The sequence below is a fragment of the Engystomops pustulosus genome, chromosome 4 (genome assembly GCF_040894005.1).
Source record: "Engystomops pustulosus chromosome 4, aEngPut4.maternal, whole genome shotgun sequence".
NCBI classification, from domain to species: Eukaryota; Metazoa; Chordata; class Amphibia; order Anura; family Leptodactylidae; genus Engystomops; species Engystomops pustulosus.
Genome location: NC_092414.1, coordinates 192,027,793 through 192,099,881, shown reverse-complemented (window position 1 = coordinate 192,099,881; position 72,089 = coordinate 192,027,793). Strand labels below are relative to the sequence as shown.

Genomic DNA, 72,089 nt, shown 5'->3' with positions numbered 1-72,089 from the left:
TAAAGGCTGGACTTGATGGACTTGCGTCTTTTTCCAGCCTTATATACTATGATACTATGTATCCCTACAGATTGCTTAAATCAAGGTCTAAAAGTTGCCTAACCCTTGTACAATGTGCTATACTTTCCCTTTTCTTCAGGGCAAGGTGTTTGTGAAGGAAAGCCTTAAGTGCATAGTTAGTGGTATAACCTCCAAGGTGTTCCTGGCTATCAGAAGATGTTCCAATCTTCAACGGATGATTGCAGAGGTACAACAGGACTGCTACTCCAAACATGAGATCTGTAGCATAGCCCGTCATAACCTAGAGGCCATCACTGAGGTTGTGCATCTACCACAACACTTTTCCAACAGGTGAGTCCTTCAACTCAATACATTTGGCATTTTTCACATCAGAACCATGCTGTTAATCTTATGATTTGCTCCGTCTTACAGATATTATAACATCCTCTTGGGTAGTCTTCTGGAATGTGACGAGGGCACAGTCATAGCGGTGAAAAACAACCTGATGGATCAGATTGGACCTAATCTCGCCAGCCTGTTTAAAACAATCCAGGGGGACAAATGTTCCCAAATCCAACCTAAAATAGATTTTAACCGCAAGAGAAATGTTGACCCACAGAAACTTCGAGTTTATCTCCGTAGTTTCAGAAATGAAGACCTTGGAGCGTCCTCTTACGAAGACTCCGAAGAAGATGCTTAGCATTGTAAAAACCTTGAAGAGAACGATTACCAGAAAATGTTAGATGTTACTCAAGTAGAACACTCTTCGTTTCTTTTAATGACTTGTCAGAGTTTTAGCTTTTCTCAATTTTGGACTAGATGACAATAAATTGGACAATTGCCGCCTCTTTATAATAATCCTAAACCATTGTTTCAGGGACCAGTTCTAATTTGCTACTGTTGGTGTCAACCTCATGCAAGTGTCTTAAAATCCATCCAAAATGTGACACTGGTTAAGAAGATGTTTTAGTCGTCCATACTAGGGTTTGCTTGCATTAGGCAAGTGGTTTTACAACTCAATTTTTTTCATCATTGAAATGTTTAACATGACAAAATACACTTTCTCACCTCTGGCCATGGATCCAGTAGAGGGCCTCCATTTGGGTCGCTTTAGTTGCCCGAAGAACTAATTTGTCAGCCAAACTTCATAAAGACCTGGGACCCAAATGGCAGGGGGGGGGGGGGGGAGATGAAATCTTGTATGTGATAAAATAAACTTTGTTACATCTCCATCTGGCCCCGGATCCAGTAGTGGCTCTCTATTTTGCTCCCATCGGTTGCCTGAAGTGCTCATGTGTAAACCCAAAGTGGACCATAAAATTCATCGATTTGAATAGATATTCTGTGGTTTAATTTTGCTTTCAGCTGATCCCTTCTATGTTGGATTCCATGTCAAGAAGAAATCCTACGAACCTTCCACCAGATTTGTTCTCCATTTATCGGACCACAGAAGATTGGTGGTAATTGTATTGTATGAATGTTAATCTGCAGGCAGGTTGGTTGCTGCTCTTGTCGTGTTCATCCATCTGTCAGACGGTGGCTTTTATTGATGTGAAATTGTTCATGCATCTGTTTCTTGTCTTATGATTTTTAATAAAGTTCTCCAAGTCTCTTAAATATATCCTCTTGGACTTTTAATGTTCTATGACCTGACTTACAGTGAACTACACTATAAAACTTTCATTCAAAGGTGTTATGCTCATCTAAATGCCTCTCTGAAGATGTAACAAACAATGTCCCATGTTTTAGTCTGTCAGGTTTTGTACTGGGGGAAAAAAAACCCTGCAAACTGCTTGCACATGTATTTAAGTGTCAGCCACAAATGCTGCACATAAAGGGAGTTCTGGTGCAGTGTCGCACCATGTGCCACATTTATTACTGCAATTCAACAGAAGTGTGTTGCACGCTCTGTTTAATGGGCCACATTTATCAAAACTACTGTAGTTTGTACTATGTGCAGTTTGCCTCTGGAGTGTGCAGGGGTCGCCAGATTCATCAAAACTGGAGCACGTTCTAAAATTAAAGTACGGCATTACCAGGGTTATTCTCTACAGTCCACGCAAAATCCTTCCTGTGTGTAGCTTGTAGAAGAAGCGCAGTATGACTGACTGATATTGGGGAGTGGCTCCTATAGTAAGACTCATCTGCAGGTATGTATTACATTTCCAGCTTCCTTTGGACATGCAGGAAAATGTTGTCCTTTACTCAATGAGTAAAATCTGTGTTCTTGGACAGTTCTCAGTGGAAAGATTGATCCCAATTGTTTGCAGAGCTGGAAAATGCTGTAGGGGTGAGCTCTGTACAATTTTTTTTTTTCCCAAACTAAATGTTATCCAGACTAAATTAACAATGCCCTGTAAACGCTGTCCACCATGCTGGAAGCACCTGCCGGCTCTCCACCCCTGCAAGACTGGTGCAGAAGTAAGAATATAGTGGGTGCTCAGGATACATAGAGATTCGTTACGTTTTCTGGAGAAGGCACCAATCTCTTCCCCCCCCCCCCCCCCTCCCTGCCAGTTTCTGGGCTTCTCTGACCCAATATAAATTGTGTCGCAAGACAATGCACTTACATACACCGTGAAGAAGGTGAACTCCAGCGGACTTCAATGGGGAAGTGACACATGCAGGAAAATGGACGCACGATCTTGAAGAATCGCGCCGGACTTCATCCTCGTTGAGGAATGCACCTCGAGGTTCGCAACAGGACCAGGTAAGTGGTAGTGTTGATCAATTGTTAGATGATGTCTTAGTCTCATGGTGTCAAATGTGAATAGCATAAGGACTCTTTAAAGGGAACCTACCACCACAAATCTACCTATAAAGGTAGATTGGGTGGTAGGTGGATCAATGGGACGTGAGGATAGCCCTTTTAAGGGCTAATTCTCTCGTCCCCACACTTTTTTGATAACTTTTATTACATATATATATTCAAATTTACTTATGCGGCTACTGGGGCGTGGAGTAGCCGCATCTGAGGTTACACGAGGCGGCTACTCCACGCCCCGGTAGCTTCTTTACCCCTCCTACTCACGCATCTTTGGCGCGCAGCTCCGCGCCCTCGTCCGGCAATCCTGCCGTCTGCGCATGCGCAGAAGAGCAGGCCCGCTCCTGCGCGGTCACTGCTCCGAAACAGGCGCGGGCCTGCTCTTCTGCGCATGCGCAGACGGCAGGATCGCCGGACGAGGGCGCGGAGCTGCGCGCCGAAGATGTGTGAGTAGGAGGGGTAAAGAGGCTACTGGGGCGTGGAGTAGCCGCCTCGTGTAACCTCAGATGCAGCTACTCCACGCCCCAGTAGCCGCATAAGTAAATTTGAATATATATGTAATAAAAGTTATCAAAAAAGTGTGGGGACGTGAGGATTAGCCCTTAAAAGGGCTATCCTCACGTCCCATTGATCCACCTTTATAGGTAGATTTGTGGTGGTAGATGCCCTTTAAAGGTAATCTACCACCAGGAAGAAGGCAAACCAAGTACACTGACATGCAGGTTTGTGTCCCCTCTGGCTGGTTCTACTTTTCTTTAAGGTTCTCATGCCCTTGTTTTTAAGAATAAAAGGCTTTAGAAATTATGCAAATTAGGCTCCATTAAAACCTTTGCATAATTTTAAAATCCTTTTTTGTAGAATAAGAAGCTAAAAGAAAAATAGATCCTGCCAGAGGGTGCACATAGCTGTATGTCAGGTACTTGGTTTACAATCTGTGATCCTGGTGGTGATGTCCTTTAAATACCAATTCTAACAGAACTAAGAAATGTATTGTGTCATCAAACACCAGTTGAGAAATTTTATGTGACATCCCCCACCGGTGCCTAGACATTTTGGGCTTGGGGTCAGCTGGATTCTTTGGAACCTGAATGGCTGGCTAAGCAAGACCTAGCGCTTGCCTGGGTCTCTGTGCTGGGCACCAGAGGAACAGGCCTCCTCCACACTGGGCAGGCGTCTTCCTGGGGCACTCCAGTTGTAGATGTTGGTAAATGGGGTGCCTTAGCAGCTTCGGCCAGGGATCACTTGAAGAGAAGCGATGTGAACCATAAAATTAAGATTGTTTATTCTAGAACATGGCAACAGCAGGAATAATTCAAGGTTCAAGGCTGCTGGTTGGATAGTGTTTGGCAGAGGTTGCTCACAGGTAGCTTCAGGCTGGAGATGAGGAGCTGCTATGAAGTGCGAAGGCAGACTCTGGATTGGGTTCAGAGGCCTGCAGAGGCCTGATGGCTTCAGGCCATATGGTGAGGAGTGCTGCGCTTCAGCACCCTCTTTACTCTCTGGAGAGACCTCAGGAGAAACGACCCAGAACTTTCCACCACAAGGGTTTTTTTTTTTATCAACTCCCCTTTTGAGGTGTCAAGCTTATTATCCAACCAGCACCTTTGTACAATACAAGAATAACAATGCATTTGGTTACAATAATTAACATCCCTTCCCAGGCAGATATTATACAGCTGCATTACCATTTATAGACCCTGGAGGTCTCCTTGAGTCAATCAGACTGAAAGATTCCAATAATATGTAAGGGGAGTTTAGTTTAGCGATACACTGCTTTGGCAGGGGTGTTGCATTTGCTGTTAAGCTCCTTGTAAAAGAACAGTTGGACACCTGGATCCAAAAGTTTAGAGAAGGTCACAATACTGTCACTTGTGAAGGTTAGAGCATTTTAGGTTCAACTTGAAATTTCACTCATAAGCCAAATATTCCTACATTTTTGTGAATAGTGCACATATAATAAACTATTACATATGTTACATAATTCAAGCAGAATTATTGCATGGACTCCATAAAACTGGAATTATAATACATATCAGTGAGCTCTGTGATGGTCTTTCTGATATCATATGGCCAATATATTGTCCAGCATTATGAGATTACGGCACACAATCTAGCCACATCCACACATTTCTCTACACAATAACACCTATAGGAAGGTTTTTTAAGGGAGAAACTTTCCATTTCCATGATTCGTCAGACAAAACAGAGCCAGATATGCAACCTTTAAGCGATTGACTGCAAAATCCAGACCGTGGACAAATCATGGATGAAATTCCATCTTCTCAGTAACGTTTGTATGACATTTTTTGAAGTTACTGCCATTAGTAAGAACCTCTGATTCCAAATGTGATCCTTTTATATAAAAGAGGTACAACAGAGAAGGGCTGTTAGTGGATGTTGGTCAGAAATCTACCTTTATTGTAAGACTACAGCCCAGATATTCCGCTTATAGGGTGCGTCAGGGAAAAGATCTATCTTTTATTATAATCAAGGGGGAATTTAGACCACCATTGGCCCTACAATATTATAGCCCCTACAAGTCTGGAATTACTTCCTACATGTGGTACTAGAATCAGCTTCATGGGAGGGAATGGAGGATGTGTCCGTCTCCCTGCTTTCAATCTGTGGTTTCAGGAACTTTGGAGGACCTTCAAAGGTCTAGAAACGGCTCTTGCATACAGGTGTATTGAGAGCAGGAACAAATATATGAGGATTTCATAGTTAAAGGTCCTTTTCAGTATAAAATTTGGTGGTTTGGGTGACCATGGGCCCCCTAGAAGGCTTGGGCCCCGGGCTACCACCCAAACTGCCTTTATTAAAATCCACTACTAATTATTAGGGCTCAATCTTTGTTGCAATATAAGGAGAGACTACACTATTCCAATGTTGCCTGATCCCCTTATTTCATGCTAATCAACATTAGGTTGATGGTAAATCTAGGCTAAAAAATATCCTGGATGTATGTACAGTATGTATATAGTAAGCCAAGTTCTGGTGCTGTATTTCTACATGGAACCCAGTTCTGATGTTATATTTCTTTACGGAGCCCAATTCTGGTACTGTATTTCTATACCGAGTTTCATTCTAGTGCTGTATTTCTGTATTGAGCCAAGTTCATGTGCTGTATTTCTGTATGGAGCTCGGTTACAGTGTTTTATTTCTGTATAGAACTTGGTTCTGGTGCTGTGTTTCTGTATGGAGCCCTTTTCTGCAGCTGTATTTCTTTACAGGGCTTGGTTTTGGTGCTAAATTTTTGAACAGAGCTTAGTTCTGGTGGAGTATTTCAGTACAAATTCCATTCCTGGTGCTGTATTTCGGTACATAGACGTTGAGACAGTTATAAGCCAAATTGTTAATCCTGGTAGAACTTGGAGATCATTTCAACCTAGAAGAAAGGTACATAATGCCAATGTAATCTCTGCCCCCTTCAAGTATTAGTTATGATGGCACAATATTACAGCTAGACATGGAAGTTAATGGATGTTAAGGCACCAGACTTGATGGTTTTGATATTATTACATGAGGCAACTAGCATGGTGGTTATATTATTTCACAATGAGGACCCTGGCTTTGCAGTTTCATCTATTCTGAGTATAGTTGAGTTGCTTTTTGGTGTAAGTGGTCACCTAGGATAAAACAAAATAAATATTGTTTGTTAAAATAATTTCTAAACTATAGGGGTAGTAAAAATTATTTTTGACTTCACTTCACTATTGAAGCCAAAAACTGGGGGGAGTAGCCGATCAGTGTGCAGTCTCTTCTCTTTTCCACACACCTCTTGTATTGAATGTTGACCCATTTTGACCTCTCTCAACAGGCCACCTCTTGCCAAACAGGACATTTTCTAGCACAGGGAGGATGGTTTGACCACTCGGGGTATTTTATTAATACAATACTTTAAATTAAATTATTAATATTATTAATGAATTATACTGTGTATATATATATATATATATATATATATATATATATAATTATTATGAGGGTAATGTATATGTTAATTAGTTCAGCTCTATAAATATGTATAATTATCTAGGGATAATATATATGTATAGAGATAGATGTATACATGTGTATTAAGGGACCCTGGTACTGGTGCTGTCATTTTGTATGGTGTTTGGTTCTGATTTTGGTTCTGGGTTTAATTCTAGTGCTGTATTTCTGTGCTGGTTCTATGGTTGCTATATTTTATATAGTTCAGGTCTGGTTCTATCCAGAGTCCATTTTTGCTGTTTTATTGCTGTAAGGAGCTTGGTTCTGGTACTGAATTCTCTGTACAGAACTCAGTTCTGTTGCTGTATTCCTATACCATATTTGGCTCTGGTACTGTATATCTGTACAGAGTTCAGTTCAGCTGTTGTATTTCTGTACTGAGCTTATATTAGTCCATAATATATAGACTGGCATGGAATTGCATGCGCCATAATAAATACAGGAAGCCCTGCATTTAATATAATACATTTGGGGAGCTGTTTAGGTTTTAATTGTTACACATAAGGTGGGGGCATCGTTTGTATTTTAATTACTTGGATTTGCTATGTTGAGATTTATTCTGTATAGTAAAAAATCTAAAAACTGCACGGTTCTAATCTTTAAAGCACAGGAGAAAGCAGTATGCTGTGAGCATGCAGGTGTCCCACTAGAGGGCAGGAGAGAGCACACAGTAGCGTATACGTCCCACTAGATCAGTGATGGCGAACCTTTTAGAGCCCGAGTGCCCAAACTTCAACCAAAAGCCACTTATTTATTGCAAAGTGCCACCGCAGCAAATTAAGCAGTAATTTATTTCTCCTTGTTCTTTGACAACTTTCAGTCGTTCAGCCTCCTAAAGACACCAATGCAGTTGAAAGGAGGAGGGCAAATTCCCCTATCCTTGTAGGAAGATTCTGCAGGAAGATTCTTTGAGTCCTGTCTGGTGAACTTCATGCTGGGGTGATGGCCTAGGTGCCCACAGAGAGGGCTCCGAGTGCCGCCTCTGGCACCAGTGCCATAGGTTCGCCACCACTGCACTAGAGGGCAGGAGAGAGCACATAAATAAGCACACAGTAGTGTGAGAGAGCACCCCAGCATGAAGTTCACGAGACAGGACTCAAAGAATCCCACTAGAGCAGCGGTGGCGAACCTATGGCACTGGTGCCAGAGGCGGCACTCGGAGCCCTCTCTGTGGGCACCCAGGCCATCACCCCAGCATGAAGTTCACCAGACAGGACTCAAAGAATCTTCCTACAGAATATTCCTACAATGATAGGTGAAGTTGCCCTCCTCCTTTCAACTGCATTGGTGTCTTTAGGAGGCTGAACAATTGAAAGTTGTCAAAGAACAAGGAGAAATACATTACTGCTTAAATTGCTGTGCTGGCACTTTGCAATAAATAAGTGGCTTTTGGTTGAAGTTTGGGCACTCAGGCTCTAAAAGGTTCGCCATCACTGCACTAGAGGGATGGAGAGAGCACATAAATAAGCACACAGTAGTGTATACATCCACTAGAGGGCAGCAGAGAACACATAAATAAGCACACAGTAGTGTATATGTCCCACTAGAGGGCAGGAGAGACCACATAAATAAGCACACAGTAGTGTATATGTCCCACTAGAGGGCAGGAGAGACCACATAAATAAGCACACAGTAGAGTATATGTCCCACTAGAGGGCAGGAGAGAGCACATAATAAGCACACAGTAGTGTATACATCCCACTAGAGGGCAGGAGAGACCACATAAATAAGCACACAGTAGAGTATATGTCCCACTAGAGGGCAGGAGAGAGCACATAATAAGCACACAGTAGTGTATACGTCCCACTAGAGCAGTGATTTTCAACCTGTGTGCCGCGGCACACTAGTGTGCCGTGACACAAGGTTGAGTGTGCCGCGGGGGAAAGTTGCCCGAACTAGGCTGCCCCGGTGTCGAGCTGCCGCCGCGCCCCCGTATTTCTGCCCCATACTTACCTCCAAGTCCCACGTCGGCGATCCGCCCGTCTTCTGTAGCTCCTGTACCGCGCGGCCCATGTCACGTGACTGACGCGACCTGACGTCAGGTCGCGTAAGTCACGTGACCAGAGGCGCGCGGTGCAGGAGCTACAGAAGGTGAGCGGATCGCCATTAGGAGTGAAGGAGACGTCAAGAAGACATCAAGGGTAAGTATATAGGGTTATTATTTGTATAGGGAAGGCAGCTAGGGTTTTTTTTTTATTAGTAAAGGTAGGCTGGGGCTTTTTATTTGTTAAGGGGGGCCTCTAGGGCCTTTAAATTAGTAAAGGGGGGCCTCTAGGGCCTTTTAATTAGTAAAGGGGGGCCTCTAGGGCCTTTTAATTAGTAAAGGGGGGCCTCTAGGGCCTTTTAATTAGTAAAGGGGGGGCTCTAGGGCCTTTTAATTAGTAAAGGGGGGCTCTAGGGCCTTTTAATTAGTAAAGGGGGGCTCTAGGGCCTTTTAAATAGTAAAGGGGGGCCTCTAGGGCCTATTAATTTGTAATGGGAGACCGCTAGGGCCTTTTTATTAGTAAAGGGAGGCTGCTAGGGGCTCTTGATTAGTAAAGGGAGGCCGCCAGGGGCTTTTTATTAGTAAAGGGAGGCATCTAGGGGCTTTTTATTAGTAAAGGGAGGCAGCTAGGGCCTTTTTATTAGTAAAGGGAGGCAGCTAGGGCCTTTTTATTAGTAAAGGGAGGCAGCTAGGGGCTTTTTATTAGTAAAGGGAGGCAGCTAGGGGCTTTTTATTAGTAAAGGGAGGCATCTAGGGGCTTTTTATTAGTAAAGGGAGGCAGCTAGGGCCTTTTTATTAGTAAAGGGAGGCAGCTAGGGCCTTTTTATTAGTAAAGGGAGGCAGCTAGGGCCTTTTTATTAGTAAAGGGAGGCAGCTAGGGCCTTTTTATTAGTAAAGGGAGGCAGCTAGGGCCTTTTTATTAGTAAAGGGAGGCAGCTAGGGCCTTTTTATTAGTAAAGGGAGGCAGCTAGGGCCTTTTTATTAGTAAAGGGAGGCAGCTAGGGCCTTTTTATTAGTAAAGGGAGGCAGCTAGGGGCTTTTTATTAGTAAAGGGAGGCAGCTAGGGCCTTTTTATTAGTAAAGGGAGGCAGCTAGGGCCTTTTTATTAGTAAAGGGAGGCAGCTAGGGCCTTTTTATTAGTAAAGGGAGGCAGCTAGGGCCTTTTTATTAGTAAAGGGAGGCAGCTGGGGCCTTTTTATTAGTAAAGGGAGGCAGATGGGGCCTTTTTATTAGTAAAGGGAGGCAGCTGGGGGCTTTTTATTAGTAAAGGGAGGCATCTAGGGGCTTTTTATTAGTAAGGGGAGGCAGCTAGGGCCTTTTTATTAGTAAAGGAAGGCCGCCAGGGGCTTTTTATTAGTAAAGGGAGGCCGCCAGGGGCTTTTTATTAGTAAAGGGAGGCCGCCAGGGGCTTTTTATTAGTAAAGGGAGGCCGCCAGGGGCTTTTTATTAGTAAAGGGAGGCCGCTAGGGGCTCTTGATTAGTAAAGGGAGGCCGCCAGGGGCTTTTTATTAGTAAAGGGAGGCATCTAGGGGCTTTTTATTAGTAAAGGGAGGCAGCTAGGGCCTTTTTATTAGTAAAGGGAGGCAGCTAGGGCCTTTTTATTAGTAAAGGGAGGCAGCTAGGGGCTTTTTATTAGTAAAGGGAGGCAGCTAGGGGCTTTTTATTAGTAAAGGGAGGCATCTAGGGGCTTTTTATTAGTAAAGGGAGGCAGCTAGGGCCTTTTTATTAGTAAAGGGAGGCAGCTAGGGCCTTTTTATTAGTAAAGGGAGGCAGCTAGGGCCTTTTTATTAGTAAAGGGAGGCAGCTAGGGCCTTTTTATTAGTAAAGGGAGGCAGCTAGGGGCTTTTTATTAGTAAAGGGAGGCAGCTAGGGGCTTTTTATTAGTAAAGGGAGGCATCTAGGGGCTTTTTATTAGTAAAGGGAGGCAGCTAGGGCCTTTTTATTAGTAAAGGGAGGCAGCTAGGGCCTTTTTATTAGTAAAGGGAGGCAGCTAGGGCCTTTTTATTAGTAAAGGGAGGCAGCTAGGGCCTTTTTATTAGTAAAGGGAGGCAGCTAGGGCCTTTTTATTAGTAAAGGGAGGCAGCTAGGGCCTTTTTATTAGTAAAGGGAGGCAGCTAGGGCCTTTTTATTAGTAAAGGGAGGCAGCTAGGGCCTTTTTATTAGTAAAGGGAGGCAGCTAGGGGCTTTTTATTAGTAAAGGGAGGCAGCTAGGGCCTTTTTATTAGTAAAGGGAGGCAGCTAGGGCCTTTTTATTAGTAAAGGGAGGCAGCTAGGGCCTTTTTATTAGTAAAGGGAGGCAGCTAGGGCCTTTTTATTAGTAAAGGGAGGCAGCTAGGGCCTTTTTATTAGTAAAGGGAGGCAGCTAGGGGCTTTTTATTAGTAAAGGGAGGCAGCTAGGGCCTTTTTATTAGTAAAGGGAGGCAGCTAGGGCCTTTTTATTAGTAAAGGGAGGCAGCTAGGGCCTTTTTATTAGTAAAGGGAGGCAGCTGGGGCCTTTTTATTAGTAAAGGGAGGCAGATGGGGCCTTTTTATTAGTAAAGGGAGGCAGCTGGGGGCTTTTTATTAGTAAAGGGAGGCATCTAGGGGCTTTTTATTAGTAAGGGGAGGCAGCTAGGGCCTTTTTATTAGTAAAGGAAGGCCGCCAGGGGCTTTTTATTAGTAAAGGGAGGCCGCCAGGGGCTTTTTATTAGTAAAGGGAGGCCGCCAGGGGCTTTTTATTAGTAAAGGGAGGCCGCCAGGGGCTTTTTATTAGTAAAGGGAGGCCGCTAGGGGCTCTTGATTAGTAAAGGGAGGCCGCCAGGGGCTTTTTATTAGTAAAGGGAGGCATCTAGGGGCTTTTTATTAGTAAAGGGAGGCAGCTAGGGCCTTTTTATTAGTAAAGGGAGGCAGCTAGGGCCTTTTTATTAGTAAAGGGAGGCAGCTAGGGGCTTTTTATTAGTAAAGGGAGGCAGCTAGGGGCTTTTTATTAGTAAAGGGAGGCATCTAGGGGCTTTTTATTAGTAAAGGGAGGCAGCTAGGGCCTTTTTATTAGTAAAGGGAGGCAGCTAGGGCCTTTTTATTAGTAAAGGGAGGCAGCTAGGGCCTTTTTATTAGTAAAGGGAGGCAGCTAGGGCCTTTTTATTAGTAAAGGGAGGCAGCTAGGGGCTTTTTATTAGTAAAGGGAGGCAGCTAGGGGCTTTTTATTAGTAAAGGGAGGCATCTAGGGGCTTTTTATTAGTAAAGGGAGGCAGCTAGGGCCTTTTTATTAGTAAAGGGAGGCAGCTAGGGCCTTTTTATTAGTAAAGGGAGGCAGCTAGGGCCTTTTTATTAGTAAAGGGAGGCAGCTAGGGCCTTTTTATTAGTAAAGGGAGGCAGCTAGGGCCTTTTTATTAGTAAAGGGAGGCAGCTAGGGCCTTTTTATTAGTAAAGGGAGGCAGCTAGGGCCTTTTTATTAGTAAAGGGAGGCAGCTATGGCCTTTTTATTAGTAAAGGGAGGCAGCTAGGGGCTTTTTATTAGTAAAGGGAGGCAGCTAGGGCCTTTTTATTAGTAAAGGGAGGCAGCTAGGGCCTTTTTATTAGTAAAGGGAGGCAGCTAGGGCCTTTTTATTAGTAAAGGGAGGCAGCTGGGGCCTTTTTATTAGTAAAGGGAGGCAGATGGGGCCTTTTTATTAGTAAAGGGAGGCAGCTGGGGGCTTTTTATTAGTAAAGGGAGGCATCTAGGGGCTTTTTATTAGTAAGGGGAGGCAGCTAGGGCCTTTTTATTAGTAAAGGAAGGCCGCCAGGGGCTTTTTATTAGTAAAGGGAGGCCGCCAGGGGCTTTTTATTAGTAAAGGGAGGCCGCCAGGGGCTTTTTATTAGTAAAGGGAGGCCGCCAAGGGCTTTTTATTAGTAAAGGGAGGCCGCCAGGGGCTTTTTATTAGTAAAGGGAGGCCGCCAGGGGCTTTTTATTGGTAAAGGGAGGCCGCCAGGGGCTTTTTATTAGTAAAGGGAGGCCGCCAGGGGCTTTTTATTAGTAAAGGGAGGCCGCCAGGGGCTTTTTATTAGTAAAGGGAGGCCTTTTATGACTGTTTTAGTGTCATTTTGTGCTATTTTGGTTGGTGGTGTGCCCCAGGATTTTCTAAGTATAAAAAGTGTGCCGCGGCTCAAAAAAGGTTGAAAATCACTGCACTAGAGGGCAGGAGAGAGCACATAATAAGCACACAGTAGTGTATACATCCCACTAGAGGGCAGGAGAGAGCACATAAATAAGCACACAGTAGTGTATATGTCCCACTAGAGGGCAGGAGAGACCACATAAATAAGCACACAGTAGAGTATATGTCCCATTAGAGGGCAGGAGAGAGCACATAATAAGCACACAGTAGTGTATACGTCCCACTAGAGGGCAGGAGAGAGCACATAATAAGCACACAGTAGTGTATACGTCCCACTAGAGGGCAGGAGAGAGCACATAAATAAGCACACAGTAGCGTATACGTCCCACTAGAGGGCAGGAGAGACCACATAAATAAGCACACAGTAGTGTATACATCCACTAGAGGGCAGGAGAGAGCACATAAATAAGCACACAGTAGTGTATACATCCCCTAGAGGGCAGGAGAGAGCACATAAATAAGCACACAGTAGTGTATATGTCCCACTAGAGGGCAGGAGAGAGCACATAAATAAGCACACAGTAGTGTATACATCCACTAGAGGGCAGGAGAGACCACATAAATAAGCACACAGTAGTGTATATGTCCCACTAGAGGGCAGGAGAGAGCACATAATAAGCACACAGTAGTGTATACATCCCCTAGAGGTTAGGAGAGAGCACATAAATAAGCACACAGTAGTGTATACATCCCACTAGAGGGCAGGAGAGAGAGCACATAAATAAGCACACAGTAGTGTATACATCCCACCAGAGGGCAGGAGAGACCACATAAATAAACACACAGTAGTGTATATGTCCCACTAGAGGGCAGGAGAGAGCACATAAATAAGCACACAGTAGTGTATATGTCCCACTAGAGGGCAGGAGAGAGCACATAAATAAGCACACAGTAGCGTATACGTCCCACTAGAGGGCAGGAGAGAGCACATAAATAAGCACACAGTAGTGTATACATCCCACTAGAGGGCAGGAGAGACCACATAAATAAGCACACAGTAGTGTATATGTCCCACTAGAGGGCAGGAGAGAGCACATAAATAAGCACACAGTAGTGTATACGTCCCACTAGAGGGCAGGAGAGAGCACATAAATAAGCACACAGTAGTGTATACGTCCCACTAGAGGGCAGGAGAGAGCACATAAATAAGCACACAGTAGTGTATACGTCCCACTAAAGGGCAGGAGAGAGCACATAAATAAGCACACAGTAGTGTATACGTCCCACTAGAGGGCAGGAGAGAGAGCACATAAATAAGCACACAGTAGTGTATACGTCCCACTAGAGGGCAGGAGAGAGCACATAAATAAGCACACAGTAGTGTATATGTCCCACTAGAGGGCAGCAGAGACCACATAAATAAGCACACAGTAGTGTATATGTCCCACTAGAGGGCAGCAGAGACCACATAAATAAGCACACAGTAGTGTATACATCCCACTAGAGGGCAGGAGAGACCACATAAATAAGCACACAGTAGTGTATATGTCCCACTAGAGGGGAGAGAGCACATAATAAGCACACAGTAGTGTATACATCCCACTAGAGGGCAGGAGAGAGCACATAATAAGCACACAGTAGTATATATGTCCCACTAGAGGGCAGGAGAGAGCACATAAATAAGCACGCAGTAGTGTATATGTCCCACTAGAGGGCAGCAGAGACCACATAAATAAGCACACAGTAGTGTATATGTCCCACTAGAGGGGAGAGAGCACATAATAAGCACACAGTAGTGTATACATCCCACTAGAGGGCAGGAGAGAGCACATAAATAAGCACACAGTAGTGTATATGTCCCACTAGAGGGGAGAGAGCACATAATAAGCACACAGTAGAGTATATGTCCCATTAGAGGGCAGGAGAGAGCACATAATAAGCACACAGTAGTATATATGTCCCACTAGAGGGCAGGAGAGAGCACATAAATAAGCACGCAGTAGTGTATATGTCCCACTAGAGGGCAGCAGAGACCACATAAATAAGCACACAGTAGTGTATATGTCCCACTAGAGGGGAGAGAGCACATAATAAGCACACAGTAGTGTATACATCCCACTAGAGGGCAGGAGAGAGCACATAAATAAGCACACAGTAGTGTATACATCCCACTAGAGGGCAGGAGAGAGCACATAAATAAGCACACAGTAGTGTATATGTCCCACTAGAGGGGAGAGAGCACATAATAAGCACACAGTAGTGTATACATCCCACTAGAGGGCAGGAGAGAGCACATAAATAAGTACACAGTAGTGTATACATCCCACTAGAGGGCAGGAGAGAGCACATAAATAAGCACACAGTAGTGTATATGTCCCACTAGAGGGCAGGAGAGAGCACATAAATAAGCACACAGTAGCGTACACGTTGTCTGTCTCTTAGGAGGGGAGAGGATGGTCTCATTGTCACACAGCATACACACCTAGAACCTCCTGTCCGTCTTAGCTATGAAGAATAGGCTTTGTGGATGACATAGACAATGATGGAGAATGTGAGGTGATTAGTCATTGTCAGAAGGAATGAGGGACTGGTTTTGCCCAGACCAAGCACTGATGGAGAGAGAGGTGCACATGGTAACACAAATCCCATATTTCATTAACTTTATGAATAAATGGAATAAATAAAAGGCACAAGACAATGTTTTTAACGGAGAAAAATGGCCGCAATGTTTTATTATTGGGTAACCAAGAATAAATTCAATAAATAATTTCCAACATTAAAATAATAATAATAATATTAGTGAATATTAAATAATTAAAAACTGTTACTTTAAAACATTAAAACATTCAATCATATAATAAATATATATTAAACTGAGTCTCCCCAGCATGAGCTGGGACACCAAACCCCCACTAACAAACAATCGCGACAAGATTAAGTGAATCAATTAAGGGCGGGCTGGGCGCGACGCTGCTCTCTGAGGGTGCGGTCACACGTTGCAGTTAAAACTGCATCACAATCAGCTTTGAGGTGGTTTTAGGTGCAGTTTTGTCAATTGAACAGATGAAAGACATGAACTGAACGGGTGAATTCGATTTTGAAGGGGAAACCTGCTCCACAAATGTCATTCACTCGTTCAGTTCATGTCTTTCACCTGTTCAATTGACAAAACTGCACCTAAAACCACCTCAAAGCTGATTGCGATGCAGTTTTAACTGCAACGTGTGAACGCACCCTGAGGGTGCTGTCACACGTCGCGTTTACTGCATGCGTTTAAAAACGCATTGCTACAGCTGAAGGGATATTTCCCTAATTAAACAGCTGTTAACGCTTGCGTTTACAAAACGCATGCGTTAACATCGCGGTTAACGCATACGTTAACAATGCGTTAACAACCGCATGCGTTAACCGCGATGTTAACGCATGCGTTAACAATGCGTTAACGCTTGCGTTTTGTAAACGCAAGCGTTAACAGCTGTTTAATTAGGGAAATACCCCTTCAGCTGTAGCAATGCGTTTTTAAACGCATGCAGTAAACGCGACGTGTGACCGCACCCTGAAGGTCTTGAAGAACTGGCCCAGAAGCCCAGGTGACAGCTCCTTATATTCGTAAGTAAGGGCGGCCAGCTGCCAATCAGCTGACCGCCTACTATATTTCACCTGGAGACAGGAATTCCATTGACCCAGCTGATGACCAATCACAGCTGATCTTGCCTAACCACCAATCAGGTGGCATTATTTTCATGAGGAGAATTGCAATAAACATCACACAAAAAAAAAAGAGCGGCAAAATTTAACTCTGACAGAAACACATTAACCCTTTCATGAACATATCAAGTAAAAAAAACAAGGGAATCTCCAGGGATTATGTTACCATGTATCCCCTTCAAAATAAATTCAGGGGCCCCTATGCATTATCACACGGCTGTGCCATCACCTAGAGAACACAACATGCGCAGCTCTAAGTAACAGGCCGAAAGCCTGAGGGCGCGTTCACACGTTGCGTTTTGGTTGCGTTTTCATTGCGTTTCAACGCATATACAACAGCTGATGTGAGGTAATTTGCCTAATTACATTACCGTTTACGTTTGTAAACGCAATGTTAACGCATGCGTTAACAAAACGCATGCGTTAACGCTTTGTTAACGCATGCGTTAACATCGCGTTTACGATGCGTTTTGTTAACGCATGCGTTAACAGTGATGAAATTAGGCAAATCACCTCTCCTCAGCTGTTGTATATGCGTTTCAAACGCAATGAAAACGCAGGTCAAAACGCAACGTGTGAACGCGCCCTGAGGCCGCACTGCACTGCTTAGAGATACTGATGACAACATGGATGCCTTTAATACCGTAGTGTTGTCATGCAGCGCACTGCCTACATCAACGGGCATTTACCTAATTCACTGGGGCACATTTACTTACCCGGTCCAGTCGCGATCCAGCGGCGGGTTCTCCGACGCTGATTCGGGTTCTGCCGGGATTTACTAAGGTCCGTGCGCCGATATTCACCAGGTGTCGCTGCAGCGCCGAGGTCCGCCGAAGTTCACCTGCTTTTTTCTGGTGTATGTGAGTGCTTGATCTTGCGACACAAATGGCTTTTTGAATTCTGTGGTTTTTCCAAATCCTTCGGGTTCTCCGGTGGCCACGCCCCCCGATTTCTGTCGCGCGAAAGTCGGCGCGATTGAGCCAAAAATCAATCTCGTGCGCCACAATCCCGTGAAATACAGCGCAAAGCGGAAATATTCGTGAAAAACCCGACGGATTCGCGGCTGCGGACCCTTAGTAAATGTGCCCCATTATCTTTTATCTAATTATCTATTGTTAGAGATTTTTAGCAGGGCTCCAACAACCCTTCATCAATATTAAGGTGATCTCCAAATTAATTGTTACAGAAAGAGGATAAGATGGCCGCCAGTACCGGGATGAACAGCACAGAAAAGACACAGACACCTGGTCAGAAGCTGCACTCCATCTCACTTTATTCCAGGTGCGCAGTCACGTATATAGAAAACAGAAAACGCTTTGCAGAGGGCGTGAAAAGGTGATACAATAATGAAATGCTATAGGTCAGCTTGAATATACTAGAAGCTCCCAGAAACACCCTTAAGCTACTTTTCCCAAAATGTTGATGAACTCTGCATCATTTCTTCTGGAGACTTTGTTCTCAAGAGAACAGAGTGTTATCATTATATGTTTTTGTGAAGGTTCTCACTCGTCAAAGCATGACCTTCAGGCAGGAGCTATAGAGAACGACAAGAGTCCGGGACATATATTATTTCTAAACAGATTACACAAAATGGTGTCTGAATCATGAGATGGCTGACGGTGAACAAGATGGCGTCTGCCCGAAGAAGGTGGAATGAAATATGAGATCTCTCACATGTATCTATATCATATGTCTTTATCTATATCACATTTATCTATTATCTATCTCATACCAATCTCTCATTTATCTGTCCTTCTAAGTTCTATTTATTATCCATTTCCAGTAGTGGATTATAATATAGGCGATTTGGGTGGTAACCTGGGGCCCAAGCCTTCTAAGGGGCCCATGGTCACAAAAACCACTCACCAAATTTTATTCTGCTTCAGGACCTTTAAAGGTCCTCCATCGGTCCTGAAACCACAGTTTGAAAGTGGGCAGAAGCGACGGGTCCTCCATTACCCAATGCAGGATGTTTGTAGGAAGTGACTCCAGACTTGTAAGCGCTGTAATATTCATACAGCCCAGGGCACATGGTGGTCTTAATCCACCCCTGTCTATTTCATATCTATCTTTCTCATATCTATGTATCTATCTCATATTTATTTGTGTATCTATCTATCACCGCATATCTATCTATTATCTATATCTCTCTCATATTTATTTGTGTATCTATCTATCACCGCATATCTATTATCTATATCTCTCTCATATTTATCTATTATCTACCTCATAACTATGTATCTCTATTTATCTCATTTCAATCTATCTATCGATCTATTATCTACCTATTATCTATCTATTTATCTATCTATCTATCTATCTCATATCTATCTATCTATCTCATATCTATCTATGTATCTATTATCTATCTATCTATCTATCTATCTATCTATCTATCTATCTATCTATCTATCTATCTATCTATCTTATATCTATCTATTATATATCTATCTCATATCTATCTATCTATCTATCTATCTATCTCCTATCTATCTATTATCTATCTATCTATTATCTATCTATCTCATATCTATCTATCTATCTATCTATCTATCTATCTCATATGTATATCATATCTATCTCATATCTATCTCATATCTATCTATCTATCTATCTCTATCTATCTATCTATCTCTATCTTATCTCTATCTATCTATCTCATATCTATCTATCTCTATCTTATATCTATCTATCTATCTATCTCATATCTATCTATCTATTATCTATCTATCTATCTATCTATCTATCTATCTATCTATCTATCTATATATCTATCTAACTATCTCTATCTTATATATATCTAACTATCTCTATCTCATATCTATCTATCTATCTATCTATCTATCTATCTCCTATCTATCTATCTATCTATCTATCTATCTATCTGTCTATCTATCTATCTATCTATCTATCTATCTATCTCCTATCTATCTATCTATCTATCTGTCTGTCTATCTATCTATCTATCTATCTATCTATCTCATATCTATCTATCTATCTATCTATCTATCTATCCATCAGTGCACATCTTTTGAATGGTTATCTTTATGGGGAATTTCAATCATTATATAAGAGGAGTTTCTGGGTGGAAAGAAAAGAGAAGAAAACTGATGCCCCACAAGTCATGGCCACTGTCAAGTGGGCAGTCCAGGGTCAACGTGCTTAAAGGGCATCTACCACCAGGATAATGGACTGTATGCAAATGAGCCTGAGGGGCTCCAGGCTCCATTAACACCTATGGAGACTGGAGTCCAGTCTTTCATCCTGGTGGTAGATCTCCTTTAAGGAAAAAAAAAATTCAACTGTGGAATAAACTGGAATGAGACCTATTAGAGGATGCACCAGGTGGTGGATAGGGAATAAGTTACAACCACTGAAGCCCCTAGTGATGAGGGGTCCCCAGCTCCTCATGTGAATGTAGTAGCGTAACCTCTGCGGGACTACCGGATGTCACCATGGTCCGTGTGGTGATATCCACAAGGATCCCCAGCGGTTGGACACTTTCTTCTCTGTCCTGGGTACAGGGTAACGTGTCGGACGATCCTTCATAGTGTCATTATTTCTCCATTATACACGATTTTGCGGTTGGGCTGGGAGTGATGACACTCGGTGGCCTCTTGGAGTGTTGTGTCAGTGCGGAGAGATTGAGCAAACACCCGTTACCTTCTAACCCTCGAAAGTCAATATTTCCCTTGTTAAGTCTTTTGTAAGGTGCATTGGAAATATGTATATATGTTTGTACACTCGCAGAGTGAGCGTCCATTTATCTCAGCTCATGACCGTGAATGTGAAGAGCGCCATTGACTTCTCCCTCTCTGGGATTGTGTAATATTACTGTAAGGAATGGACGATCCCTACTACTATAAGAAGTGTCACCATTAAGTGATACCTTATCTATCATGCGGCTTTATCCCCTGTACATCTCCGTGACACAAAGTCAATAGACGAATTGTGCTGAACCTCTTCACAAAGATGTCTGACATTTCTAGTAATGGGGTTGGGGCTGAATTTCCACTTAAGCGGAAGTTCATCATAGGTCATCCTGGGAACATATAATAGGATATGGCATCAAAAACACAATAGCCGTAATATAATGTCATCATAGGAATGAATGACTTTAGCAGGGGGTAAGTGTCTGATGATGGGGGTCACCTAGTTCTGGGGGCTATTACCATCCTAGGGTTCCCATATTAGTGTATGGGGCACAGGTCAAGCATCCCTGCTATCACTTCACTCATATAGGCCCTTCTGGACCTCTGGTCTCTTGATCACTGGGGGTCTCATCTGTCATGTGTTTGCGTGGGTTTCCTCCGTGTCCTCCAGTTTCCTCCCACACTCCAAAACATTTGTACTCCAAAACTTTTTGTAGTCATCCTTGCAGCAGTGTAACTACTGAGGTTGCAGATGGCGCATTCGTACTGTGTCCAAAAACAAGAGGAGCCCCATGTACAACGATCTCATGGGTTTCGCCCGGGTCCTCCGTTTTCCTCCCACACTCCAAAACATACTGGTAGGTTGATTAGATTGTGAGCCCCATGGGGACAGGCACTGATTTGGCAAGTTCTATGCAGCGCTGCGTCATCTGTGTGCGCTATATAAATAAAGAATTATTATTACCGTATTCTTATGTATTAAATTGAAAGGTTTAAGATAAGATAATCCTTTATTAGTCCCACAGTGGGGAAATTCACAGTTTATTTTATAAATTTAGGAAATTTATGCTACTATTTGAATGAAGCATGATAAGCCAGGGACACTTACTCACTGAGTCAGGCTTCATCACATTGGTAATCTTCTTATTTTTGTTATTCCTTCTAAAATTAAACTTTTAAAATAAAGCTAGTGAGCCTGAAGGACTCTTAAAGGTGTTACCAGAGCCCCTCTGAACTGTAGCTTCACAGGCTGTTAAACTGTGCAGAAGTAGTTCCCACTTCTCCCATAGTGTGAGGTTACAGCAGGCAGGGAGGAAAGTTGAGAGTGTAACTGCCTGTGAAGCTAGAGCATGGAGGGGCTTTAGTAACATCTCCCAAAGCCCTTCTGGCTCATCGGCATAATTTTTAAAATTGATTTTAGAAGGAAGGAAGTCATGGATACCAAATATAAGAAGATTATCGCAGTCACCGTGCCTGGATCTATGAGTAAGTGCCTGTGGTTTATATCATGATATATTATACCCTGATATTGGTGGTAGATTTTATTGTCTATAAAGGTATGGGGGATAACAAGCTGACTTGTGAGGGTCTGACTGTTGATCCCCCACCAATCATGATAACGAATCCCCAATAATCCAGAAAAAGGGAATCCTATTCTCACTACAGGTCACAGGTTGAACATGCATCCTGTCACTCCATTCAACTGTAAGGAATTGTTGGAAATTGCTGAGCACAGCGCTCATCTATCTCCAGCAATCTCATAGTCAGTGAATGCTGGAGATACACCTCCATAGTACTGAATGGAGTGGCAGGACACAAGCACAGTCTGGTGCTCCACCCATTAGTAATTAATCTGGAGAAAGGAGGTTCCCTTCTTGTGATCGGTGGGGGTAGGATCAGTCGGACCCTCACCAATCAGCTTGCTATCCCCTATCCACTTAAATAGTTGGTAAAAACCCTTAGTTGCTTGTTAAACCCCCTATTATAAAAATCCCACCGAAATAAGAAGCAGCGCTGAAAGTGTTTCATTTCTCTGCAGCGCCCCCCACAGGGGAATTCAAGAACTGAATATCCCCAACCAAATTCAGTGATTTCTCTAATAACTGTTATAGGTGTTTATTGTAGCCTGGGGCTATAGTACAGTAACTACCAACATCCAGAGGTCCGTTTGTAACTAGGGGTCGTCTGTAAGTCGGATGTTGTTAAGTAGGGGACGCCTGTATATATATATATATATATATATATATATATATATATATATATATATATTATACACACAATTTCAGCCCTGCTACATCTGTTACAAATACAATTTTATCCCGACTATAACATTTATAATATATATCTATTATATATAAGCTCAGCTGCAATACGATTTTCCCTCTGCTACATATGACCATACAGATTCAGTTTCAGCCCGATTACATTATATGTGTGTCTGTATCTGTATATATATATACTTGTAGAAAGTTCAAGCAGCACACAAACGAAGGTGCAGGTGGGTGCAAGCTCGCTGAGACCAGGCTCCAGGTCCTTCAAATGTAATACACGAGAATTAAGCAGCACTCCAGGGCGTCAATAGTTAGGTGAAGAAAGTGAAAATGCTTTATTCCATGTTAAATGGAGAAAAGTCTCTGGCGGGCACAGCCCCAACGATACCGCCGACAGCCCAACGCGTGGCCCGACTCTCCAGGGGCAGGGGTGATCACGGCAGGACTTTCCAGTGGTGCTCAATCAATGTATATAAGAAGATATCCATACATAAACATAGAAAGAGATGACGGCACTCACCGGTTCCAAAAGCATGAAAAGCGTCCTTTATTGGTGGGGAAGCATGCAGGGGGGTAAACAGACAGGTTCCGGTACCTTGTTTCAGAAGTACAACAAGGTACAGCAGCAACGTTTCGGCTCCAAGGAGCCTTGGAGTGCTGCTTAATTCTTGTGTATTTTGTGTATATATATATATATATATATATATATATATATATATATATATATATATACAGGCGGTCCCCTACTTAAGAACACTCGACTTACATACGACTCATAGTTACAAACGGACCTCTGGATGTTGGTAATTTATTGTGCTTTAGTCCTAGGCTACAATGATCAGCTATAACAGTTATCACTGATGTCTGTAATGAAGCTTTAGTGTTAATATTGATTCTTATGACAACCCAACATTTTTAAAATCCAATTGTCGCAGAGACCAATAAGGTTCTGGCTGGGATTACAATGATAAAATATACAGTTCCGACTTACATACAAACTCAACTTAAGAACAAACCTACAGACCCTATCTTGTATGTAACCCGGGGACTGCCTGTATATATATATACATATCATTCACATATCAGAGCTGCACCCCGATTACTAGGGTTCACTATCCACATTATCTAGATTTAGACTTAACAATTCTTGTCTATTCAACACATTTAGTTTTTTATTATTACATTTTATGAGAAAAAAAAACATTCATTAATATTAAAAGTGAAATAGGATCAACCTGCCATGTATTCGTGGAAGCATGCAGCTTTAAGTAATGGTCATATTGTGTATGTATAATTATACTATATACATTGTACATTGTAAACTTCATATTATATTACACAATATCACATTATGCAATTTAATTAAACAAAAAAAAACGATGCATTGCAATTCTATAATATAAATTATACGGCGAGGTATAATACAGTTACACCCGGGCATAAGGTGCTATAGTTTTAAGGTAAAAAAATATAATGCAAACTATTTATATACACAGAACACATTATACAGATTACAATAAATTCTCTAGAAATATAATTTACAATATTTTACATTATATATTTTTTTTGTTCTCTGCAACAATTGGATTTTAAAAATGTTGGGTTGTCATAAGAATCAGGATAAACACTAAAGCTTCATTACAGACGCCTGTGATAACTGTTACAGCTGATTATTGTAGCCTAGGACTAAAGTACAATAATTTACCAACATCCAGAGGTCCGTTTGTAACTAGGGGTGTTCTTAAGTAGGGGACCGCCTGTACTCAGAAATATGATTTTGAGTTTTATGTTTTTTTTTCCAAAATAAAACATAATGTAAAGTAGTTTTGTGACTACTGTATAGAAATTTTAATGTTTACATTAATTTAACATTTTTCTAGTATTTTAATGTCTGATTTATTTAGCAGGTAAGGACTGGATTTAAATGATTTTTCAGTATACATGTTTCGGAATTTTAAAGTAATATGGATTATGCTATGATAATACATAGATTTTTAATATACGGTAATCTCTATTATAGAATAATTATACTTTTTCATCAACTGCAAAATGTAATTATATATGGAATATCATAAATAATTTTATAATAAATTATATCTTAGCAATACTATATTATTATAGTAGCTATGAGAATTATTATTATTATCATTATTATTATTTTTAGAATTATATTACCATTTATTGTAGATTGTGAGCCCCATGGGGACAGGGATGTGGAAATTTGTATGCGCTATATAAATAAAGGAATTATCATTATTATTATTATATATGATACATGATATTATATGATATATGACATTATATGATACATGAATTGCTAAATGACATTATATACAGAATATTAAAAATGATGTTAACATATAATTTTATATATTTATTGGTCATTATAGTAGTTATGATGATTATCATTATTATTCTACTTAAATTACATTAGATCAGAGTTTTAAGATTTTGAAAAAAAGCAAAAAAGAAATTGAACATTTTGTTACATGAATAAATGTATTGCAATATATTAAGTTTAGTAATAAAATAATAGCAATGATTATGATGATAACTACTAATGCTGTATTGTGTTATACACTGTAAGGCTTGCTGATTCTTGTAGTTCCATGGTTGGGACCATACAATCCCAACGACCTGAGAACTACTGAATGATATACATCCCATGAAGGTAAAGTATAAATGAGCAGGGTCCTCCCATGATCCTTCACTCTGCAAAGGGGAGACGCGGCAGAGACTCACGTAGCCCAGTATACAATGTAGATGCAGCAGAGCTGGTGTGATGGGATGTAGCAGAGAGGATGTAGCAGGGTTGGTGTGATGGGATGTAGGAGAGGGGATGTAGCACAGCTGGTGGGAGGAGATGTAGCAGTGCTGGTGGGATGTAGCAGATCTGATGGGAGGTGATATAGCAGATGGGATGTAGCAGCAGAATTGGTGGGATGGGATGTAGCAGAGGGGATGTAGCAGAGCTAGTGGGAGGTGATGTAGCAGAAGGGATGTAGCAGAGAGGATGTAGCAGGGTTGGTGTGATGGGATGTAGCAGATCTGATGGAAGGTGATATAGCAGAGAGGATGTAGCAGGGTTGGTGTGATGGGATGTAGCAGAGGGGATGTAGCACAGCTGGTGGGAGGAGATGTAGCAGAGGGGATGTAGCAGAATTGGTGTGATGGGATGTAGCAGTGGGGATGTAGCACAGCTAGTGGGAGGTGATGTAGCAGAAGGGATGTAGCAGAGAGGATGTAGCAGGGTTGGTGTGATGGGATGTAGCAGAGGGGATGTAGCAGAGCTAGTGGGAGGTGATGTAGCAGAAGGGATGTAGCAGAGAGGATGTAGCAGGGTTGGTGTGATGGGATGTAGCAGAGGGGATGTAGCACAGCTGGTGGGAGGAGATGTAGCAGTGCTGGTGGGATGTAGCAGATCTGATGTGATGTGATGTAGCAGAGAGGATGTAGCACAGCTGGTGGGAGGAGATGTAGCAGTGCTGGTGGGATGTAGCAGATCTGATGTGATGTGATGTAGCAGAGGGGATGTAGCAGTATTGGTGTGATGGGATGTAGCAGATCTGATGGAAGGTGATATAGCAGAGGGGATGTAGCAGGTTTGGTGTGATGGGATGTAGCAGAGGGGATGTAGCAGGGTTTGTGTGATGGGATGTAGCAAAGCTGGTAGGAGGGAATGTAGCAGAGAGGATGTATTAGGGCTGGTGTGATGTGATGTAGCAGGGCTAGTGGCATGGGGCAGAGGAGATGTAGCAGATCTGATGGGATGGGATGTAGCAGGGGGGATGTAGCAGGGCTGGTGGCATGTGGCAGAGGGGATGTAGCAGAGCTGGTGTGATGGGTGTAGCAGGGGGGATGTAGCAGGGCTGGTGGCATGTGGCAGAGGGGCTGTGGCAGAGGGGATGTAGCAGAGCTGGTGTGATGGGTGTAGCAGGGGGGATGTAGCAGGGCTGGTGGCATGTGGCAGAGGGGCTGTGGCAGAGGGGATGTAGCAGAGCTGGTGTGATGGGTGTAGCAGGGGGGATGTAGCAGGGCTGGTGGCATGTGGCAGAGGGGCTGTGGCAGAGGGGATGTAGCAGAGCTGGTGTGATGGGTGTAGCAGGGGGGATGTAGCGGGGCTGGTGGCATGTGGCAGAGGGGCTGTGGCAGAGGGGATGTAGCAGAGCTGGTGTGATGGGTGTAGCAGGGGGGATGTAGCAGGGCTGGTGGCATGTGGCAGAGGGGCTGTGGCAGAGGGGATGTAGCAGAGCTGGTGTGATGGGTGTAGCAGGGGGGATGTAGCAGGGCTGGTGGCATGTGGCAGAGGGGCTGTGGCAGAGGGGATGTAGCAGAGCTGGTGTGATGGGTGTAGCAGGGGGGATGTAGCAGGGCTGGTGGCATGTGGCAGAGGGGCTGTGGCAGAGGGGATGTAGCAGAGCTGGTGTGATGGGTGTAGCAGGGGGGATGTAGCAGGGCTGGTGGCATGTGGCAGAGGGGCTGTGGCAGAGGGGATGTAGCAGAGCTGGTGTGATGGGTGTAACAGGGGGATGTAGCAGGGCTGGTGGCATGTGGCAGAGGGGCTGTGGCAGATCTGATGGGATGTGATGTAGCAGAGGGGCTGTAGCCGGGCTGGTGTGATGTGATGTGGCAGAGGGGCTTTAGCAGAGGGGCTGTAGCAGAGGGGATGTAGCAGGGCTGGTGTGATGGGATGTAGCATGGGGGATGTAGCAGGGCCGGTGTGATGGGTGTTAATGAGGGACACGTTACAACCTCTAATGTGTGTCTTTATCAGGCAGAGCTGCAGCCTCTTATCTCTGCAGCTGATAAGAGTCATTAGTGGAGGATAATGTCGCATCTCCTCTTCCTGCTGCTCTTGTCCCTGGTGGCGCCATCTCTCCATCGCTGCACGGGGTGTAAGGTTTCCTGTGTCTGGGCTGCTGGTGACACTGATAGTGTGTACAGGACCCTGCAGGTGGTGACACCAGCCCAGCTCATATAATGGGAGGGGAAACATCGGGACTGGTGCAGGAGGTACATGCGGAGGACATAGCATGGGAATGCAGATGTAGTAGGGCTGAGTATGTCATGTGCCAAAAGATTCAATTTAGTTCAACTATCAGCCTATTGGTAAAACTTGCTACTCCGTATAATACATGGCCCATAATAAATGGTGCAATCATTATTGATGATTATGTTATATATAGGGATGAGAAATTCATCAAAGATTTCTTTTGCTGAATTTTTTTAATAAGGTTTGAATCTATTTGGTGAGAACTGATGTTGTTTTAATTAACTAATTAAACTGAGCCTTAATGTATGAATGAAAAATCCCACTGAAAGCAATGTAAATTTGATGTAATCCACTATGTTCCGTTTAGGCAGGGATCCATTATCCATGCGTTTTTTGTACGGAAAAAATGGCAGAGGCTGCATTACTTTTCCTACATTTGAAAAAACCCATGAATAATGGATCCCTGCCAAACTGACCATAACGGAAGGCATACATTTTACATTGAATTTAATGGGATTTTTAAATGATGTTCTTTACGTTCTTTACTTTTTTTTAACAAAGGTAGGGAACGGTAGTGTGAAATTAGCCTTATTTAGTTTATTTGTTACACATTTTTTCATTTTCACCAAAAGATACTAATGGAAACACTAACAGAAACCATCAAATGAATCAACAAATAGATATTTTCATATATAAAGTAGAAAATAAGCAGCACTCCAGACGTCCAAATTAAAGAAAGAAGTGGTCCTTTTTATTTCATGTATAGCAGTAGCGACCTTTCGGCTCGTATTGAGCCTTTCTCATATGTATATATGATTTGATGCAACAGCTTCAAACTGTATTGGCGTCCTTAGGAGTCCAACCAAGCAACAAAACAGCAGGACCTGTAGGAGAGGTTGATCCTCTAAACTTGTCAAGTGTTGGGATAAGAGATTGATAGTGACAAGCCCAGGTAAATCATAAGGCTAAAAGCTCAGCCATTCCTGTGGAAGGAATCAGCCACTTCCACCTGCTGTGCTCACATCTGGAGGCTGTAACCGGAGCTGGGGACATGCTGGCATTGTGTACAGTACGGCTCAATCAATAGTCAGCTTTATGGAGACACACACACAGATCTGGCCGCTGCGACAAGATTATACATGTCTCACACACAGCCACCAGCAGGAGATGTATCTCACTAGGTAGGATCTCCAGGATACATGGCCACAAAGTTGTCTCCTAGGGATTGTGGTATCATCTGTTCTTAAACCATGGTGGCTCCGGTGCGGATATGCCTTCACCTAGATAGGAGTATGCAAGGGCATAACTGCAGGTTCAGAACATATGGTTCTGTTCCAGATTTTTACTGTGGACACACGGAACAATTGGTTTGCCTAATTAAAACCAACATCCTCTGGTTGCTCTATGTCATGGTCAACGCTATTCTACATCTAAACAAGTCAATTTTCCTCTTAAAAGTTCTATTCTGCCTTGACCAGTCCACCAAATCATTGTGCCCAAAACGCAAAGACCGATGCAGCATTGGACTGGGCCACCAGAGTACCACAGCATCCTCCCATTGGCCCAGGCTTTAATACAGTCCTAGACCCCAGAGCTCCGGAAGAAGAGAACCCAATTTGAAGGATAGTAGGGTCAATTTATTTGGTTGGCCCAAGGAACCCCAGTCTGGCATTTCACTTACAGGTGTTGTAAGACGTATTTGACAACTTGTCCTTCCTGGGGGTTGAATCTGTAGGCCGTCAGTAATAAAGAATGAACACGCTCAACCACGTGGTCCATGGTTCATCAATCTGACCCATCCACACATTTCCTACATTGTTCTTTGGAGTAGACTTTGCTGAATTTCTGAGTATAGGCCATCAATAACAATTCATGAAAAACCTCTAAAGAAGTTGCCTCCTTAAAGATCTACCTATGTCCTCCATGAAGAATTTTCTTTAGTTATTGGAGTCCCAGCCAGCTCTTACATCTGTTCTCTTTACATTTCGCCTATGTTTACTCTGGTGCAGACATTCAGCATTGATTACAACTAGAAGTTCTCCTCCAGACTGCGTTTCCATCTCATTCCCTTCGTATCTTAGAGATTCTCCAGGTCTACTCTCTGTTTATTTTATTTCCTGATTGTGAAGTTCAATTCCTTTCCATCTCTCGCCAGGTCATTGTATACAGACTGGCCCCTGTGTAGAGGAACCACGTTTATATCTATGACTGGCTCCATCTTGTCAAGAGACAGGAGGACCAGCATCAGAGACATCTGAATTCTGCTTCAGGAAGTCCTTCTGATATGGGGTTGGATGAATAGATCACATTGACACTCATCTTAATCATAGGAAAGCGGTTCCTGCTGGAGGATAATGCTCCATATCTTCTTCTCCTATTCATATATCCCATTATTGATACAACTTTACTACATGTTCCTCAGTTATCTTCTATACATACCGTAGCACCTCTCTTCCCACATGGGGAGTGATATACTCTACCAAATAGAGGAGCAACGTAAAGCCAGATTTGTAGGTGTCCATCTGGATAAGGTAGAGTGGAGGATTTGAGGTTTGGATAAAAAAAATAATGGCTGGAAGGAGCAACTAGAATGACAGATTTTGCCCTGGTGGCACAGGTTCTTTCATAGTCATAGTTCTATTTGAGAACACCTTCAATCACATGGTCCAAGGTTCATCAATATGTCTCCCCATCTGCCCTTTTCTTATATTGCCATCAATAACAATTCTTGGAAATCCTCTAAAGATGTTGCCTCCTTAAAGGAAACCTACCTTCACGGATCTACCTATTAAGGTAGATCGGGTGGTAGGTGCATCTGTGTGATGTGAGGATAGCCCTTTTAAGGGCTAATCCTCACGTCCCCACAATCTTTTTATAACTTTTATTTCCCTAATATGCTAATTTTAGGCTACTGGGGTGTGGAGTAGCCGGAGCAGAGGCTACACGGCACGGCTACTCCACGCCCCAGTAGCCTCTTTGATCCTCCTACCCGATCTCTTCGGCATGCAGCTATGAGGAGCTTTGCCCCCTCATCCACGAATCCGGAGTTCTGCACATGCACAAAACAGCAGGCCCGCGGCTGTTATTCAACCACCAGCTATTCCCCCAGACCTAACCATACACATGCATACTCAGTAGCCACATATGGATTTTCGTCATATCTGACAATGTCTTCCTGAGAAGAAAGGGATAAGGCATGATAAAATTCATCATGTCCAATCCTTCCATCCCCTGATATCATGGCATATCCTCATTAACAAATCACAATTGGGGAATGGTAACTTTGGTCTGATATGTATTAGCTCCCTTTAGTTGCCCATACATTGCTCATTGCCCATTCTGCTTGACACTGCTGCCTGAGCTGAAGGTGAAGTGACAGATTAAAGGTCAATCAATCAGTAAATAATTATAATGACCATGTGCCACTACTGTAATTAATTTGGCCCTTAAGACTGGAACTACATGGCCACATCTTCCATCACATGACCTGCAACACGTGGAGCAATGATAGAATTAGTCTAATTTTTTTGGTTTTTCGCAACACTAAGGGATTAGTTAAAATCTACAAAAAGAAGTCATGGTGCCACTTTTCTACACAGGTTATGTCTGGTATTGCAGGTCCTCCCCAGTCACATGAATGAGGATAGGCTACAATACCAGACACAACCTATGAACAGGAGGGGCGTTGTTCCTGGTATAGAGCACATTTTTTCCCTACAACTTCTTGGATATTTGTGTTTTAATATTCTGTATTTTTATGTTATCCACTAGTGAGTGGCAAGTGTAGTCTGTCGGGTGGTCCAGGGATGACTTTAATAGCCACTCTGTGCTTATCTTACCCCTCTAATGTGTTCCTAATGGATGCAGAGCTTTGGATTACCCATCAACCAGCAGCTGAGCCCATCTCTTCACTGAACTGTCACATTACAAGGGGCTATTTGATAAGGCAAACAAACAGTGATAGTCTTGTGGCCAGAGACAAAACAAACATACGGGAGGGGGGCCGCTAATAAGGGGCTCATTGTTTAGGTGAGGAGAGGATGACAAGTAGAGGAGGACGATTCTACCAGCATGGCCGTAATTTCACAAGAGAAAAACTATTTTTGGGTCTGCAGTAATGATACAATATTACTGCTCTATAACATACTATGTACAACCTTCTCAGCTCCTCCTGCTCTATAACATGCTGCCTGCAGATAGGACCCTATGTACAATCTTCTCAGCTCCTCCTGCTCTATAACATGCAGTCTGCAGATAGGACACTATGTACAACCTTCTCAGCTCCTCCTGCTCTATAACATGCTGCCTGCAGATACGAACTATGTACAATCTGCTCAGATCCTCCTGCTCTATAACATGCGGCCTGCAGATAGGACACTGTACAATCTGCTCACCTCCTCCTGCTCTGTAACATGCTGCCTGCAGATAGGACACAATGTACAATCTACACAGCTCCTCCTGCTCTATAACATGCTGCCTGCAGATACGAACTTTGTACAATCTGCTCAGCTCCTCCTGCTCTATAACATGCTGCCTGCAGATAGGACACTGTACAATCTGCTCACCTCCTCCTGCTCTATAACATGCTGCCTGCAGATAGGACACTGTACAATCTGCTCAGCTCCTCCTGCCATATAACATGCTGGCTGCAGATAGGACACTGTACAATCTGCTCAGCTCCTCCTGCTCTATAACATGCTGCCTGCAGATAGGACACAATGTACAATCTACACAGCTCCTCCTGCTCTATAACATGCTGTCTGCAGATACGAACTATGTACAATCTGCTCAGCTCCTCCTGCTCTATAACATGCTGCCTGCAGATAGGACACTGTACAATCTGCTCAGCTCCTCCTGCTCTATAACATGCTGCCTGCAGATAGGACACTGTACAATCTGCTCAGCTCCTCCTGCTCTATAACATGCTGCCTGCAGATAGGACACTGTACAATCTGCTCAGCTCCTCCTGCTCTATAACATGCTGCCTGCAGATAGGACACTGTACAATCTGCTCAGCTCCTCCTGCTCTATAACATGCTGCCTGCAGATAGGGCACTGTACAATCTGCTCAGCTCCTCCTGCTCTATAACATGCTGCCTGTAGATAGGACACTGTACAATCTGCTCAGCTCCTCCTGCTCTATAACATGCTGCCTGCAGATAGGACACTATGTACAATCTGCTCAGCTCCTCCTGCTCTATAACATGCTGCCTGCAGATAGGACACTGTACAATCTGCTCACCTCCTCCTGCTCTATAACAAGCTGCCTGCAGATAGAACACTATGGACAATCTGCTCAGCTCCTCCTGCTCTATAACATGCTGCCTGCAGATAGAACACTATGTACAATCTGCTCAGCTCCTCCTGCTCTATAACATGCTGCCTGCAGATAGAACACTATATACAATCTGCTCAGCTCCTCCTGCTCTATAACATGCTGCCTATAGATAGAAGAGTATGTACACTATGAACATTTCATCATAATTGATTTCCATGTAATCTATGTACATACTGTACACACTGGAATAAGTAAAATGTTATACATTTTTCTTTTTCTTATTACCACATACACGGGAAGTACAAATGATTATCAATATCAATCAATGATCCATCCAGCAAGGTTGTTATTACTGTAAATATAGAGGTGACTGATCACCTGTGTCTCTAAGGAGAAGCCCATCCATAGGTGAAGTATATATGTCCTGTTTATATCAGATGTGGTTATGGATAGACAATAACATTATCTCCATGTTGGATGATGTCCTCCCCCTGTCATGCTTGTGTCTCCCCCTCCTGTCTACAAGTGGTCTTCTGTACACATCTCAGGTCAGAGCTTCTTTGTACTGGTGTAGACAATGGCCACCTCTCTTCCAGCAAGGTAGGTGAAGGTGTGGAGCTCTTCATGTGCTGGACTCAGAGGTGGTGGATGTGTGAAGTGCTGAGGTGTGTGCAATGGAGGTGGAGGGGGGATTGTGCTAGAGGTGGGACATCAGCCAATGGCTATACACAAGGTCTAAGCTGGAGGCTGAATGTACAGAAGACACCAGGACAGGGCCACAGCCTCCCAGGTGTGCAGGGGCAGGAACCAGCAGCCACCCATGGTCGGATCTCTATAGCCAGGGGACACACTCACCTCTGCACCCCAGCACCATGCTCCCCTGCCCTGCCACCTCCACTCCCTTCTCAGTCAAAGACATCCTGAAGCTGGATCATTCTCAGCATCCTGGAGACCAAGAGGAGGCAACTTCAATGAGGAGCCCAGCAGCCCCAGCACCACATGGCACAGGAGGAGACAGTGACGACCTAGGGCTCCCCTGTGACTCCCCAATGAGAGAGGATGAGACTCAGGAGCAGAGTGAGTCATATAGGTTGTATACATCTTGGAGAATTAGATCAAAACTATAGGCTCATGTAGTAGGGCCGAGCTTGTCATTAGTGGGAATTGTAACCGTGTCATACAAATTAATATAAATTCAACTCTGCTACATCTATCTATATGGGTAAACTTTCCACACGACTACATCTGTAAGAATAAACCCTGCTATATCTGTACAGATAATTCCCTACTATATCTGTATATAGACAACACCACTTCACCCCATATATACATCTATCTATTGTCTATCTATCTACATATTTGCTACAATTGCTCTGATACATCTGTCAAATACAATTTATCTATATATAATTCCCTGCCCTATCTGTATATGAACATACAGTATATATTCAACAACAACACACACACACACACACACACACACACACACACACACACACACACACACACACACACATATATATATATATATATGTACAGAATAGGTTCTGTAGGTTTGTTTTTAAGTTTAATTTGTATGTAAGTTGGAACTGTATATTTTATAATTGTAAATCCAGACAATTTTTGGGGGGATTTTAAAAATGTTGGATTGTCATAAGAACCAGCATTAACAATAAATCTTAATTACAAGCACCTTCAATAACTGTTATAGATGTTTATTGTAACCTGGGGCTAAAGTACAGTAAGTTACCAACATCCAGAGGTCCGTTTGTAACTAGGGGTCGTCTGTAAGTCGGGTGTTGTTAAGTAGGGGACTATTATACACACAATTTCAGCCCTGCTACATCTGTTACAAATACAATTGTATCCCGACTATAACATTTATAATATATATCTATTATATATAGGCACAGTTACAATACGATTTCCCCTTTGCTATATATGACCATACAGATTCAATTTCAGCCCGATTACATTACTGTATCTGTATGTATATATATATATATATATATATATATATATATATATATATACATCCATGCTACATCTAGATGCATACACCACACATATCATTCACATATCAGAGCTGCACCCCGATTACTAGGGTTCACTATCCACATTATCTAGATTTAGACTTAACAATTCTTGTCTATTCAACACATTTAGTTTTTTATTATTAAATTTTATGGGGGAAAAAAAACATTCATTAATATTGAAAGTGAAATAGATCAACTTGCGATGTATTTATGGAAGCATGCGGCTTTAAGTAATGGTCATATGGTGTATGTATAATTATACTATATACATTGTACATTGTAAACTTCATATTATATTACACAATATCACATTATGCAATTTAATTAAACAAAAAAAAAACAATGCATTGCAATTCTATAATATAAATTATACGGCGAGGTATAATACAGTTACACCCGGGCATAAGGTGCTATAGTTTTAAGGTAAAAAAATATATAATGCAAACTATTTATATACACAGAACACATTATACAGATTGCAATAAATTCTCTAGAAATATAATTTACAATATTTTACATTATATATAAGACAATTTATTGACCCTAAAAACTAAAGATAACTATAGAGCAGAAGATTCTATAATATAACATATGATCTAATATGAATATATCTATATAGAGAGAGATAAATATACAATTATATAAGATCATATTTTATATTATAGCATCTTCTGCTCTATATTATTGAGTAATTTCAGTAATTTTAATATACAATTAATAATATTTAGTAATCTTTAGTGATTATAAATATATATATAATTTTTATTGTTATATTATATATGTATATTTATACAGCATGTATGTTTTTATATATATGTATATATATATATATATATATATATATATATATATATATATATATATAAACACAACTGAATATCACTCGATATTATTAATAATATATGAAGTGAAATAAGAGATGACTATGAATAAAGTACTATAACATATAGTAAAATGTAATAAAATTAAGCTTAATATTTAACATAAAATCATCTAAAATATAAGATTGTGAATGTATCGAAATAACAAAAAAACGCTACATTTAATAACATTTAATTTGTTATTAGGTACAAGCTAAACTAATACAAATAAATTAGCTTGAGATACAATATAACATGAGATAATATATGCTGTAAAGTCAAATATTATGTAATGGAATTTTATTCATGCCAAAGGGAAACTATATTGTCATATTTAGCTCCAAAAGTTAAATATACACTACACCACATAAATACTATTAAACTATTAAATATTACTATTAATAAAACTATTACAGAAATGAAATAATGCACACAGGAATGATAACACAACACAGCATAATAAAGGAGAATATATGATACATCCTAAAATATGGTGCATGCAATGTACAAGACATGGTCATATTTCTCATTACTATGAGACAATCTAACATTTATATACATATTATATAGTGTATATATATATTATAGTAATAGAGTAACTACATATCTAGTGAAAACATGTAAAAGCTTAATAAATGCAATATTCAATGTAATACAACTATAGCATATGGTAACACTACATATTATAATAATAATAATAATAATAATAATAATATATGATATAAATACAATGCATAACATATTATGCGTGTTATAATAATTATATATATATATATATTTTGGGCAGTATGCTATAGTTTATATAATTAATATTGTTCAATATAAATTTCCATAGTTATCAGCATTCATTATAAACTGACCTATGATGTTTCCTATCTTATATTATATATTATGTTATGCACCTGCAGATGAATGAGGTTGTGCAGTATGCTGGGCCGGTATACACACAGTGGATAAGACTGGCAGCACATCCTGGGACTTGTAGTTCCACATTACTTTGTATGCAATACGGTAGATATATTATGGTGATACAGAAGATAAGCAATGATACATTTTTCTCCTCCAGGTACTGGGAGTTTGGCCCCCAGAAGAGAAGACCACCCAGAGAGGCCCCCGCAGAACCAGAGGAGGAGACCCCGTGTGCTATTCTCCCAGGTGCAGGTGTATGAGCTGGAGAGGAGGTTCAAGCAGCAGAAATATCTGTCTGCCCCGGAGAGGGAGCAGCTGGCATCAGTCCTGAAACTTACCTCTACCCAGGTGAAGATCTGGTTCCAGAACAGGAGGTACAAGTGTAAGAGGCAGAAGCAGGACCGCTCCCTGGAGCTGGCAGGGCACCCCCCTCCACCACGCAGGGTGGCAGTGCCAGTACTGGTCAGGGATGGCAAACCCTGCCTGGGAGGTGCCCAGACTTTCCATTCCAGTTACAGTGCCAGCTCCTATCCATACCCAGTCTGCTTTGGTGGATACACTGGCAGCACCTATTTCTCAGGATCAGCCACAGGGGGCAGTCCAGCAGTGCAAATGGTGAACATGAACATGGCAGTAGCCCCTGCCCAGCAGGGACATCTACAGCCTGGTATCAGGGCCTGGTGACTGCTCATACACAGCATATGACTATAGGACTTCCAGAACTGAGGGCATACAGGAGATATAGGCTGTGCCCACCTACCCCACACTCAGGATACCCACATACCTCTACTGCTGGAGATGGATGTGTGACCTACCTCATATCAGACTGGAGGGATATCACTCTCTGCCAGGATTGTTCTGTAACATTTTTTAGAACGTTCAGTTTAATAAAAATGATGACAATGATTCTAGATGTGATATTAATGTGATGCTCTAGGAAATGTATTCCTAAAAACTGCAGTTCTGCAAAAACTGTCTTCAGATCTGTCTGGCTAATATCTATCAATTATCTATTGGTTATCATCAATATATTGATTAATAGATTTTTTTTTTCGAATGTCCATGTAATATTTTATCTGTTATTTATCCGTCATAATCTATTTTGAATCTATTATTAATATTCTATTATGTGTGTTTTACTTTTCTTTCTATTCTTGTATCTAAAAATATCTATCCATCATATTATTTGTCTATATATTTCTCATTTATATGCTGTTTTTATGTATTAATCATATTAATTACTTATTCTATCATTCATCTATCTCTTATGTTCTTATCTGTGATATAATATTGTGCGTCTATCTACCTCCTATCTAACTATCATCACTATCATCACTATATTATGTTTTACTTGTTGAACATATAGGGGGTCATTTATCTTATTTTCCCCTTCTCTGCGCTCTTTTTGTGCCTGTTGTGAGTTTTTTTTTGCACCTCATTTGTCTTTGTCGTTTTGGCTCTTTGTCAAATGCAGGTTTTTTTGCTCCTTATTTTTTATTTATTTATTTTTGACACACATTTTTTTTAAAAAAAGGCACAATTTGTTGCGCAAATCATACCATTGCCTTCCCTAAACATGGTCAGGACTGGCGTGTTATTGCCCAATTATTTGCGCCCATATAGGCACAATAGTATAATAAATTGAGGTGCAAAAACACCAATGGAAAGGAAAAGGTAAATGACCCCCATAATCTATTTTTTAGCTTTAGTAAGTTATTATATATCTTTCTATTTTTCTATACACCACACATTTCTATCTCTCTAATAATTGTAGTATCTATGTGTCTATTGTAATATAACATGCTATGAAATGAAATATAGCAGAAATACATAAAGCAATAATTATAATTTTTGTATTTCTATAAATATAGATATTTTTCATAACACTTTCTCTAATAGACCTTTCTGCCTACATGCGATTTTATGGTAGTTTGCCATGTACCGCATGAGGGAGGCCAGGAACATAGAGGGGTGGCTTAAAGGGGGAGATGGGCTTAACTCCTGGACGTATAAGCCCAGACATAGGTTTGTACAAGAGATGATCCTATGAAGGCTTCTAGGAAATACTATAATACATTAACCCCTTAAGGACCAGGCCCTTTTTCGTTTTTGCGTTTTTATTTTTCACTCCCCACCTTCAAAAATCTATAACTTTTTTATTTTTCCATGTACAGAGCTGTGTGATGGCTTATTTTCTGCGTAACAAATTGCACTTCGTAGTGATGGTATTAAATATTCCATGCCGTGTACTGGGAAGCGGGAAAAAAATTCTAAATGCAGTGAAAATGATGAAAAAACACATTTGCGCCATTTCTTGTGGGCTTTGTTTTTACAGCTTACACTGTGCGCCCCAAATGACAGGTCTATTTCATTCATTAGGTCAATACGATCACGGGGATACCACATTTGTATAGGTTTTATAATGTTTTCATACATTTACAAAAATTAAAACCTCCTGTACAGAAAAAAAATTCTTCATTTTACCGTGTTCTTGCGCTAATAACTTTTTCATACTTCGGTGTATGGAGCTGTGAGTGGTGTCATTTTTTGCGACTTCTGATGACGTTTTCAATGCTTCTATTTTTAGGACTGTGCGACCTTTTGATCACTTTTTATAGAATTTTTTCTATTTTTCAAAATGGCAAAAAAATGCCATTTGCGACTTCGGGCGCTATTTTCCGCTACGGGGTTAAACGCAGTGAAAAACGGTTATTATATTTTGATAGATCGGGCATTTTCGGACGCGGCGATACCTAATGTGTTTATGATTTTTACGGTTTATTTATATTTATATCAGTTCTAGGGAAAGGGGGGTGATTTGAATTTTTATGTTTTTTTAATATAATTTTTTTTTTTTTACTTTTTTTTATTTATTTTTTTCACTATTTTTCAGACTCCCTAGGGTACTTTAACCCTAGGTTGTCTGATTGATCCTACCATATACTGCCATACTACAGTATGGCAGTATATGGGGATTTTGCACACCATCTATTACAATGTGCAGATCGCACATTGTAATAGATGGCCTAAAACATGATAGCCTCGGATCATTGTGTGATCCGAGGCTGTCATGGCAACGGATCGCCGCTCCCCGGTGACGTCACGGGGAGTGACGATCGGAGCCAAGATGGCGGCGCCCACGCGCCGCTGGCTCTTTAATGCCGCCGGCAGCTTTGCCGGCGGCGATCAAAGGGTTAACACCCGCGATCGGTGCAAGCACCGATCGCGGGTGTTAGCGACGGGCATTTGCTTCATTATGAAGCAAATGCCCGGTGAGTATGAAGAGGGCTCAGCCCGTGAGCCCTCTTCATACTCCCCCATGCGCAGTAAGACGTAAGGGTACGTCTTATTGCGCTATGGGGTTAAAATTACTGTATTTCAAGTAACAGATGGAATCAGCTTCAGTAAGTTAGAGACAGACAGTCACATACAGCAAGATTTTACTATAATATACTTGGAGGAATTGTCATTGTTATTTGCGTTTTTTTTGTTTTTGTTTTATTTTTTGGGTACAATGTGGCACATTTACTAAGGGCTTTGCACCAGTTTTCTGTCAGACTTTGCACGTTCTTTTTAGTGCAAACTGCTTGTACAGGTATATAAGAAGTGTCCGTGACGCATCTGTGTTGCACATGACCGTTCTGTGGTGCGGCTGCACTAGGCATCATGCTAGAAAAATTAGGGGCCGTTATGGGGCTCAGTCGGACCGTGCTCCAGATTTCACATGCAAAGTCCAACAGGACTGTGTTCCACGTCTCATGAACAGGCGCACTAAAAAAAAAAGTTGGTGCACTATGTGGGAGGAGTGCAGGGAGCTTAAGATTCCTGAAGTACGTGCCCCAGAAATCCTGAATCTGGTGCCCCCTGCACTCTACACAGGTAACTGCACATAGTACACACTGCACTGTTCTTAGTAAATGTGCCTCATTGTGTTCTTTGCAGGTTTCTATGCGACTATTGGTGGAGTTTGTTGCACTTCACGGTGCTTTGATTTTCTTTGTTTAATTTATGGTGTTTTTGTAATTCTTATGGTGCATAAAATTTAACATGTGCGACTTCTGATAAACATAAAAACACCCCAGCCCTAGACAGACCTTTTTGGCTTGGAAGCGAAGCACAGAGCAATTTTCAGTAAGTAGTCGTCGCCAAACGACATGACACAACTGAAACACAGCACAAGCCAATCAACTCTATCATAAAAAAAGGAAAGGCATATCTCATATGCAAAAGAAACACACAGGATAGGAGGATGTATGGTTAACCCTGGCAACGGTAACTAGATATGGTGATAACATTACTGCCCCTGATGTATCCGGTGGGCGTCCTGTCTGGTGTAGAAATGTGCTATAATCAGTGCCAGGAATGGGTGCAGGCTATAGCTAATGCGCAAGGGCAGGGCAGGAACACCCATTTTGCTGCTGGGAACCGCACCCTTCACATGATCCCGGCCCATTTATTGTGGAGGTGGCGTAAAGGAAAAAATAGTGGCAACTCTTGGTCGTAGACCCCCTCGAAGAACAAGAGAAGAATGACAATGGGGCACATTTATCATTAGTGCGCCTACTTTGTATGGAGGTGCCAGAATGGGGGGGGGGGGAGGTAGAGATGCAATTCCCGGTATATTTTAGAGCTTGTACACCAGATTTCAGGCATACAAGCCCTTATAATTGTGGTCCAATGTATTCCAGATGAGTAGATATGGAAGATCGATAGAGGTAAATAGATTGATACATGATAATATGGTATTAAAGTTAAGGAATGAGAGATAGATAATAGTTAATAAGTCAATAGATAGGTAGAACTAAGGGTCAAGCTCCATCCAGGCCCTACAAGCTCTATAGGAAAAGACTTTACCAGTTTGATGCGCTACGGGATGAGTGTGCTCCACCTCTGCTGGGGGTTGTGGTATCACTTGTATAAGATGGTGAGAGGAGTATAACTTATCATGTGATCACTCCCAGTGAGCGGCCCATTATCTCCATAATCTTCTCCTGATCACTAGTCCTGGGATAGGAAGTAATTGGCCTTTAACACAACAAAGGGATAAGCATTAGACAGAGCGGTCACTTTCCTACCTGTCCACTCACTGGCTGCACCCCGGACAGGTAGGAAGGTAAACAAAGCTCCAGACATGCTGGCTCCCTTCATCTCATCCATTCTTCCCTCATCATCCTCTTCCTCATCCACTCAGCCTGTGATCTCCTCCTCTAATGCACTGGGCCTCTTAACCCCTAGTGACTGGTGGCCATAGAGGTGACGAATGATAAAAAATGGAAGTCTTCTCCAATGGCCTGTAGATCATTTATCAATATCCACCACTGTTTTGGACAATATGAACGATACACAACTTTTTGGGTCAAGGTTGGGACCTTGTTATAGTTTTTGGACTGAGACACAGGAGCTTCAAGTAATGACCTAGGCAGTGGATTTCTATGCTATGGGGGCAGAGGTGAAGAAAAGCGACCATATAGGTGTATAGAGCTAGCCCTGATATGGAGTAAATCCAGTATAGATATGTGTGTGTGCCCCAAATCCTGCAAAGTCTCTAAAGAACCAAGATCCATGTGTCCTGACATCTGTACAGTGGAACAGTCTCCTGCAACTTCTATTCACTGTACAGTAATGGAGAGATGAAGGTCAATTGAAAACTTCCCATTGATATTAATACTGATCGGCAAACAGAAGATCTATAGACATATTCATCACATTTACTAGGATGTCTCCCATTGTATTTGTCCTTTCTTAGCCTTGATCTTGTTTGGTTACCCAGGTCGTCCTTTTCATGTTAGTGACGTACATGGTCAGCATTGAGTTACACAAGCCCCAAGCCATCTGTAGGACACCGGGCAATGACATATGTCAGTAATGGTTCATAATGGGGTTGTCCGAGCTGAACCCCCCACTATGTTATTCTACCTATGCACCATGTCCAGTGCAATAGAAGAAAGACTAATAACTCTTCAGTGCCCTTATAATATAATATCCCCTTGATAATATCCCCTTTACATTAAATAACTACGGAGTCATCATTAAACCATTCATTTAATACATTTACTACCTCTGCCGAAGCCAATGATCTAGAAAAGAACAAAAATCCTACTTGACCCTAAGAAAAGGTGATCATTTCTAGAACCCTGGATCAAGACTGTTATATAACGAACTAAGAACTAATGGGGCAGATGTATCTTTAGTCTTGCGTTTTGTTCCGCTTTCTTTTTTCCATTTTTTGAGCACTTCTGCTCCTTGATTTATCTTTGTGATAATTTCCTTAAGATAAATCACGCTCCTGTTTTTGCACAAATTTGGGCGAAATTTTTGGTGCAACTATTGCAAACTGTTGCTGGCACCTGATGGGGATTGGAGGGGGAAATCATGCACCAACATCTGCCAGCAGGTACAGATCAAAGATGAATTAGGCGCAAGGCAGGAAAATCAGTGCTCCACCATGTGTCAGGGAATGCATGAAAAAAGTTGCAAAACAAATGTGCAAATCCCCCCTAAATTACAAAAAATATGAATGATGGGTAGGACAGACGTCTTCTATTCTCAGGTCTGATGTGTCCTGGCAGATCCTCTTCTCCACAGATCACTTTCAGGGCCTCACAGCTCAAATATTTCTCTTCTGTACTGTAAAAGAGAACACAAACACTGCCCCCTATGTCCTGGGTATATATTTACCTGTATCCACTGTCCTGGAACCTCAGCTCTTCCCATCTTCATGGGCGTCTACCCCCTGATCATCAGTATACATAGAAACATAGGGGGTCATTTTGTACATTTTGTATGTAACACGGGGACTGCCAGCATAGCGGTTTGAGCGGTAGCCCGGGGCCCAAGCCTTCTAGGGGGCCCATGGTCACCCAAACCACCCACCAAATTTTATACTCAGAAGCACCTTCACCCATGAAATCCTCGTACATCTGTTTTTCTGTTCTCATAACAAATGAAGGTCCTCCAAAGGTCCTGAAACCATATATTGAAAGCATCCTCCATTCCCCAAGTGGCTTGATTCTAGTGCCATATGTAGGAAGTGACTCCAGACTTGTAAGGGCTATAATATTCATACAGCCCAGGGACCATGGTGGTCTTAATCCCCTCCTGTACACAACAAATTGATCTCTATTTGAAATCTTTTAGAATGGATTAAAAAAAAAACTAATAAAAAATCTTCATTAAAGGAAACCTACCACTTGAAGTGGTAGGTGTAAGATTCATATACCGAGCACCAGCTCAGGGTGAGCTGGTGCCGGTGCTTACTGTCATTAGTGTCATTATTCTTTACAGCCGAAGGAGCTTCGTCGCACCAAGCGCGCGTGACGTCACCGGCTCTGCTTCACTTCCTATGTAGACGCGCGCACGTTCGCGCGGCATGGTGCGCCTAAGCTCCTTCGGCTGTAAAGAATAAAAAGTGTTTAAACCGCGGTTTAGGACACTAATGACAGTAAGCACCAGCACCAGCTCACCCTGAGCTGGTGCTCGGTATATGCATCTTAGGGTATATTCACACGGGACATGGTCGCACACACGCCGAAAGATAGAGCATGCTCTATCTTTTTGCAGTGTGCGGCCCGGATCGTGCCGTGTCTGCGCCGTGCCGCTATTGCCGTCTATGGGGACGTACATGCGGCCGAATGTACGTCCCCGCAGACAGTGGTAGGTTTCCTTTAATTATTGAATCTACAATCAATGTGAAGTATCCAACCTGTGTAATCCATTTATTTGTGAGCTGAGAGTGAATTGTTCCTGTGGTCTCCTCCGTCAGATCCTTGTCTCATTACAAGTGAGAGAGAGAAATCATCTATCATTGTTGAGTTTGTATAATTTCCTCTGCTTGGCCGGCCACGTCTACTAAATACAGGTAATTAGCGGCGTCCCCCCGGGGCCGGGCACAGATCTGTGTCATGCTTTGCATTGTTTGCAGCTTGTAATGGATCGTCTTTCATAGGAACAAAGGTAAATAGCAAACATACTACATGGTCTGCAAGTCACAAGCAACAGGCCCAGATGATCCAGGCAGGCAGAGCTAATGCCCCAGGCCCCTCGTCCAGCAGTCATAGGGGGCATTTATTAATATTTATACAGCATTAATACGATGGTGCCGTACAATCGGTAAGGGGTTCACTTACATTACAAGGAGACAGGAACAAATGCAAGTACAGATACAAAAGTACAGTGATCAGGAGACAAGTAGGAGGACCCTGCCCCTGAGTCCTCACAATCTATATGGGAGGCTAGATGGAGACACAAGGTGAGGAAGCAAAGCAGTGGGGTTATAGCATGTTACAGGTGACTATGAACAGATGGGCTTAAAACAGGAGTACAAGATGAGATTTAGTCACAGTTCCCAGCTAGGTCGGTTCCAGGCTTCAGTAGGCCCCTGGGCGACAGAGCCTCAGTGGGCCCCTTTGCAGTGAACTCACGTGGAGGCATTAAAAATTCTGAAACTAAAAAAGAGTCCAGTTCCCTAAAATATTTCCTAGTTTATCATTCCAAAGAGCCCCCTCATGGTTATTTTATATAATGCCCCCTAACCACCATGTATTCCTTATGTACAGCTTTATTTGGGCCCCCCAGCAGCTCTGGGCCCCGGCACTTGCCCGTTTATGGCCAGTGCTGGCGCCGGCCCTGGTTCCCAGTGCAGAGATGGGAATTCTGCCTATTTCTCCCCATTGCTAGTTGGGGGGATGGCACAGGCTAAGTAGAGTTGTAATTCAGGCAGGACCTCGGGTATAACTGAGCCGGACACAAAATGTGCCAGGCAATTGCTTCCATGCTGCCAGAGATCTGTGAGGAGGCCGAAGATTCCTGATAGATCCAGCCGGTGCGGGTGGTGGGAGGGGTTTAGGTCATTCTCCGGCATATGATTCACCACCCCATGGGCTTTTCCAGAAATCCCAAACAACCATTATCAATACCAAATAAGGCCAGCCACGTTATAATCCCAAAGCAATACAACATTTCCAGGCTCTGCCAAAGTGGAATCATTTTGTGCCTTTAGACCAGGGTCATTTTAAGAACTGAATTCGGAAAAACAGAAGTGGAGTCGGTTATCAAACACATGTGGTGGGAGAATTGTTACATCAATGTGATGATCTTTGGGTTTTTATTAATTGTAATTAAATGTAATTAATTTTATTAATTGTAAACGCACAGCGCGTTTCGGGGTTGCCAAGTACCCCTCTCTCAACTGAACAAGAATGAAAGCAGGGGGCCGTGGGATGAATGCCCTGAGCACCATCTGGTAATACAAAGAGGCATTTTGATTGGAGTTGTGCCGATTCAATAGCACAACCAGATCTGGTGAGCCTCTTTCCACTTCTTTTTACATATATATATATATATATATATATATATATATATATATATATATAGGTTTTGTAGAGTGGGTGACCAGTGGATGGTCGCGATGCTGTTCAGAATTTAATGTATCGATAAAGCATTATATGCATAGCAACAGTTGTTCATTAAATGAGAGGCATTTATTTCACATAAAAACAGTAAGTTTAAGAATTCATCAGTATTGGACGATGCGTTTCGGGGTGGATTGACCCCTTCTTCAGGTCCACGAGGTTCTGTAAGTCGTAATAGTGTATTGTCAGATTTTGGAATTATACAGAAGTACAATTTATAATTTCATAAGAGATGGCATTATTGTCTATAGTAAAAAAATTATTTAAATACATAAAACAAAGTAAGAATAGTACATAGTTAAAAAGTATGATAATAGGTAGGAGCAATCGTTGTTATAAAACCAGTGTTTAGAGGTATAACAAAAGTTCGGATTCATTGTTACAACAAGGAGAGAAACATATCTATTGTTACAATTCATAAAACTCATAAGTGAGTGTACTGACCTTTCTGTGTGTCAGAAATCGAATGTGAAACTCTTTTTCTGGAAATAAGTACTGTTTTATGAACACCGGAAATAAAAGTGGGGTGTATTAATAAACAGATTGTATGATATCTAACCTTTAATGCGCTAAGCTGAGATCTGGGCCAGTTGTCAGTTATCGGGTTGGTCTGTTACCTGCGGTGCTGTGGGGATATCAGTGAAAACGGCATTGGGATGGCAGTGAGATCGGCATAAAGTTGCTTTTCTATTTGCTTTAGGTGATGGGTATAGCAGCGTACTCACATGGTTGTATGGTCCGGTTCGGTCAGCAGCAGCGAGTAAAGTGATCGCCGCTGCTGTTGGCCGGGGATTTAAATAGGGCTGGGGCGGAGTGAGCGCTTGCGCTCTGCGGGTGGATAGAGGGTGTGCTGTGCGCATGCGCAGCCATCTTTGTCGGAGGATTCGGAGACTTCAATGGAATGTAAACTGCGGGTATCTGGTATGTATGTGTGCTAACATTACGAGTTGGTAGCGTTATGTCTATATAGTAATAGGTGGCCAGGAGGTTAATCTTAAAGTAGAGAAGTTTGAATAGAGTGGAGTGAGTCCTTTGGTATAGGAGAAGGAGCAATATGATGCTGTACGGTAGGTATGAACCATGTGATGATGAAAAAAAGAGGTCATATAGATGATTGGGAGAATGGGGGTCTCTATGTGGTGAACTTAGTGGGGTCATTAGATTTTTTCAATGCTTTCATTGAGACCATAAGGGTTCATGGTGTTAAGCTTGTAGATCCAATAATTTTCTCTCTTAATGAGTTGCTGTAATCTGTTGGGATGGTATTTGGGGATCTGTTCTATTATGGTGGCTTTGGCTAGAGTAAGATCCTTGTCATGGTGTGTTTTAAAGTGCCTGGAGATACTGTGCAATTGATAGCCTGCTTTTGTTTTGCTCCGGTGTGCATTGATTCTTTCTCTGAAAGATTTAATAGTGCGACCCACATATTGTAATGAGCAGGGGCACTCTAAAAGATAGACTACATGGTCCGAAGAACAATTCACAAAAGTTTGGATTTTGAAGGATTCCATCGTGGTATTCGATGCGAATGTTTGGGTTCGATGTTGTAGGACATCGCACGTCAAACATCTGGGGTTATTGCATTTGTAGCATCCTGTTAGGGATGGAAACATGGTTGTTATTTGGGGATATTGGGTTCCTCCTTTCTTTATGGGACGTAACTTAGTTGGTGCTAGTAGTGTTTTGAGAGTAGGGGCTCTCTTGTACGTGAGTTTGGGTTTTTTTGGGATCATTTTTGCCAGATACGGGTCTTTCTGTAAGATAGACCAGTGTTTCTTCAGAACTGACTTTATGATGGTATGGTCAGATGAGTAGGTGGTAACAAAATTAAGATTCCAATGATTGTCTGGTAGAGGAGTTTTTTTGGATGGTGCGAGACATTCTTCTTGTGTGAGGGTGTTTGCTCGTTGGAATGCGTCCTCAATCATGGGGGGGGGGGGATAGCCCTTCTGCAAGAATCGTTCCTTTAATGTTCCAGACTGTTTCCTGAAGGTTTCATTCTTTGTGCAGTTTTTTCTTATCCAATATATATATACATATGTGTGTTCTACAGAACCTACTACTCTATGAGTGCTCCTTTCTCCCTGCCTTTTAGAGAATTTTAAGAACTAGGTGAGGCGTGCAACTGCCCGGGGCACCACTATGTCACTGCACGTCACAGCCTCCACTATCCTCTCTGAATATCGCTATGCTCAACTATATGTATCCTCAGGACTCCAATATTGTTGAGCCCGATAGCAGGAGAAGGGCTAGGAGAGATCTGGGTGATTGCGGGGCAGGAGGGTGAGATCTGGCTGATTGCGGGACAGGATGGTGAGATCTGGCTGATTGCAGGGCAGGAGGGTGAGGTCTGGCTGATTGCAGGGCAGGAGGGTGAGATCTGGCTGATTGCAGGGCAGGAGGGTGAGATCTGGCTGATTGCGGGGCAGGAGGGTAAGATCTGGCTGATTACGTGGCAGGAGGGTGAGATCTGGCTGATTGCAGGGCAGGAGGGTGAGATCTGGCTGATTGCGGGCAGGAGGGTGAGATCTGGCTGATTACATGGCAGGAGGGTGAGATCTGGCTAATTGCAGGGCAGTAGGGTGAGATCTGGCTGATTGCGGGCAGTAGGGTAAGATCTGGCTGATTGCGGGGCAGGAGGGTGAGATCTGGCTGATTGCAGGGCAGGAGGGTGAGATCTGGCTGATTGCGGGCAGGAGGGTGAGATCTGGCTGATTGCGGGGCAGGAGGGTAAGATCTGGCTGATTGCGGGGCAGGAGGGTGAGATCTGGCTGATTGCGGGACAGGAGGGTGAGATCTGGCTGATTGCAGGGCAGGAGGGTGAGATCTGGCTGATTGCGGGCAGGAGGGTGAGATCTGGCTGATTGCAGGGCAGGAGGGTGAGGTCTGGCTGATTGCAGGGCAGGAGGGTGAGATCTGGCTGATTGCAGGGCAGGAGGGTGAGATCTGGCTGATTGCAGGGCAGGAGGGTGAGATCTGGCTGATTGCAGGGCAGGAGAGTTAGACCTGGCTGATTTCGGGGCAGGAGGGTGAGATCTGGCTGATTGCGGGCCAGGAGGGTTAGATCTGGCTGATTTCGGGGCAGGAGGGTGAGATCTGGCTGATTTCGGGGCAGAAGGGTGAGATCTGGCTGATTGTGTGGCAGGAGGGTGAGATCTGGCTAATTGCAGGGCAGGAGGGTGAGATCTGGCTGATTACATGGCAGGAGGGTGAGATCTGGCTGATTACGTGGCAGGAGGGTGAGATCTGGCTGATTGCGTGGCGGGAGGGTGAGATCTGGCTGATTGCGGGACAGGAGGGTGAGATCTGGCTGATTGCAGGGCAGGAGGGTGAGATCTGGCTGATTGCAGGCAAGAGGGTGAGATCTGGCTGATTGCGGGGCAGAAGGGTAAGATCTGGCTGATTGCGGGGCAGGAGGGTGAGATCTGGCTGATTGCGGGACAGGAGGGTGAGATCTGGCTGATTGCAGGGCAGGAGGGTGAGGTCTGGCTGATTGCAGGGCAGGAGGGTGAGATCTGGCTGATTGCAGGGCAGGAGGGTGAGGTCTGGCTGATTGCAGGGCAGGAGGGTGAGATCTGGCTGATTGCAGGGCAGGAGGGTGAGATCTGGCTGATTGCAGGGCAGGAGGGTGAGGTCTGGCTGATTGCGGGGCAGGAGAGTTAGATCTGGCTGATTTCGGGGCAGGAGGGTGAGATCTGGCTGATTGCGGGCCAGGAGGGTGAGATCTGGCTGATTTCGGGGCAGGAGGGTGAGATCTGGCTGATTTCGGGGCAGAAGGGTGAGATCTGGCTGATTGTGTGGCAGGAGGGTGAGATCTGGCTAATTGCAGGGCAGGAGGGTGAGATCTGGCTGATTACATGGCAGGAGGGTGAGATCTGGCTGATTACGTGGCAGGAGGGTGAGATCTGGCTGATTACGTGGCAGGAGGGTGAGATCTGGCTGATTGCGGGCAGTAGGGTGAGATCTGGCTGATTGCTGGGCAGGAGTGTGAGATCTGGCTGATTGTGGGGCAGGAGGGTGAGATCTGGCTGATTGTGGGGCAGGAGGGTGAGATCTGGCTGATTGCGGGGCAGGAGGATGAGATCTGGCTGATTGTGGGGCAGGAGGGTTGGATCTGGCTGATTTCGGGGCAGGAGGGTGAGATCTGGCTGATTGTGTGGCAGGAAGGTGAGATCTGGCTGATTGCGGGGCAGGAGGGTGAGATTTGGCTGATTACGGGGCTGCTGATGTTTAGAAGTTACTTTCTTGCATGGAAGAACAGCAGACATGGGGTCAAGTGAAACCTTAAAGTGATTCCATTATGAAGGTGAGATGACGGGGAGCCAAGATGATGAGGGGAGAGGCCACAATATGAAGGAGAGATGAGGAGCTACAGTATGGAGTGGTATGAGTAGCATAATATGATGGGGACATGAGGGACCAGAAGGTGAAAGGGAAATGAGAGGCCACCATATGGGGGTCAGGAGATGATGGGGATGAGGGTAGAGACCACAATATGAAGTGGAGAAGAGGGGCCACAATATGAGGGAGAGATGAAAGGGCCACAATTTTTGTGGGAGATGGGGGAGCCACAATATAAAGGGGAGTTGAGGGAGCCATAATATGAGGGGGAGATGATGGGGCCACGTTATGAGGTGGAGATTAGGGGTCACAATATAAGGGGGAGGCAATGGAGCCACAATATGAGGGGGAGATGAGGGGCCACCATATAATGGGTAGATAGAGGGGGCCACAGTATGAGAAATGAGGGGCCATAATATGATGGGGAAGTAGAGGAAGATACAATGTGAGGGAGAGACGAGAGGGTCCAAATTATGAGGTGGATATGAGATGGATTACAATATGAAGGGTATATGAGGGACCACAATATGTGGGGGAGGGTGGCCACAAAATTAGGGGGAGATGAAAGAGGCCACGATATGAAGGGGGAGATGACAGGCCAAAATATGAGGGGGAGATGGAACATTATATGAGGAGGAGATGAGAGATTTCAAAATATGATCCCCTAAGGAAGCCCACAAGATGGGTGATACTCGTGGGGCTCCACTCCTCCCTTCGGTCGCTGGTACTCCATACATAGTAATATACAGGTTATTACTCTTAAGGGGACCTGCACTTAGATAAGTGGTAACACCATTCTAGGTATATTATATGCACTCTCCTTATTGGTTTATCATGGTTATTGTCCACTATACATGAATTGTTTTTTTTCACTCTTTGCCATGAATTGTCATTTATCTGTGCTCCCCCTTTATTTATAATGTTTTTCATGAATTATGCTATGATTTATTTATTAACAAGAAAGTGCCTTAATATATTGACTGTTTGGGAGTATACGTATGGTATATGAATTCAATAAAAATGTATCGTATCTACACATCCGCTTATGAGAGGGAGATGAAAGGCCACAATATGAGGGGGATATGTGGATCCTCAATATGAGGGGGAGATGATGGTGTCACAATATGAGGTGGAGATGAGGGGGCCACAATATAAAGGGGAGGTGAGGGAGCCACAATATGAGGGGAGATGAGGGGTCACAATATAATAGGGAGATAGACGAAGCCACAATGTGAGGGAGAGATGAGATGGATTACAATATGAGGGGGATATGAGGGACCACAATATGAGGGGATATGAGGGGCCATAATATGAGGAGGAGATGAGATGGACCACAATATGAGGAGGAGATGAGAGGTTTCACAATATGAGGGGGAGATGAGAGCCTGCAATATAAGGGGAATATGTGGGGTCACAATATGAGGTGGAGATGAGGGGCCACAATATGAGGGGAGGCGAGGGAGCCACAATATGAGGGGGAGATGAGGGGCCACTAAATTATCGGGGAGATAGAGGAGGACACAATTTGAGAGAGAAATGAGGGGCCACAATATGATGGAGAAATAGAGGAAGCCACAATGTGAGGGAGAGATAAGAGGGGCTACAATATGAGGTGGATAGGAGATGGATTACAATATGAGGGGGATATGAGGGACCACAGTATGAGGGACCAGACCACAGTATGAGGGACCACAGTATGAGGGGATATGAGGGGCCACAATATGAGGGGACATGAGGGGACACAATATGAGCGGAGATTAGAGGCCAAAATATGATGGGGGATGCAAGGTCACAATATGAGGGGAATATGTGGGGCCACAATATGAGTGTGAGATGTGAGGGACCACAATATGAGGAGGAGATGAGAGGTTTCACAATATGAGTGGGAGATGAGAGGTTGCAATATGAGGGGGAGATGTAGAGCCTCAACATTAGGAGGAGATGATGGGTTTCACAATATGAGAGGGAGATGAGAGGGACCACAATATAAGGTAGAGATGAGAAAACACATTGTGAGGGTGGTGAGGGACCACAATATAAGGTAGAGATGAGAAAACACAATGTGAGGGTGGTGAGGGGCCACAATATGAGGGGAAGATGGGAGAACACAATGTGAGGGTGGTGAGGGGCCACAATATGAGGGGAAGATGGGAGAACACAATGTGAGGGTGGTGAGGGGCCACAATATGAGGGGAAGATGGGAGAACATAATGTGAGGGTGGTGAGGGGCCACAATATGAGGGGAAGATGGGAGAACACAATGTGAGGGTGGTGAGGGACCACAATATAAGGTAGAGATGAGAAAACACAATGTGAGGGTGGTGAGGGGCCACAATATGAGGGGAAGATGGGAGAACACAATGTGAGGGTGGTGAGGGACCACAATATAAGGTAGAGATGAGAAAACACAATGTGAGGGTGGTGAGGGGCCACAATATGAGGGGAAGATGGGAGAACACAATGTGAGGGTGGTGAGGGGCCACAATATGAGGGGAAGATGGGAGAACACAATGTGAGGGTGGTGAGGGGCCACAATATGAGGCGAAGATGGGAGAACACAATGTGAGGGTGGTGAGGGCTCACAATATGAGGGGAAGATGGGAGAACACAATGTGAGGGTGGTGAGGGCTCACAATATGAGGGGAAGATGAGATGGGCTACAATACAAGAGTAAGTTTATGGGGCCACAATATTAGGGTGAGTTGATGGGGCCACAATATGAGAGGGAGATGGCGGAGGCACAGATTGATTTTAACAAGAGGTCCTACCATTTGCAGGACCCTAAGTCCATATTCACACAATGAAATTGAATTGTGTTTTAAAATGCATTTCAAGTGCAACTTTATTTTAACATGACGTAAACCATGTTGCTTAGCAAACACAAACATTTAGCCCGAAACACATCTGTGTTCACTGAGGAGATTCTCCAGATGCCCTTGAAATCCATTTTAAAACGCTATTCAATCGCCTCTTGTGAACATGGTCTTAGGCTGCATTCACACTATGGACCACATTTATCAAAAGTAGTGCAATATTCACTATGTGCAGTTTGTCTCCCTAATGTGCAGTGTGGGAGATTATTGAATACTGGCGCACGGTTTTCATTACTTTGGCGCACCCTGCACTGCTCGGGAAGTGTGCACCAACTTTTTATTGGCTGAGGTGTGTATTATGTAGTTCTACAGCAGTTGAGTGGTGTACCACAATATTCTGCAGCAGCTGAGGTGTGAATCATGATGTTCTGCAGAAGCTGAGGTGTGGATTACAAGGTTTTGCTGATGCTGAGGTGTTTTATGGTTTTCTGTAGCAGTTGAGGTGTGTTTATGGTGTTCTGCAGAAGCTGAGGTGTGTATTATAGAGTTCTACAGCAGCTCCAGAGGTGTGCTTTATGGTGTTCTGTAGTAGTTGAGGTCTGTATTATGCCGTTCTGTTGCAGCTGAGGTGTGTATTATGGTGTTTTTCTGCAGTTGAGGTGTGTATTATAGTATTTTGCAGAAGCTGAGGTTTGCATCATGGGGTTCTGTAGAGCTGAGGTGTGTATTATGGTGGTCTCCTACAGCTTAGGTGTGTATTATAGTATTTTGCAGAAGCGGTGGTTTACATTATGGGGTTCTGAAGCAGTTGAAGTGTGTACCATGATGTTCTGCAGCAGCTGAGGTGTGAATGATGATGTTTTGCTGCAGTTGAGGTGTGTATTATAGTATTTTGCAGAAGCTCAGGTGTGCATTATGGTGTTCTGTAGCAGCTGAGGTGTGTACCCTGATGTTCTGCAGCAGCTGAGGTGTGAATGATGATGTTCTGCAGCAGCTAAGGGGTATACTATGGTGTTCTGCAGCAGTTGAGGTGTATAGTAAAATATTTTGCAGAAGCTGAGGTGTGCATTATGGGGTTCTGAAGCAGTTGAGGTGTGTACCATGATGTTCTGCAGCAGCTGAGGTGTGAATGATGATGTTCTGCAGCAGCTAAGTGTATATTATAGTGTTCTGCAGCAGTTGATGTGTGCATTATCTCCAATACAACCTAAAGTGACCCTTGCAGCATATCCATCTATTTACAATGTATAAACCAGAACAGTATTGACATTTTACAATTGTTCAATAACAATTATGGTGGAATGATCTCAGCTTATTACTCCTAAAGCCATGTTCAACAAAAATGAGGCAAGTTTAAAAAAAAAAACTTTAGGCATGTTCAGGATCTGGACTGTAGGTGGTGCTAGTGTGCTGCCAGAATATGCATCATGGCCAGGAGCTAGGAGTACATGAGCCATCTACTGGTAGCTGCTGGTTACTGCATATCAGATTAGCAGCTCCATTCCAAATTAGTAATTCATAAAGTTCCAGGACAGTATTATATACTATACTGGCCTAATGTGTAATTCAAAGGATCATGGAATATACATGGGATCAGACGATCATGGGGTATGATATTGTACCCTCAGCAAATATCAGTGGGTAGTAAAGTTGGGCTGTTGGATTTCCGAAAGGAGATAAATGTGTGCCTGAGTATGGGATATCAGCAATGGAGCACTACTGAAAGTTTACAGCCACTTTCCAAAATAAACACATGCATGGAAGGTCTGCAATATACTGAGCAACCTCTGTAGAGAGGAAGGTCCTGCGCCCTCCCTAAATTCTGAACATAAACAGTATTTTAAAATAAATCATAAACTTCAACACAGAGATGTAAAATATAAAGATGCAATATCCATATTTACCACTAGCTGGTAATAGAGTGGGGCTGTCTTACTACAGCTGAGGATGCATGTACTGCACTCATTAGATTAGCCAGAATGACATGCAATTGTTAGTTGTTACTCAAAAATCCCTTATAAACGGTATAGTGGGCAAAACCCCATAATGTCCCCCCTTCAATGGCCCCCACGTATTACAAAGTCCCCTTCACGTTATAATGCCTCCTTTCTTTGGCCGCCATAATGTAATGCCTTCCTATAGTGGGTACCAACTAAGGGCATCTCCCTTATGTGGCCAACTAACATAATATGTGGAGGGAGAAATCTCAAGATTATGTTTAGTAGGGTGCTAACCTTTCATCATGAGATCAGATAACTGTCTACAACTACTGTGAAAACACTCTGGCGTCTGTGTCTGAAGACTCCACCCAAAGATGGCGTCTGAGCCTGTAGACTGCACCTAAAGATGGCGTCTGAGCCTGTAGACTGCACCTAAAGATGGCGTCTCAGTCTCAAGACTCCACCCAAAGATGGCCTCTGTGTCTGAAGACTGCACCCAAACATGGTGGCTGTGTCTGAAGACTGCACTCAAAGATGGCTTCTGTTTTTGGAGACTCCACATAAAGATGGTGTCTGAGCCTGTAGACTGCACCCAAAGATGGCGTCTGTGTCTGAAGACTCCACCCAAAGATGGCCTTTGTGTCTGAAGACTCCACCCAAAGAGGGTGTCTGTGTCTGAAGACTGCACCCAAAGATGGCCTTTGTGTCTGAAGACTTCACCCAAAGATGGCGTCTGCGTCTGAAGACTACTCCCAAAGATGGCGTCTGTGTCTGAAGACTCCACCCAAAGATGGCCTTTGTGTCTGAAGACTCCACCCAAAGATGGCGTCTGCGTCTGAAGACTACTCCCAAAGATGGCCTCTGTGTCTGAAGACTACTCCCAAAGATGGTGTCTGTGTCTGAAGACTGCACCCAAAGATGGCGTCTTTGTCTGAAGACTCCACCCAAAGATAACCTCTGTGTCCGAAGACTCCACCCAAAGATGGTGTCTGTGTCTGAAGACTGCACCCAAAGATGGCGTCTGTGTCTGAAGACTACTCCCAAAGATGGCGTCTGAGCCTGTAGACTCCACCCAAAGATGGCGTCTGTGTCTAAAGACTCCACCCAAAGATGGCCTCTGTGTCTGAAGACTACTCCCAAAGATGGCGTCTGTGTCTGAAGACTACTCCCAAAGATAGTGTCTGTGTCTGAAGACAGCACCCAAACATGGTGTCTGTTTCTGAAGACTACTCCCAAAGATAGTGTCTGTGTCTGAAGACAGCACCCAAACATGGTGTCTGTTTCTGAAGACTGCACCCAAAGATGGCGTCTGTTTCTGAAGACTCCACCCAAAGATAACCTCTGTGTCTGAAGACTCCACCCAAAGATGGCGTCTGTGTCTGAAGACTGCACCCAAAGATGGCGTCTGTGTCTGAAGACTACTCCCAAAGATGGCGTTTGAGCCTGTAGACTCCACCCAAAGATGGCGCCAGTGTCTAAAGACTCCACCCAAAGATGACGTCTGTGTCTGAAGTCTGCACCCAAAGATGGCGTCTGTGTCTGAAGACTACTCCCAAAGATAGTGTCTGTGTCTGAAGACAGCACCCAAACATGGTGTCTGTTTCTGAAGACTACTCCCAAAGATAGTGTCTGTGTCTGAAGACAGCACCCAAACATGGTGTCTGTTTCTGAAGACTGCACCCAAAGATGGCGTCTGTTTCTGAAGACTCCACCCAAAGATAACCTCTGTGTCTGAAGACTCCACCCAAAGATGGCATCTGTGTCTGAAGACTGCACCCAAAGATAGTGTCTGTGTCTGAAGACAGCACCCAAACATGGTGTCTGTTTCTGAAGACTGCACCCAAAGATGGCGTCTGTTTCTGAAGACTCCACCCAAAGATAACCTCTGTGTCTGAAGACTCCACCCAAAGATGGCGTCTGTGTCTGAAGACTGCACCCAAAGATGGCGTCTGTGTCTGAAGACTACTCCCAAAGATGGCGTCTGAGCCTGTAGACTCCACCCAAAGATGGCGTCTGTGTCTAAAGACTCCACCCAAAGATGGCGTCTGTGTCTGAAGACTACTCCCAAAGATAGTGTCTGTGTCTGAAGACAGCACCCAAACATGGTGTCTGTTTCTGAAGACTACTCCCAAAGATAGTGTCTGTGTCTGAAGACAGCACCCAAACATGGTGTCTGTTTCTGAAGACTGCACCCAAAGATGGCGTCTGTTTCTGAAGACTCCACCCAAAGATAACCTCTGTGTCTGAAGACTCCACCCAAAGATGGCGTCTGTGTCTGAAGACTGCACCCAAAGTTGGCGTCTGTGTCTGAAGACTACTCCCAAAGATGGCGTTTGAGCCTGTAGACTCCACCCAAAGATGGCGCCAGTGTCTAAAGACTCCACCCAAAGATGACGTCTGTGTCTGAAGTCTGCACCCAAAGATGGCGTCTGTGTCTGAAGACTACTCCCAAAGATAGTGTCTGTGTCTGAAGACAGCACCCAAACATGGTGTCTGTTTCTGAAGACTACTCCCAAAGATAGTGTCTGTGTCTGAAGACAGCACCCAAACATGGTGTCTGTTTCTGAAGACTGCACCCAAAGATGGCGTCTGTTTCTGAAGACTCCACCCAAAGATAACCTCTGTGTCTGAAGACTCCACCCAAAGATGGCATCTGTGTCTGAAGACTGCACCCAAAGATAGTGTCTGTGTCTGAAGACAGCACCCAAACATGGTGTCTGTTTCTGAAGACTGCACCCAAAGATGGCGTCTGTTTCTGAAGACTCCACCCAAAGATAACCTCTGTGTCTGAAGACTCCACCCAAAGATGGCGTCTGTGTCTGAAGACTGCACCCAAAGATGGCGTCTGTGTCTGAAGACTACTCCCAAAGATGGCGTTTGAGCCTGTAAACTCCACCCAAAAATGGCGCCAGTGTCTAAAGACTCCACCCAAAGATGGCGTCTGTGTCTAAAGACTGCACCCAAAGATGGCGTCTGTGTCTGAAGACTACTCCCAAAGATGGCGTCTGAGCCTGTAAACTCCACCCAAAGATGGCCTCTGTGTCTGAAGACTCCACCCAAAGATGGCCTCTGTGTCTGAAGACTCCACCCAAAGATGGCCTCTGTGTCTGAAGACTCCACCCAAAGATGGCGTCTGTGTCTGAAGACTACTCCCAAAGATGGCGTCTGTGTCTGAAGACTCCACCCAAAGATGGCGTCTGTGTCTGAAGACTACTCCCAAAGATAACCTCTGTGTCTGAAGACTACTCCCAAAGATGGCCTCTGTGTCTGAAGACTCCACCCAAAGATGGTGTCTGTGTCTGAAGACTCCACCCAAAGATGGCGTCTGTGTCTGAAGACTCCACCCAAAGATGGCGTCTGTGTCTGAAGAATACTCCCAAAGATAACCTCTGTGTCTGAAGACTCCACCCAAAGATGGCGTCTGTGTCTGAAGACTGCACCCAAAGATGGCTTCTGTGTCTGAAGACTACTCCCAAAGATGGCGTCTGTGTCTGAAGACTCCACTATAAGATGGAGTCTGTGTCTGAAGACTCCACTATAAGATGGCGTCTGTGTCTGAAGACTCCACTATAAGATGGCGTCTGTGTCTGAAGACTCCACTATAAGATGGCGTTCGTGACTGAAGACTCCACCCAAAGATGGTGCCGACATCTGAGATAAGACTGGAAAAAGAACACCTTAAAGTTTCCGTCATCTTAGATCTTCCAATCAAGGAGAGACACCGAACAAAGATGTCAACACCTTCTCTTGTTTCTATATGAATAAAGCAAAATTGCCTTTGCCTTTTTTGTCTAGTGTAATCCTTACAATGTATTTGATATAAATCAATTTGGACAGGAGCAACAACTGCTGGTAAGGATATCATCCACCTTAAAAAATAAGCCTCCCTTCCTGGAGCCCCCACTTACAATGACCTGCTTTCTTTAGCCCCCAATAACGAGGCCCCTTTCTGTAGCCCCCCTTTAACATTGCTCCTTCTCCCAGTGTGATCCCACCAATCCTTTTGCTGTGAAATAATACAAGACCCCATAATCCAGGACTGTCCTGCCAAATCCAGGAGGGTTGGGAGTTATTCACACCATATGGTGATCTCAGTGTCATATTGATGAGTATGAGATAAAACCTGGCGGCAGCCGCTCTCCACCTGATCCGGAGATTTTACTGCAATGTTGCGACTTGTGTTACTGCTACAATTATTTCTCTTAGGCCAAAGCAAAGAAACTTATACTAACAAATATGTGTTTAGGGAGAACAATGACACAATCTGCATCAGGATGCTCTGATATGGTTCTGGGATAGGATCCAAGGAGTACAGTGTCACTATCATCACGCTGTCCACCTTTTCCGACATCAGGCGTGGAGAGACGCAGGAAGAACGCCGAGCCGAATAATGGCCAAGGCAATAGTGAGGATTGTTAGACACAGGGGCACATGTATCATAAGTCCGGCTTTGTCTGTCTGTTTTTTGGGACTTTTCTTGGCTTTTCTGCTGGTCGGATTTATCTTAGCGGTTTTTCCTTATTGAAAAAATGGATAAAGGATTGGGGCTACTCAATGGATATCATTCCATCCAATAGGGGTCCTATTGAGAAAGGAGGGAGAACCCCTGAAACGCGTCTAGCTTGGTGAGTGAACTTGACTGCGACCAAATCTTATTGCATTTTGATACTGACACTCCACTGCGTCTTCACAGAAGACATATACGCACAGATACCAAAGAATAAGTGTGTTTTTTAAATCCTACCAAGGTTAAGACCTTGCACCATTTCTACAAAGAAAATTACTACACCTGGCCAGGTGAACTGTCGTAGGAGTGGAGCACGCCCTTGGAGAAGCGCTATCATTAAAAGGAACCAGCAGTTACGGAGCTCCGGATTATTAAACACACATCGGCTTCACGCCTGCGCATTTTCTGGCGCACGGCAAAGTCCGGCACTTAGTGGTTTTGAGTCCCTGCGCCTTATCTGACATAGTGAGTGCGTCCTATACAGATGTTTGCATGGGATCTATCACTAATTTGCGCCTAAAACGGCGCAAAAAAGGCGCAAAAATGCACCTCCTCTGAGCAGGTGCACTTCCAATAAACTTCACTTTTCATTACTAAAGATTTTTGCTTCCCAAATGAAAAAATATCTCTATGCAACATGGAAAATACTTCAGCTGAGTTTTAAAATGTAAAATTTCTCCAGTAACGACGTCATCATTGTCTATGGGATCATCTCTGGGAGTGATTACTGTCTTATTGTACAGATCTGAGAATATTATCAGACTCCATTTCATGTAAATTATAATAAAAAAGTTACATCTCTGTAACTTTTAGTCCCTGCAGTTACATCACAATGATAGGTTTTTTGTGCTGAGATGAAGCACTGAACGTTCTGTCACGTTTTCTCAGTCTCCTTTTATTATTGCTCACAAATGAGATCTAACAATAGGAGACAAATTTGCCGCAAATTTAGGCGCAAACGAATCGGACATGAGACAATTCCAAAACGCATTTACTAAGGCAGAACTAGATCCATCATAGATCACAGGCCCAAAAAAAAAAAAAGAAACAGGCGCAAAAATAGGCGAACCTGAGACCCACTATGATTAATGTCCCCCATATTCTGTGTATTTTATTTGCAACTATAATTGGGTGTACCTTAAACTGGTGCTCTGGACACTTTGTAATTTGTTTTTTCCTTATTGATACATGTGACGTTCAGTCTTTAGCGAACTTGAGACTTTTTAAAACAAAAGTTTCAAAAAGTCAGTTCTAAGCTAATTTCTACGCCCGGTCAGCGGCAGTCGTAGATTTGCGTCAAAATTTGCGACTTTTTTGCAAGTGTTTAAAAAAAAGTTGCAACTTTCACATCTGGATTTAGCCGATAACTCAGAGAACACTGCAGTAAACTAGACAATGGCGAATTTTTAAGGGTGACTCTCTTAGGAGCAGAAGAAGTCTCAAATGAGAACAAGTCCCATGAAAAGTCACAAAAATGAAAGAAAAAGGCAAGCCAAAACTTTGATACATGTCCCCCATTGTATAGCTGCTGTGCCGCTCTATACCATGCACAGCGCCACACGTTGCATAGTGCCTGTGTTTGGTATTGCAGCTAGGCCCAGCTCAGTGGTGCAGGAACTAAATGATTGCCACCACATAAGGACCCACTACCTCCTTTCCTCTAGTATTGGATTAGCAGGATAATAGGAGCTGCAAGATAACATCACTGATGGGGATAAATGGGGCTGGGTCACATCCCAAACCATTAGTACTTACTGTTACTGTTCCATAAATGATCAGTGAGGTCGTCCTACCACTTACTGATGAATACAATGACTTCCTATAAGAATTTAGAGAAACCATCAGAAAGAATGTGGATCTAGTGCAATGGAGTGAAAATAGACCTAAAATATTAATGGCCTATCTATTGTTATTACTATGAGGTTTGTGGGAGTGTTACACCATCAATCAGCAGTGCTACTACACACTGAACATAGTCTGAGGCAGACAGCTCCATCCATTGTATAGTGGAATTGCAGGGTTACTGCAGTCTCATTTTGTATTCGCTTCAAGAGGTGCCAAGCAGTAACCAGGCACCACCACTACTACTAAGTACTACTAATAGTAGTAAAGCAGACAGACCTCAAATAGTCATACTGATCATCTGATACAGCCAGCAATTGTGACCTCATCGCATGATGTCACAGTGACTATGATTATATATATACTGAGGATCACAGTGAAGATGCTAATTAGAGAAGATGAAGATGAGAAGAGCAGAGGCTACAGAATCAAGAATACAGATAATATATATATATATACAGTGGGTACAGAAAGTATTCAAACTCCCTCTTTGTTTCATTGCAGCCAATTGGTAAGATCAAAAAAGTTAATTTTTTGCTCATTAATGTGCACTGTGCACCCCATCTTGACAGAGAAAAAAAATTAAAAATGTAAATGTTTTTGCTTTTTTACTTCTGATCCTCCTTGAGATGGTTCTACTCCTTCATTGGAGTCCACCTGTGTTTAATTAAACTGATTGGACTTGATTAGGAAAGGCACATACGCACATGAGAATCATAAGGTCTAAGGAACTGCCCAAGGAGCTCAGAGACAGAATTGCGGCAAGGCAAAGATCCGGCCATGGTTGCAAAGGAATTTCTGCAGCACTTAAGGTTCCTAAGAGCACAGTGGCCTCCATAATACTTATATGGAAGAAGTTTGGGACGACCTCAACTCTTCCTCAACTTGCCCATCCAGCCAAACTAAGCAATTGTATGAGAAGAGCGGTAGAGAGGTAAAGAAGAACCCCAAGACCACTGTGGCTGAGATAAAGGGGGATGGGAGTAGTCGACTATCACTGCAGCCTACATCAGTCGGGCTTTATGCAAGACATAAAGTTTGCAACAATACACATGAAGGACTCCCAGACAATAAGAAATTAGGTTCTCTGGTCTCATGAGATGAAGATTGAACCTTTTGGTGTTAATTCTAAGTGGTGAAGAAAAACAGGCGCTGCCCATCACCGGCCAAATACAATCCCAGCAGTGACACATGGTGGGGGCAGCATCAGGCTATGGGGCAGGACAGGACCACTGGGTGTAATGGAAGGAAAGATGAATGCGGCCAAGTACAGAGATATCCAGGATGAGAACCTCTTCCAGAGCTCTGGACCTCAGACTGGGCCGAAGGTTCACCTTCCAACAAGACAAGCTAAAATAACAAAGCAGAGGCTTGAGAACATCTCCATTGCTGACCGTGACCATACCTGACCGGCCCAGCCAGAGACCGGACCTAAACCCAAAAGGGCATCTCTGGAGAGACTTGAAAATGGCCTCCACCAACATTCACCATCCAACCTGAGGGAAAAAATTATTCTAGAACTTTGCCTATGAGTTTTGGTCTTGTGGAGGGTTTCTAGCCATAAGGTCCAGGTTTTCAGTAATTTTGGGTAAAGGTTCCTTAGGGGAGAAGAGATTTTGCTGCCAATATCAGCTGCAGGATCATTGGCTTACATAGACATAGTAAATGTATTCAATAAATTGGTTATATTGTCTTATGATAGATAACGAGTCTCCCTATTATTTCTCAATATCCAACAACACAAATTTGTATCCCAATGCTCCTACAATTTGATAGCAAACAAAAAGTAAGATTAGATAGACTGACCATGTGGGTAATTTCTCACAAGGTGCACACACCTACCTTCCTATATGCCCATTAAGACACACTCTAACCCCACTGCCCTGTGCCCCAACAACCCAACATTTACCATGGCTGGAGTAGTTATGGAAGGACTAATTGATTTTAAGAATTTCATTCATTCATCATTCTTTTATTTATATAGCGCTCACAGATGACAAAGTGCTGCACAAAGCATGTCAAATCGCTCCCTGTCCCCATGGGGCTCACAATCTAAACAACCTACCTGTATGTTTTGGAGTGTGGGAGGAAACCGGAGGGCCCGGAGGAAACCCACACAAACACGGATAGAACCTAAACACTCTTTGCAGATGTTGATCTGGGTGGGATTTGAACCCAGGACCCTAGCGCTGCAAGGCAGAAGTGCTACTCACCGTGCCCCTGAAAAATTGTCATAAGTGGCCCCTAGGAAATCGCTTGCCTTTCCCTAACCATAGTCCCTGCTTGAGTCCCGCATCTTCCATTTAGTGCAATATACTCAAAAGTCCATGACTGAGCATCTATTGTCAGGGGACAGATCTGCCGCTTGTTGCCAGTGGTCAGAGCAAACAAAGGACCTGCGGTAATTACCCGGCAGACCTCAGTCATTAAAAAACTATTAGCTTCCCTCTATGTATACAAGGAGGATATCTGCCCCAGTCATCAGCTCAATGTGTGAGCTCCTAATCTCCCTCATCTGATGATCCTACCACTCCTGCTAACAAACTGCATAAGCAAAACCCCTTGTCCTCCCCACCCACCCACACACTGGTGTTAAGTAGCATGGAAATAAGATGGATGTCTCCTCCATCACCAACCACTGACGAAGCCTGACCATCCACTTCATTACCATTGCTAAGATGCTCCTGTTATCCAATTCTGGTGCCAACAATACGTAGTAGATAAGGCCGAAAAAAAAGCAGGTCCTTACGAGTCTGATCTATAATCTTACAGTGTTGATCCAGAGGAAGGCAATAACACCTGAAGTGGATGCAATTACCCCGTATCAGGGGAAAAATTACTTCCTGACTCCAAATATGACAATCAGAGTAATCCCTGGATCAATGTCCCATCTACAGAGAGATCTATGGCTACCATGAACCCGAACGTATAAGAAATCTGTGCCTAGCCATCCCATCCACATAACCACAAAGTGATTCATCCTCCACCTCAAGAAGAATAAAATTAAATTGGACCTGGCATCAGTGTCCACCAACGTTAAAGAGAATGATGGACCTTAGATCTCCATTTTTGGTTGTAGAGCAGGACTGAACCGTGACTAGTGGACAGTTCCTTCTAAGAAGATCCTCAGCTATTGTGGTCCGGTCCCCATATACAAGGGGTTCCTGCTCCCACCATTCATACTAACAAAGGTCTCAAGGTTTATATGACTAGCGTTACTTCTAGTGGAGAATGTGGCTACTCACATCATCTAGGTGTCATTTCGGTCACCCAATGCATATACAGTATATAAAACTAAAGTGGGGAGTTTAATGTAACCATTATTATATGAATACATAGAATAGTGGATAACAGGCATGCCGTAGACGCTGTGCAGAGAGGCTACTACATGCACTACTCATTCAGGACCTGATGGCCCACCAGTGTATCCACCTGCTCAACTGTGGAATGGGCGTGCCTGTCCATTAACAGGGCTGGCGTTATGGGTTGGCAAACTGGGCATTTGCCAAGGGCACTCTCTCCTGAAGGGGCCCCCTGCATGTAGACTTTTGTGGGGAGAGGATGTATTGCTCCTTTAATACCCCTTGGGTGAATGTCCGGGTGAAGATGCTTATCATCTATCTCCTATAATTTATCTATTTCCTATTTATCTATCTATCTATCTATCTATCTATCTATCTATCTATCTATCTCCTATCTCTCTTCTACTGTATCTGTTTCTCATATCTATCTTCTATCTATATATAATCTACTTTATATTTATGCATCTATAAATCTACATCACCTATCATATTTATCTTCTATCTTCAATCTACCCATCATCTGTTTATCTCCTATAACATTCTCCTGCAGCCCCATATTACAGATACTTACCTACTACTATGTGTAACTACAAAGTGTTATTATTGTGCAGGGATAAAGGAGCCTCTTACTGACTGTGACTGTTCATAAAATAGTTTTATATTAGGTCCCAACTTTTACTTTTGCCCAGGGACCCACTTGGTCTCAAATCGCCCCTGTTCATAAATATTAGATGATTGACAGCCAATCCTGCAGATTTTTGGCTGGAATGGAAACCATCTAATGTGTATGGTGGTGTCCAAACTCTCAAGAGACAAAAGATCAGGCATGTTGTTTAATATGCCCCATCCTCATTTTCCAAAATCTGTTATTGGGGTACAGTTGGCATTCCCCCTCTACCTTGATGCATAAGTAGGTGCATAAGTATGCAGCATGTCAGTAGATATGGGAGAAACCCCTTTCAGCTGGTGGCCAGACATAACAACGTATTGCTATAATTTTTTACAGAAAATTGCCCAGTTGATAGCGACAAGTTATAGGATTTACTCTGATGGGATGAGGGGAATTCACTCCATCTATGGAAGTCAGCAGCGGAAGCAGTGAAGATCCACAATTGAGACACACTTCTCACACATGAGTGTATATACAGGAGGGGGTCTCCTGCCCCCATGAGCTAAGAGGTCAGATGTTGTCTGTTCTCCAAACAAACAATACAATATGTCCTGCAGGTGAGGAGCCCTTAAACTGTTGAGCAGATAGAAGAAGCCCTCCGCAGCCCACCCAGCCAGCCCCCTGCTCCTCTCAGCCCTCCCCGGGTCCTGCTCTCTAATTAGGAGAGGAGATCAGAGGGCATGACATTGGGCAGACTCACTAAATACTGTATGGTTTCAATTGCCCAATAAATCAGCCCAAACTGCCTCGCTGGGGTGATAAGCCTGGCTGGGGAAGTGTAACATTACAGGCTCAATGCTTCCAATATGGACACCTTAGTCAGCAAGTTGTTTGCAGAGTCATAAAAAAGCCATGGAGAAGAATTGTCCCAGCAGGAAACGTATAGTGTCATGGCTTCCTAGTAAAAGTGAGGGAAGACCCCAGGACCAATAATGCCCCCCCCCCCACCCCCCCATTCTAGAGATTTGTACCAAATGGATAATGTACACTCAACAAGAATCTGAGAATTCATATCAGTCTTATCCTGTACTAATGACTTGTATTAGAGAGCCTGATAAATCCATTAAATACTTAACTGTGATGAACCAGAAAGGGTAGCTTAAAGGGACAATGTCACCAGATGATTTACCCTATTAAACTACCAGCCCCCTCAGGTAGGGTATGAAATATAATTTCCAGAATTCCCTCTTTTATGTAAAAATCTCATCCATTTATCTATAAAAAAAAAAACTCAAAGTCATGTCAAAATGAGCAGAGAAGAGTCAATTTTTATATGAGATGGGTCATTTTTTAAAGGCTGCAGAGGGAGGCTCTGTTCTATAGCACTTAGAACTATGTCTGTGTCATATTAAAGATAAAAATCTCATCTCATCCAGGATTGTGGTTCTGTAATCTACAGAACTAGAGTTAACATACTATAATCTACAGAACATACAGTTAAAGGCATAGTTGGAAATGTCAACTGCATATAAAGATCCAGTTCCACTTTTTTCTTTAACTGCCTGTAGCTGGAGTTCTATAGATTAAAGAAATACAAGATAGTTAAAAGATGAGATTCTTGTCTGTAATATGAAACCAAAAGCATGTTTCTAGGTACTATAGAATCTAAGTCTGAAGTCTCTTAAAGTGTCTCATTTCAGGTGAAATATGACTCGTCTCTCCTCATTGTCACTTGACCTTGGAGAGGATTTTTCAAATAGGTAAATTGGTGAAACTTCACATTAAAAATTGTTTTTTAGGAAGGACATTTCATATTGTACCTAAGAGTGCTGGAAGTTGAAAAGGGAACCTGATGACAGGTTCCTTTAAAGGGGTTAATAAGGAAGTTATTGGCACCACCTCCATTTTCTCCAAAGGTAGTAGTGGTTGCACGAACTGCAAGCGGACATTCTTCTTTATAGGAGGACATATCTGTAGTAGATATCATGTATTATACGGGTATTATGTATGTGTAACTCCAGCTACAATTGGATTTAGTCCTCATTCACACCAGATACAAAAGGTACACAGGTCGTAGTTGTGTCTGCAATGCCCTTATGACTTTGTGTGGTGTCTCCCCTGTACCTACTCTGCCTTAGTATAAGGTGCTTGCATTAATACAAAGGGCTCAAAAACAGCGCCACTCTGATTCAATGGCTATGTCTGGTATTACGCCTCAACCCAATTCAGGTGACTACAGCATTGCCAATCATCAGAGTCTATGGACAAGAGACGGGCGGCTCCAAGTAAAACTGAAATATTATGATACAATAAAATATTTGAGGCTGAGTGTGTCATGACTTAAAGGGATTGTTTAGGCCCATAAAGAGGATAGCTGACTCCAGTATGGAGTATAGTGGTTGCCAGCCTGTGCCCACCTGGGTAACTGTAATTATCTGCAGTCTAATGATAACCTTTAGTCCCTGGCTAATGATAGGTGTCGCCCTGTAAACATGAACATGACTTCTACATGGTATTAGTCTGGGAAAAATCTGTACTTTATTCTACAGATGATGTCTTGTAGTCAGTGCTCTGTGAGAAAAGCAGATGTGCAGCTTTACACATCTCTCTGGTGGTTTGCTACAATGTATCAGTGTGAGATCCAGGATGTTTAGCACACAGAGCATTGCCTCGGCTGGTACAACTGCATTCACCTTTAAGTTAAGCATTGGATACAGTTTAATACACTCCCAACAATGCTCTGCAAGCTCAACCTCTTGGCAGGCATTTATCAATTTGGGCGCAGGGTGGCGTAGGACGCGTGTTATAATTTTTAGTGGAATGTAAGTTTGTGGAGCAAGCGATTAATGAATTGGCACATGAGCAAAAATGGTTAATAAGGGTTCATGAAGGTGAAACAGAAGTCCCTAGGGAAGCTTTTAGCTGGTGTTATTGTGCGCCAAAAACTGTGCCAGGTTGGAGAATTAGATGCAACGGAAAAGTGTCAGATGCACAAGCAGCGCCACAATTTTGTCCCTAAAAAAAGTCATGAGTGTCGGAAAACCACCAATATTGTATATAATCGCATAGTGCATTGCCCAGACTGAATACAGTTAGGCTACATTCACATAGCCGTTGCCCGCCGTACCGTAGCACGGCAGGGGAAACGGCAGTGCCAGGGGGAGAGCGCTGCTCACCCCCGCCCCTCTCCATAGGAATATATGGCGCACGGCATGTCCTATCTTTCTACGGGCTTCGGAGCGGTACGGCGCTGCACGTGTGCTGCACCGTACTACTCCCGTACAGGGCCGTGAGCCCATATGGCGGACGTATATACGCTGTATATATGTCAGCCGTATATACATCCCCCATATGTTTGTGTGAATGTAGCCATATACTAATTGTTTTTTTTGGGGGGGTGGATTTATCATACGTTGGCACGTGGTGGACATTGATCATAATTTTTTCAAATTTTTTTGTGCAATTTTTTGGCACAGATAGTAGATTTGCCTGCTATTTTGCGACTTATCCGGGTGCAGGCTAAAGTCGGGCACTTAGTGGTTTTGAGTGTCTGCATTTGACACACTGCATGGTATCCGTGTGCCCAGCATGTAATACACTGTATGCCATCCCTGTGCCCAGCATGTAATACACTGCATGGTATCCCTTTGCCCAGCATGTAATATACTGTATGCCATCCCTGTGCCCAGCATGTAATATACTGTATGTCATCCCTGTGCCCAGCATGTAATATACTGTATGCCATCCCTGTGCCCAGCATGTAATATACTGTATGTCATCCCTGTGCCCAGCATGTAATATACTGTATGCCATCCCTGTGCCCAGCATGTAATATACTGTATGTCATCCCTGTGCCCAGCATGTAATATACTGTTTGCCATCCCTGTGCCCAGCATGTAATATACTGTATGTCATCCCTGTGCCCAGCATGTAATATACTGTATACCATCCCTGTGCCCAGCATGTAATATACTGTATGTCATCCCTGTGCCCAGCATGTAATATACTGTATGCCATCCCTGTGCCCAGCATGTAATACAGAGCATGGTATCCCTGTGCCCAGCATGTAATATACTGTATGCCATCCCTGTGCCCAGCATGTAATATACTGTATGCCATCCCTGTGCCCAGCATGTAATACAGAGCATGGGATCCCTGTGCCCAGCATGTAATATACTGTACGCCATCCCTGTGCCCAGCATGTAACATACTGTATGCCATCCCTGTGCCCAGCATGTAATATACTGTGTGTCATCCCTGTGCCCAGCATGTAATATACTGTACGCCATCCCTGTGCCCAGCATGTAACATACTGTATGCCATCCCTGTGCCCAGCATGTAATGCAGAGCATTGTATCCCTGTGCCCAGCATGTAACATATTGTATGCCATCCCTGTGCCCAGCATGTAATATACTGTATGCCATCCCTGTGCCCAGCATGTAATATACTGTATGCCATCCCTGTGCCCAGCATGTAATATACTGTACGCCATCCCTGTGCCCAGCATGTAATATACTGTATGCCATCCCTGTGCCCAGCATGTAATATACTGTATGCCATCCCTGTGCCCAGCATGTAATATACTGTATGCCATCCCTGTGCCCAGCATGTAATACAGAGCATGGTATCCCTGTGCCCAGCATCTAACATATTGTATGCCATCCCTGTGCCCAGCATGTAATATACTGTATGCCATCCCTGTGCCCAGCATGTAATATACTGTATGCCATCCCTGTGCCCAGCATGTAATATACTGTATGCCATCCCTGTGCCCAGCATGTAATATACTGTATGCCATCCCTGTACCCAGCATGTAATATACTGTATGCCATCCCTGTGCCCAGCATGTAATATACTGTATGCCATCCCTGTGCCCAGCATGTAATATACTGTATGTCACCCCTGTGCCCAGCATGTAATATACTGTATGCCATCCCTGTGCCCAGCATGTAATATACTGTATGCCATCCCTGTGCCCAGCATGTAATATACTGTATGCCATCCCTGTGCCCAGCATGTAATATACTGTTTGCCATCCCTGTGCCCAGCATGTAATATACTGTATGTCATCCCTGTGCCCAGCATGTAATATACTGTATACCATCCCTGTGCCCAGCATGTAATATACTGTATGTCATCCCTGTGCCCAGCATGTAATATACTGTATGCCATCCCTGTGCCCAGCATGTAATACAGAGCATGGTATCCCTGTGCCCAGCATGTAATATACTGTATGCCATCCCTGTGCCCAGCATGTAATATACTGTATGCCATCCCTGTGCCCAGCATGTAATACAGAGCATGGGATCCCTGTGCCCAGCATGTAATATACTGTACGCCATCCCTGTGCCCAGCATGTAACATACTGTATGCCATCCCTGTGCCCAGCATGTAATATACTGTGTGTCATCCCTGTGCCCAGCATGTAATATACTGTACGCCATCCCTGTGCCCAGCATGTAACATACTGTATGCCATCCCTGTGCCCAGCATGTAATGCAGAGCATTGTATCCCTGTGCCCAGCATGTAACATATTGTATGCCATCCCTGTGCCCAGCATGTAATATACTGTATGCCATCCCTGTGCCCAGCATGTAATATACTGTATGCCATCCCTGTGCCCAGCATGTAATATACTGTACGCCATCCCTGTGCCCAGCATGTAATATACTGTATGCCATCCCTGTGCCCAGCATGTAATATACTGTATGCCATCCCTGTGCCCAGCATGTAATATACTGTATGCCATCCCTGTGCCCAGCATGTAATACAGAGCATGGTATCCCTGTGCCCAGCATCTAACATATTGTATGCCATCCCTGTGCCCAGCATGTAATATACTGTATGCCATCCCTGTGCCCAGCATGTAATATACTGTATGCCATCCCTGTGCCCAGCATGTAATATACTGTATGCCATCCCTGTGCCCAGCATGTAATATACTGTATGCCATCCCTGTACCCAGCATGTAATATACTGTATGCCATCCCTGTGCCCAGCATGTAATATACTGTATGCCATCCCTGTGCCCAGCATGTAATATACTGTATGTCACCCCTGTGCCCAGCATGTAATATACTGTATGTCATCCCTGTGCCCAGCATGTAATATACTGTATGCCATCCCTGTGCCCAGCATGCAATGCAGCATATTATGCTGTATAATAGTTATGGGATCAGTGTATGTGCTGATCATGTGACTGGCCAGTAATTAGCACTCATTATCTCCCGGTTGTATTGTGCAGTAATCCTCCTGTCATTTACTATGTGCTTCCTGAAGATATCATCGTAATCCGAGGCAGGGAAGAGAGCAATCATCTTCTGCACGATCTGTCCCAGATTATCGGCCGCTAATTGACCAAGTGACTGATATCTGATAGACAATTAATAATCTGTCCCAAGTGTGATCTGCAGGGTGGGATAGTGACGGGTGGTACTTGGTAGTATCTTACATACTTCTACACATCTGTCTATCTGTTTATCTCATATCCATCTATCAATCATCTATCTATCTAATATCTATCTAGAAAAAAGAAAAAGTTCACAGCGGCACTGCTTAACAGGTCTAGGTGGGTGCACGCTCAAACGGGCCGGCTAGGTCCCACAGTCCATACAAAATAGAAAAATAGGCGGCACTCCAGTATTGTGGGAAAAATCAAGTGGTTTTTATTCCCAAGTTGCTACGTTTCGGCCTCATCCGGCCTTGCTTGAGAAAGGCTTTGGATGAGGCCGAAACGTAGCAACTTGGGAATAAAAACCACTTGATTTTTCCCACAATACTGGAGTGCCGCCTATTTTTCTA

At 43.4% G+C, this 72,089-nt stretch overlaps 2 protein-coding genes across 3 annotated transcripts in view; both read left to right on the top strand.

Moving 5' to 3' along the window:
* Positions 1-1,621, top strand: part of STC1 (stanniocalcin 1) — a 5,323-nt gene extending 3,702 nt beyond the window's left edge. For both annotated transcript variants that reach the window (XM_072149094.1, XM_072149095.1), the window contains exons 3-4: positions 140-351; positions 433-1,621. In XM_072149094.1, coding sequence (XP_072005195.1) covers positions 140-351; positions 433-700 — 480 coding nt within the window. In that variant the 3' untranslated portion in view covers positions 701-1,621. The remainder of the gene's footprint in view (positions 1-139; positions 352-432) is intronic.
* A 31,967-nt stretch (positions 1,622-33,588) lies between these two features.
* NKX2-6 (NK2 homeobox 6) lies at positions 33,589-37,205 on the top strand. The gene is made up of 2 exons (XM_072150208.1): positions 33,589-33,793; positions 36,679-37,205. The coding sequence occupies exons 1-2, from the start codon at positions 33,589-33,591 to the stop codon at positions 37,203-37,205; spliced, it is 732 nt and encodes a 243-aa protein (XP_072006309.1).
* The last annotated feature ends 34,884 nt before the right edge of the window (positions 37,206-72,089 follow it).

Bases quoted from the DNA above. Each gene is read 5' to 3' on its own strand.
- NKX2-6 (XM_072150208.1), top strand. From the start codon at position 33,589: ATGCTCCCCTGCCCTGCCACCTCCACTCCCTTCTCAGTCAAAGACATC. The intron at 33,794-36,678 runs GTGAGTCATATA...TTTCTCCTCCAG, and splicing joins GGATGAGACTCAGGAGCAGA to GTACTGGGAGTTTGGCCCCC.